This window comes from Triturus cristatus, chromosome 11 (assembly GCF_964204655.1).
Source record: "Triturus cristatus chromosome 11, aTriCri1.1, whole genome shotgun sequence".
Lineage (NCBI taxonomy): Eukaryota > Metazoa > Chordata > Amphibia > Caudata > Salamandridae > Triturus > Triturus cristatus.
The window spans coordinates 1,047,196,634-1,047,261,079 of NC_140594.1; the positions used below are offsets into that span (position 1 = coordinate 1,047,196,634).

General features: G+C 42.3%; 1 protein-coding gene across 1 annotated transcript; it reads left to right on the plus strand.

Moving 5' to 3' along the window:
- Window positions 1-20,629: 20,629 nt before the first annotated feature.
- LOC146785920 (fetuin-B-like) lies at window positions 20,630-59,954 on the plus strand. The gene is made up of 7 exons (XM_085635318.1): window positions 20,630-20,950; window positions 34,961-35,068; window positions 42,045-42,132; window positions 42,469-42,632; window positions 45,326-45,433; window positions 53,958-54,053; window positions 59,137-59,954. Exons 1-7 carry the CDS (start codon window positions 20,720-20,722, stop codon window positions 59,779-59,781), a joined length of 1,440 nt encoding a protein of 479 aa, XP_085491444.1. The 5' UTR covers window positions 20,630-20,719; the 3' UTR covers window positions 59,782-59,954.
- Window positions 59,955-64,446: the final 4,492 nt, after the last annotated feature.

Consider the following 64,446-nt stretch of genomic DNA (forward strand, 5'->3'; position numbering starts at 1 on the left):
ATCATATACTTAATGGCCTTTTTCCTAAGGGCCTGCTTGACTGAATCGAAGCTCCATCACAAGCGTTGCACCTGGAGGTTGATATCCTGGAAAAACAGATAGTAGAGTTCTCGTAATGTAAATCGCCCTGGGATTGGGCTGTTTTTAGGATTGCATCAAGTCTCTGTAGGTAAACACAGAGCTATCAATGTAGGTGGGGGGACCCAGGGCACGGCGGCAGCCTCAGTGCCCAATGTGCCCTTTCAATGGAGAAGTACTTGGAGAGTCTTTTTGGGTGGAAGGTGTTTAGGATGAGGTCCTCCAGGAAGAGATCTGCTGCTTGTCCCTCCGCTCCCTCAGGGACCCCACCACACGGGTATTATTGTGTCAGGGCCCTACCCTCCTGGTCCTCCAAGTGAGTTGCAACCTCAGTATACTGTTTAGTGAGCTTGGCGACCTGTTCCACCAATCTTTTGGTTATAGACATTAGGCTCCTATCTGCATTTTGGCCGTAGCGACCTTATCAGCTAGGGTGACAAAACATCAAAATATATGGTCAGTTCAAATAAACCTTTAAGAAAAACCCTTAAGAAAAAATACAGAAATTGGGGCAAAACTGGAAATATTATTTCAGATGCTGCAGCTGGTAGGTGGACAGGCAGATGAATTTATTTTCTTTTCTTGTCACGTTCTATGTACACAAACATTTTGGAAATTACCATCTTTTGCATCACGTTCCCCCAGTTTTTTGCCTTTTGTACCTGAGCCGATTTTTGATGGCCATAATATTCTGCACACTTTAGTGCTGCTATCCAGTTATAAAGTGCTTGAGCTCTCCCTTTTAAACATGCTAAAATTGGCATATACCTAATTCGCACCTTTCATTTACTTTTAAGTCCGGTATAACATGTACCCAGGGCCTGTAAATTAAATGCTAATTTGGGCTGCTGCACTCATTGTGCCGCCCACTGAAGTAGCATTGTAAAACATGCCTACAGATATGGCATTGCAGCCTGGTTGGGCAGTTTTAAGCTGCCTTTTCGGCCTGGTAAAATAACCTTTTTGCCAGGCTTAAACCTTACTTTTTCATACTTAATAATTTGGCCTGATAGGAATTTCAATTATGCAAGAGTAATCAAAGTAATTTCTGTAATACTGTGTTACTCTTGACATGGAATTACCAATATTAATTCAAATTCACCTGCTTGCTTAATTAAGAGTAATTTTTTTGGGGAAAAAAATCCTACAGCTGTAGCACATTTAGCAAGTGCCAGTGGCTGCTCACACTGCTGTTTATGTTCTGTTGCATTTAGCGCTATTTTCTTAGCGCAAAATGCATCCTAAATGCTGGGAGTAAGTTGGGGGAAAATACTACTCCAAGTGTGTGTGGGTACTCATGCTCGCTATTCAGTTTCTGTTGCATTTAGTGCTATTTCTTCCCACAACGTGCACCCTTGCATCCATCCTGGACTGTAAGGGGACATTTTTGCATTAAGAAACTCTTCTTACGTAAATCTGTGTAATCTTGTGGAATTTGTGTGAACTTCTGTGTGATTACTCTACACAGATTACATGAGTTAAACCAACCTCTACTTATAACTCCCACCTAGGGTGGCCCCAAAATGCCCATGGGGCAGTGTGCATACTATTTCAAAACTAAGACATGTATATTTAAGGTTTTACATATCCTGGCAGTGAAAAACCTCCAAAGTAATTTTTCACTATAGGAAGGCTGTCTCTCTTGTAAGGAAAAACTGTGTTGCATTATAACAACTTATAATGCCTTTTTTATAGTATGGGAGCAGCTAGAAAAACTAATTCAAGGACTTATATTAATAATATTTTAAAATCCAACTTAATTGTAAAGTCGGATTTCATGTTAGTGTTTTGAAAATGACACTTTTAGAAGGTTGTCATTCCACTTTCTAGGGCAAATGTGCTTTTCTGCCAGTGTCACCTGACTGGTGAACGGCTCCCCTGTGGTGAGATGTGTATTTCTCCTCAATAGTGGACAAAATGCTTGAGTGTGGAGAGGTTTTTCTTTTCCTTGAACAAGATGGCCTGGGGGCTTGTGCCCAACCCATTCCTGAGCTTCAAATGGTACCTGCCCTGCCATTAGCAGATGTAGCTCACAACTTTGCCTACCTCCCTTTATCTTCCTAGCCATCTTGTATCCATAGCCAGCGGGAGAGTGGAGCTACCCCAAACTTTTTTGGGAGAGACTACAAAGGAGGGTTTGCTCATTATCGTACCCACACCTCTGGGTGGTACAGAGAGCTCTGATCAGGGGAAGAAGGGTTCTGCCAATGCTGGCATTAGTTGGAGAAGTGCACTATGCAATAGCTTACAGCAGAACACACAGGAAGTGCTGCAAAAGTGGATAAGCTCACCCATAGGAACTTTTCTGCCATTGGTCAGAGAGTGGCTAGGGATTTCCCTCACCCACAGGTTGGCATTGGGCATAAAAGTGGTATCCCCAGTAATCCCCTCAGGACAGTCCTGGATCTGTGAAGAATCAGAAGAAGGACTGCTTTGCTGTATGGAGAACCTTGGAGAAGACTGGTCTTGCTTGCCTTGAAACTTGGATCTCAGAACTGACTCCAAGGGTTAGTTAGCTGACCTCCTGTTTGAGCTGCAGGGACACAAAACTAGCTTCAAGAGGCCTTGTGCTGCAGCTGACCAGTTCCAACTAGACTCTGCTGCTGGCTTCTGCTAGAATGATTCTTGACCCCCAAGTGCTGTCCCCATGGTCCTGGACCCTTGGCTGGTGTCAAAGCATATTCATCCTAAACTTTCCTGGGACGTAGACATTTTTTGCCAACTTTTTGCTCTGAGAACCGAAGACGGACTGGGACCAACCTACAAAGCTGACCCAATGAAGGTGCATCACCGCTGGGCCAAAGATTCAGGTTGGCTCCGCTATGTTCTTCTCCGCATCAGCAAATCCAATCCAGCAGGACTTCGAGGACAATGTGTCTGGTCTTGTGGAGCCCTATTCAACTACAGCCTGCAGTCTTGCTCCGCAGAAATAATCTGAGCTCCAAAAAAGTACCTTATTTTGATGGTAGATATCTCCATGGGTAAAGGTGGGAAAAGTATCCGGCAGGCAAGGGGACTTCTCTGGGCATGAAATTTTAATTTCTCCTGCTTAGAGCGTTCTCGCTAAAAGTCAACGGCTTCACTGAGACCCAGTCCTGTGGCTATCCAATGACATGGAGACCTCTACGGCCACAGCCTACTGCCATGCCGCCTCTGAAGATTTTTGACTTCCGTCCTAGAGTCTTAGGGGGTCATTAGCATGGCGGGAGGACTTTGTCCGCCCGCCATACCCCCGGGAAATGGGACCGCCCGCAATGCATGCGGCGGTCCAGCACATCCCATTAGGATGTGCCCGCCACACTGGCGGGCGCATCCCGCATTTCTAACATTGTGGCGGGCGGTGCTGAAAGCACCACCTGCTGCAATGCCAGAAATGCAAGTTGTGCATTTGACAGTACAACGTGACAGGCACAGCGCGGTGCCTGCCGCGTTGTACTGTCAAATACAGGGGGGTACCATAGGTACCCCCCATGTGCATCCCTCACCCCCCAGAATCAATGTTGAGAACCGCATGCCTTTCCGTGGCGGCGTTGCTGCCACAGAAAGGCATGTCCCTGCATGTATTCCAATATGGATGGCGGTGTCTACCAGACACCACCACCGTATTAACAGCTTTTCCTCCTGGTTGACTCATCGACCGGGCAGAAAACCGGTGGACGGTCTTTCTGTCCGCCGGGGTCCCCCCGCTATGGTAATGTGGTGGGGGAAATTTGCATGCGGGTGGGGGAATATGTCGGACGGATCGTCACCGCCTTGCGGGCGGTGGCGGTCTGCCCAACATACTAATGGGCCCCTAAGTCAGAAGGTAACACTTTTCATCAGGAAAAACCTGGTCCCTGTACCCAACCAATGCTCTGTTGCGCTTGGCCTTAACTTTGAACTTTGACCTGGTCTAACATGACCAGGTAACCGCCGTTGGCACCTAATGCATTTTGGTGCAATTTTGAACCTTAAACTTTAAAAATTCATAACTCTGGTTCTACTAATTGGATTTTTATATTTTTGGTATCTTTTTATTTAATGAAAGTTACTCTAATTTTCTAAATAGGTTTGTGATTGTCCTTGTTGTGTTTTCTGTTTATTACTGTCTTAGTAATGCATAAATACTGTGCACATTGTCTCTAAGTTAAGCCTGACTGCTTTTGTCTCAAGCTAGTAGAAGGTCAAGACAAGTTTATCTAGTGACTTGTGTGGCAAACCCTGACAAGGATTGTGGATATTCTTTGAAGTGAGTACTGATTCCCTTCAACAAATAATCTGGTTTCTTACAAAACCACTTCTAACTTTTTTACCTTTAGCCCTGCTGAAACCTTGGGTGTGCTGTGAGACAACAGCTACTTTCACATCATGTTGGTTCCTGTTGTAGAAAGCCACATAATCAACTTGCATAATTTAGAATGTAATCACATACTTGCCACTATGGACAGCCCAACCAAAGAAGCTAAGTCAAATAACGCTGGACACCATGAGAGAATATTGCTACAATAACTAATGAGCAATATTGAAGACATCAGCAATGTCAGCAAAAAACTAGAAAAGCAGTTGCTGGTGAGATCATGCATGTGAAGTCCTAACAGGGGCGGCTCCTTCATTAGGGCAGAGGAGTGCCGCCCCACTGCTTTCTCGCAGTGAGAGAAGCAGAAAATAAAATGGTATTAGCAGAAGGCAGGGGATGCCTGCTTGGGGGAGGGCAGGAGGATATGCCTAGTTGGGGGCTGGTGGGTGGGCGGGTCAGGGAGGAGTGGCTTGCGCCACTCTGAGGTCCCTGACTGTTTGGTCAGCCCTGGGGCCGACCAAAGCAGTCATGTCCACTGTACATTTTCTCTATGTAGGCTGCATGCAGCCTACATAGAGAAAATGGCCTCCCTACAGGTTCCCGGATGGACGCTGTCCGGGAATCCGCACCAATCACAACGCTGCCATTGCAGCGTTGTGATTGGCTTACAGGAGGGGAGGTAGCATGCCTGTTCCTATTCCTGTTCAGGAGCAAGAAAACGCGGGACCCGGCTCAGGAGCAGAGGCAGTTCGGGACCGCTCAGGTAAGTTTTATTTTTAATTTTACCCCCCCACCCCACGGTAACCCACGCGCAATAACCCCTGTGTGACCCCCCCGCCCCCCCCCACCCGCGAGAATTGCGAGCCACAACTGAGTTCCATGATGATGTTTGATTAGATAATGAATCAGACACTCAAAAGCACATGGTCATTAGAGGTTTAATCGACGTGTAAGATATGTTTTTGTGAATGATTCATAAAATCTTTGCTAATTTATACACAGAAGCAAAGGAAATGTTGTTGGAGGCACTGTTGGTCAATTGAAGTAATTTACTAATAAGGAGCTCAGGAGCAAATCCTATGCTTCTGTTTTGTGAATCATCAAAACTACTGTAAGATTTGCTACTATGCCACTGTAGAGAAGATTATCCTTTGCTAAGCCTGCCTGGGTCAATCCTTGGACTATGCTTTCTTGTTCCCTCAGCTGTTGTTAGGTATTTAGAGCTTGGATTTCAATTCTAGTAATACAATTAACATTAAGTATATGGCTTTCAATCAATACAAACCGTCCAAGCAGGCAATATGTCTCAGAATGTGTCTATTTGGGAGCCTGCTTAAGTGGTGATAGGTGATGTGGTGGAAGTAAACCAACAATTGCATAATCTTGATTCATAGATCTGATGCTTTAATAAAATATATGGAAAGGTCCTCCTTACTTCTCTGTCACTATAAAGAAGCAGGGTTTACAATCGTATTCTCTGTTTATCTGCCTTGTGTAAAAAGCCCCTCTATTTTGTTTTACTTTAGAAATGTTCATATCCTTTTGTGTTCTACCAATATTTGAGGGACTCTGGTGACATCTTGGCCACTCCTCTAGAAGAACAAATGGCCTTTAATCTGAGCTATTTTCCCAATGAGGTCCACTCTGAATATTCAGATTTCCACCAGAATGTGCAGTTCTACCCATGTGGTTCCTCCATCACATGTCCAACACTTGTTGACCTATGATCAGGACATTTGTACTAAGACACCCTTAACAGGGGTGACTTGGGGACAATATACCTACTTACATCCTATACTACAGGGACTATTTATCTCACCCCATCCACCCAGGGCTGGACAGGAAATATAAGACACTGGGAAATCCCCCAGTAGGTTACTGACCAGAAGGTACTTTTAAGAGAGGATGGACAGAGGGATCATCAGCAATCCAGTCAGGCAAGCAGCCCTGATGGAAATAATAAAATTTTATTTTGAACTTGTATATAATGTGTGCCCCAAATACTCATGGAGACGGTCTGACTCACTTGTGATAGAGCGCCATGTGATTCTGAGAATTTGTAGGGGTGCATCATATTCACCGTTAGTCGGCACCCGCATATAATCGATGTATGTCTAGAAGCGTCATAGAAATTTATTTGCTATAATCATGTAATATAGAAGTGTTAGACATGTAATAACGTTTTGCGAAGTTTAACGTTGCAAGTTATCGTGAATGTATTTGGAGTAATGTAGATGATTAGGTTTCACAATCAATGTAATGGATTAAATGTGTGCCACATTAGAATTAAGAAGTAGGTTGCTCATTTACAAGATGATTATGTTGAATTAATGCTTAGAATTTGATTCCATAATGTGTTTAATTTTGTAAGGCCTAACTGCATATGTAGAAGAGAAGGCCTGTTCATTTTTATTTTAGCTATATTTTACAGGCAGACAGGGATTTCTTGGTTAAGGCTTGAGTTGCCGTGAAATGTAAAACTTCAAGATGTGAAGAGCTTTCCTTGTCGTTCCCATGTTTCTGTTGCAGGTGCAAGGACATTTAGCTCGTCAGTGAGAATAAGTCTTTGTTTTAGGAATTGAGATACAGTGGGAAGCCTACAGGGGAGTGCATTGGAATGTGCAACTGTAACTCTTAGTTTGGAAGGTGCCTGGGACCCAAGGTCAAGCTAACGGACGATGGAAGATGGACAGCTCTGGATGGAAATTTACCGGAGGAAGACCTGGCTGAAGAGGTGTGCCGAAGGGCGTGTTCTGCGATTTTGGGGTTTTGTTTCAGGGACAGACTCCTGTGGGTTGAGCAGATGAGGTTTAGGCGGGAAGCTAGAAGGAGCATCAAAGATCGAGCTCTCACTAAGTGAAGACTTCTTAGGAAGTTTCCCTTCTGACACCTTTCTCATGATTCTCTGGCTTGGGAGGGAATGCTAAGTAGGGATGCCACTTTAGAATAGAGTAGGGACAGAAATGTTTTAACTAATGATTCCAAAAATTGATATTAGCATAACAATTCTTATTTGATGCTTTTAGAATCTGTAATTCTTTTTATTTTTAGTCGAATGCGAATCCTTCATAGGTTAGCGTTTGTGTTAGTGCCCTCTTATCTTTTGTGCCTTGTATTGAGGTGCCTTTATGTTCAGATGTTTTTGCTCATAATAAAATCTCGGAAATTTTAGATCCTGAGTCCTCCATCCTTTAATGATGTCAACTTGCGGTAGTTATATTCTGATAATTGTGTTTACTCCCTCTACGCTATTTGGCAAGTAAAAAGATCCTGGCGACCTGAGAGGGCTCTTGCAGATAATTGGTTAGACAATAATTCGGCCCTATCAGTTGGTAGCAGAGACGGATGGTTATTTCCGATAGCGAGGGAAGATTTAGATTAGGATAAGTGATCCTTGAGGCCCATAGACGCTAAGTGATGGTGAATCATCAGATGGTGAGCAGCAGACGACAGCGGCTGATGGACATCGACGGAGAGTAGCAGTACGGCAGAAAGCAGCAGTTCGAGGAGTGAGTATGAATAGGGTGAGATGTTGTAGATTGCGGTGTTGATTTGTTGTGTGATGTCTTGCGGAGTTGGTGTGAATGTTGAGTGATTGTGAGATCAGGCTGTGAGCACGGGCAGCCCGGGAAAGTCTTAGGCTCGACGAGTAGCTTAAGCGATTAGGTGTAGAAGACACCCGCGCTAGATTTTGTTGACCGCCCGAAGGAGATCGTGAGGCGCCATCGATCACCTGGACCGAGATAGGGGGAGCGAATGTGCGAGTGCATGGCAAACCGACGCTGGTCATGGGTTGTTGTATGTGGATTTGAGTATTTGTAACCTATCAGAGGAGATTTCTCTGGCCGGACAGGGACGGACAGTTGACAACCGAGGTCGACAACTTTGAGAGACTGTGGACGTACAGTCAGAGAAGTAACTTGTTTGGGACAAACGGTTATTTCAGCGTATGAATGGGACGAATGCAAGGGTGAGACGTGAGTTGTAAAGGAGGGGAATTGCTGCGAGTGGAGGAAAAGTGATGTCAGAGGGTGTCGCGCTGCGATAGGTCGGTTGGTGTGAGTCGCGTTGTCATTGTTGGATTGATATCAGGAAGTAACGGAAAATTGTGTGCGTTCAGAATTTGGTCATTATGAAATGCTTTAAAGCTTTCCGAGAATTGTGTAGAGGTGAAAAACATGTGGTTACTCGTGGGGGAGAAGAAGCCCCTCCCGAGGATACTCCAGCACATTACATGGCAAGAAATGTGGGGTTGCATACTATAATTTGGCTTGAAAATTGGCATAAAATGACCCAAGGCGAAGGAGAATTAGCTTTCCTGAGATATGGTTCATTCAGGTTGGAAGTATTGTACCAGTTGAAGTCTGTGATGGCGGCGTTACGACCTTTGCCAAGGCCGACAGAATTTGAAGCATTGCATGCGTGGATTAGACCAGCGCATGATAGGAAAAGAGATAGAAACCAGGAAAGGATGAAAAAGTCGATTAAGGCGTTCCAGGATGCTAGATGGGATGCAGAAGAGAAAAGATGGAGAGTACAGGCAATAGAAGGACACAGGTTGTATCCTTTACTAGTAAAGACTGATAATCCAAAGGAAAAGAGAGCGGATGATGAGGATGACAGTGATACTGATGATAGCCTATTAAGAGGTTATTATCTGAGAGACCACCTCCATACAACCCAGATGCCCCGGAAGGGAAGTCAGCTCAGATGGAAGGGACTGGGGGAGTACCAACCCAGTCAGATGTGAGAGTAGAGGGAAAGATCTCAACAGGAGTTGAGGGTACGAGAAATCAGTCTGTAGCTAGCGCAGAGGTTGGGAGAGGTGCGAGGCTACCGGATGCTCTAAAGGTACCGGTCACGATTGGACCTATTGTTTCTGTTTACGACCCAGATCAGGAGAAGGTTGGAAGCTCAGTACAGTCAGCTGTAGGAGTGAGGAGTGTGACCGAGAGAAGTGGGTCAGTGAGTGGAATGGAGCAGACTCCGAAGCCTATAGAATGGAGTACGCCATTGCCAGCCACAGCAGACTCCTCTAGGGGACAGGGAGAGCCGAGACCAGAGAGACCGAGGTCTTTGGCCGAGTCAAGAACAAGATTTGCGAATGTGGACACCACCAGTGAGAAACCAGAACCAGAGTGTGTTAACAGCAGAAAGCGAACGAGGCACAATAGTGAATCGTTCTGTTCCTATGAGTATGTCAGAAGACAGTAGGTCACAGGAACGAGAATGTGAGTACAATGAAAGGGATGGTGTAGGTTGTCGAGAAGTACTGAAGGGAGCCCTGAAAGGGAGAATGTTAGATGTTGTTAGATTGAAGGCAGAGGTGGATGAGATAATAAGTGGAAATTTACCTCTTGAGAGAATCTTAATGTACGAACAAGATGAATTACTCTTTGTAGCGAAGGATGTGACTCGCAAAGCATGAACTGCTCATGAGAAATTGTCGGAATTAGCCAAGCGGTATGATGTGGATTTGTCTAAAACTAAATCATTGCAAGGAAGTCATAGGTTGCAGTACATTGACCAGGAACTAGAAGAGAAAAGAGTCATGGGATTGAGAACCCATATCAAAGATTTAATCATAGCAATGCGTGCATGAATTATGCTTGACAAGTGGGAAGAAAGATGGTCCAAGAAGAAAAGCTTTAAGAAAACAATAGGAGAAACAACACCTCCGGGTGGAGGGATGATGGAGATAGGGAATTACCCTTTACGAGAAGTGCAGAATGGAGGATATGTACATGTACCTTGGAGTAGGGGTGATTTGGCTGCCTTCACGAATGATTTTCCCCGACTTAGGGAGAAACCTGTGGAGTGGTAAAAGCAAGTCGATCGCTTTGTCAAAATTTCAAAGGTATTGTGGATTGATCTGAACACCTTATTTGACATTGTGGTTCCGAGTGATTTGTGGTCGGCATGTAAAATTGCTGTTGAGTGGCCGACTTCGGAGCCTGACAGGGACCCGGTTTCGAATGGTCCGTCGCCTAGAGTGATGAAAAAGTTCAAACAAGTAATTACTTGGTTGAAGTCAAAAATCTCACCTCAGGACATCGATTGGGTGAAGATAGATAGGACAGTGCAAGAGCCTAAGGAGACTGTGCATGAGTTTTATGAGGGACTTTTGCAGGCTTTTAAATAGTACAGTGGTCTAGACGTGTTGGATACGAAAGACATGGGACAGTTTGTTTCTAAGTTTGTGTTGGGATTGAGGCCAGAGGTTAGTCTCATGATACAGCAGCATTTGATTTGTTGGCAGAACAAGCCTGTAGATGAGATTTTACAGTATGCTAGGTACTGTAGTGATGAGATAGAATCCAAGCACAGGAAGTTGAAAGATAAACTGATGCTTGTGCAGATGCAAACAGCCCAGGGACAGCCCAATGGGGGAACGTTGGGAAGGAAACAGGGAAACAATCAAGGAGGAATTCAGAATGCCCAGGGTCAGGGAAAGCCAAAGTCAATAGACCCTAAGACAGGAATGGATGTGGCGACATTGAAAAAGACTACAGCATGTCATCTTTGTCACCAGATTGGACACTGGAGACGTGAGTGTCCTTTGAACCCGTTGAACCAGATACAGCAGGAAGGAGAGATAGACCAGGTTCCTGTGGCGGATGTGGTCCCTACAGTGACTCGACCTAAGATGGTCAAAGGGGGGACGGGTGTTCCGCAGATGCAGGTTCCCCAACCACCCAAGATGCAGAATATACAACAGGGAGCTCGGACATATTTGCAGATGCCAATGTTTGAGGGGAGTGAGGAAAACAATCTAGACCCACTGGCACGACCATGCTCGAGAGGAGAAGAGGATTGTGCGCTTGGAGCTGTCTTAGAGGTAGATCAGAAGGGACCCTTTGTGGAAGCAGATATTGACGGTCACCCTACGACCTTTTTGGTTGATACGGGGGCTACTCGATCGACTGTAAGATCTGCAGTGGTCCCAGACCTACCCCTTTCTGGACAATCAATCCAAGTCGTTGGCGTGGCAAATAAAAAACTGACTAGATCCTTGACGGAGCCAATTCCAGTCAAGATAGGGAATTTCAGCGATTGACACCAGTTTGTGGTGTGTGATTCTAGTCTAGTTTGCCTGTTAGGTAGAGATCTATTGTGCAAGCTTAACTGCACTATCTATTGTACCCCGAAGGGAGTGGAAGTACAGACAAGGGGTGACGATGCAACCTTTAAGGTTGCGAATCAACGTGTGTGTGTGGAAATATACCCAGCATTGACGGTGGAGGAATTGACGTATGGGACCTCAGTGGAGAGGAGATCGGATTAGTCAAGGGAGTAGACCCAGTGAAAATCCAGATTAAGCCGAATGTAGAGTTCCCGAGGACGCCCCAGTATAAATTGTCACCTGAAACTATTGCAGGGATTAAACCTGTAATTGAGTCCATGATCAAGCAGGGAATTCTGAGAGAGATCATGGGTAGCCCATGCAATTCGCCTATTATGGGACTACAGAAGCCGAGTGGGAAATTCAGGATTGTACAAGACTTGCGGAAAATCAATGAGATAGTTGTTCCATGTTGTCCAGTGGTACCGAATCCGTCTGTGATCCTGTTTCAGATCCCATGTGAAGCTGAATGGTTCACAGTGATTGACTTGTGTCAAGCATTTTTCTCGATTTCTCTGCATGAGGAGAGACAATTTCTTTTTGCTTTTCGGCTGGAAAATCGTGTGTTAACGTGGTGTCGTATCCCACAGGGGTATACAGAGAGCCCGTCTATCTTTAATCAGATCTTGAAGAAAAACCTCGAAGGTCTTGTGTTGCCACAGAACTCTGTTCTAGTGCAGTACATTGACGATCTGCTTGTGGCGTCAGAAACTGAAGACGCTTGAAGGATCGATACTGTTGCTCTGTTGAATTATTTGGCGGAGAATGGGCATAAAGTGTCTCCAAACAAATTGCAGTACTGTTTGAGTGAAGTACAGTATTTGGGTCACAGAATTGAGAAAGGCAAGAGAAAGGTGTCACCAGATCGCATTGAGGCTATTCTGAAAATGCCTGTTCCCACTACTCAGAGAGAAGTCCGAATGTTCTTGGGAATGGTTGGTTATTGTCGCCAATGGATCCCAAACTTTTCCTGTGGAGCGAAGCCTTTGCAGCGGCTGACGTGTAAGGATGTCAGTGATCCGGTACCATGGGACGAAGACTGTTTAAGGTCATTTTTGAGGCTGAGAGAAGCTTTGTGTTGCGCTCCAGCTTTGGGAATGCCTGATTACAACAAGGCATTTGCCTTATTCTGCTGCGAAAGGGAAGGTTGTGTATTGGAAGTTGTAACTCAGACTCATGGAAGTGTCCGTAGACCAGTTGCCTACTTTTCAGCTACTTTAGATCCAGTAGCTTCTGCGTTGCCCGGATGTCTCAAATCCGTTGCCGCAACGGGTGTCAGTATCGAAAGATGTGAGAGCATTGTAATGGGTAATCCGCTTACTGTTTATGTACCACATTCTGTTGAACTGTTGATGACCAGGACTAAAACACACCACCTCATGAATAATAGGTTGACACGTTATGAACAAGTCATCCTTGCTGCAGATAACGTGACGCTGAAGAGGTGTTCTGTTTTAAATCCTGCCAAACTGTTGCCTATTCCAAATGTAGACGATGAAGACTGTGAGGACCATGATTGTCTTGATGTGACTGAATTGTGCACCAAACCCAGACCTGACATTGTAGATGAGCTGCTTCCAGAGTCGGATGAAATTTTCTTTGTGGACGGTTCATGCTTAAGAGACAGTGCTGGTCGACTGAAAGCAGCGTTTGCTGTCTGTACCCTCACTGGAGTGGTTGAAGCCGCTTATTTAGAAGGAGTATACTCCGCACAAGTGGCTGAACTTATTGCTTTGACCCGTGCCTGTTTGGCTGCTGACAAGATCCGTATCACCATTTATACAGATAGCCAGTGTGGGTTTGGTGTCGTTCATGACTTCGGACAGCTATGGTCACAGAGAGGGTTTATGACATCTTCTGGTTCACCCATTAGAAATGGGGATTATGTGAGGCAATTGTTGGAAGCATTGCAAAGTCCAGAGGAAATCGCAGTTGTTAAGTGTTCTGCACACTCCAAGGGGAATTACTTTGTGTCATTAGGTAATAACTATGCAGATGAAGTTGCTCGATATTGTGCAGAACAGGGATGCACATTCACTGAAAGGCATGTTGAGGGAAGCCAAGAAAGAACCGATTTCAACGTGATGTTAGCCATGGCCGATACATGGGAAGAACTGAAACGGTTGCAGGATGAGGCTTCCGATCAAGAACGGGATAGTTGGGTGCGAGCTGGATGTGAGAAGGGAGATGTGGATGTGTGGATTTCGAATGATGGAAGAGCTGTGTTACCGGAATGTCTGTTGAATCCAATGGCAAGATTGATACATGGTGCTGTGCATCTTGGTAGAGATGCGATGGTGCAAGTGTTTTGCCAAACGTGGTACAATCCGAAGTTTCGTGCAGTAGCCGAAGCTGTGTGTCAGAGATGTGTTACGTGCCAACAAATGAATGTAGGGAAGAGGACGGCTGTGACGCTGAGTCATATTGGGAGGTCAGGTGGGCCTTTCAACAGAATGCAGTTGGATTTCATTGAGATGCAAAGGTGCAATGGGTTGAGCTACATATTAGTTGTAGTATGTGTCTTTTCTAGATGGGTGGAGGCTTACCCAACACGTAGGTATGACACACTCACCGTAGCCAAGTTACTATTGAGAGAGCTTATCCCGAGGTTCGGTTTCCCGACCTCTTTTGAGTCTGACAGAGGAACGCATTTCCATAGTGAGATCATGAAATTGCTTTGTGCTGCCCTGAATGTAGACCAAAGGTTGCATTGCAGTTATCGACCAGAGGCTTCTGGGATTGTGGAACAAGTTAATGGGACTTTGAAAGCCCGGATGGCAAAAGTGTGTTCTTCAACATCTTTGAAATGGCCAGACGCATTACCCTTAGTTCTCATGAGTCTCCGTAGTGTGCCTGATAGGAGGACTGGATTGTCACCTCATGAGATCCTCATGCGTTTGCTGGCAATACCTGCCAATGCTTTGATTTACATCACTGATGATTTGATTCTCGACTACTGTAAAGGCCTGGCTGACGTAGCAGGCGCAAGCAGCAGCTGTTCCAGCCACAAGTGACCTGTGCCACGACTTGTGCCCAGGGGATTGGGTACTTGTGCGTAAGCACGTGAGGAAGAGTTGCCTGGATGCTCGTTGGCATGGGCCGTACCAGATAATCTTGGTTACGAATACAGCAGTGAAGTGTGGGGGATTGCCGAACTGGGTGCATGCCTCCCATACCCGCAGAGTTCCAGCACCCCTGGAAGATACAGCCTCTCTCGTGAATGAAAATCCAGCTGAGGTGGCAGAGCCATCTGAGAGGGCAAGTCAAGCTGTGAGGGTTGCTGACGCAGTTGGTGGTGCACTAGACCAAGCTGAAAGGGGATTTGCAAGTCGAAGTCCCGAATTCGACTCAGATAAAGAAAGTGTTGCTGTGGGTGGAGTAGAGTCAAATTCTGCTGAAGAAGGAAGTAGTGCACAGGGTACTCAAAGGGAGAGCAGAAGTGCCACAGAAGCAGAAAGGGTTTGGCCCGTGAGTCAGAGACGGGTCAACTTGCGAGTGGCACCGGGAAGAGATCTTGCCCCAGTTTCCGAGACGTCTGAATCGGAGCAGAGTGACGAAGAGCAAGCTCAAGGTGGTCTGAGAAAGTTGAGGAGAGCAAGAGTGCCGTGTCGAAGGTACGCCTCACCAGAGTGGACATACGCTGTGACTGATGCCAGGCATACCGAGCACGGGGAGGCTGAAATCCTTGACACTGGTCAGCAGTTCTCCGAACCTGAAGATAGAAGCGTTGCAGAAAATCCCAGGATTGGAGATCGATGGGATATTGACCCTCAATATTCCGTGTCCACCGCTTCTGAGTAAAGTTTGTGAACTGATTTTGGAAACCTTAGTCTTTCCGACTTTTGTTGTTATACCAGCACCTCAGGAGTTGATGACACTTCGAATTGAAATCTTGCACGGGGTCCTAGAGCTGTTGGGACCGAATATTGTTCTGGACTGATAGTGAACTTGTGTTGTATATAAGTCTGAAAGAAGATAACCTAGGCCCGAGTGGAAGAAGAATAAATTTAGCGATTTTCTGTTGGAGAGAACTAAAGAGGGCTAGGGAAGTCTTTTTCTGGACTGTGTAAATCAGGAACTGAAAATTGCTAGGGGTTTTCCAGCTTCAAGGTGGTGACTGAACTGGGTTGACAAGAAATTTTGGATGAGAAAGAGACTTTTATCTGTTGTCATTGAACTGAACTTTGAGAACTTTATGAAGATGGCAGAAGCTGGAAATACTCACCGTAGGGCTAAACTAGTGATAGGTACACTTTTAGGGATAGTGATAGCTGCTATAGTTGCGATAGTTGTAGCCTCATATATAGTGTCACACGAGCAGGAGGGGGAGGTACAGGGGACACCTACACCTACCACTTCAAGCCAAAAATGGGTTACTATAGGAGCTCAAAGAGCTTTGACACTTGAAGAGAGTCGTAGACTTCATGTAGACCTGTCTAGAGGTGATTTCAAGCTTAATGCTTATGCAAAGCTGTTGTATGAGTATGTTGATGCGATGGATGCGAAGGATTGCTATGTGTGTATGCAGTTGCCTTCTTCTGTAGACGAGGGTATTAGATACCATCACCTTCCACTAACATATGGGATTTCTTGCAGCTTATTGCTTAGCCTGTTCTATGAGAGGAAACAGTTCGAGTATTTCTTTTCTAACTATGATGCAGTACTTCCTGAAGTTCCGGCATATAAGCACTTGAATAAGTATGATTATTATAAGTCAGAAAATAGACTTCGGACTTATTTCATACCGACTACGAGTTTAGACTCAGCTTATGCTCATCGACATATTTTGACGTGCTTATTGTCGGAAACTGAAAAGAAGTTTATTGGCCAGATTGAGGATAGATATAGAAAACTAACCCAGACACGAAACACAGGAGAGAGTCCAGTAGATTGGACTGAGGAGGAGAGATTACACAGATCCAAGGGAAGTTATGGACCTATAGCATTCGATCAAGTACAGAAGGGGAATTTGTGCGTAGGACGTCCTCAGACCTATTATGACAAGGTTTCAGTGGGACATAGTACGTGTGACCATACCTTTACTATGGAAGATTCTGCTAAGAACTTTTTGCAGTGATTCCAACGGTGTATTTTGTATGTGGAAAGAATGCTTACGTGAGATTGCCTGTGAATTGGTATGGTACATGCTACTTGGCTATCATTTTTCCGAAGATTTACCATATAGAAGATTTAAATTTGTTAGAGACAGGACATCATTCTAAAGTGCGAAGAGCTGCAAGTGCAGGAGCAGTGATTGGTGATATCTTTGGAGCAATGATACCCGGTTTGGGTGTGGTCCTGAATGACGTGAAAATAAGAAAGCAGGCGACTGTGGTTGATGAATTGTCAATGAACACGGCGAGGTCATTGCTGTTGGTTGATGGAGAGATGTTATCGATAAGAACGATGGTTTTGCAAAATCGTCTTGCTTTAGACGTGCTATTGGCAAAAGAGGGCGGAGTCTGTAAATTGTTGAAAGTCCAGGAATGCTGTACGTATATTCCAGACAATAGCAAGAATTTGGAGAAATATATAGACAACATTACAACGATTCACCAGGAGATTGCGGAGTTAACTGAAGAGAATGTGTGGGAAAAGATTGGTAAAGGATTTGGTCGTATTGGAAGTTGGTTTGCAAACTTGGGAAAAGGGTTCCTCGTATTTGTGCTGAAGCCACTGGTTATCGTTGTGGTTTGTGTGATCTGTTTGTGGGGACTTATTAGAGTCTGTAAATGGTACAGGGGAAATAAGGTTGAGAGAGCTCTCAGAGCGAATGAGAGAAGAATGGCAAGACTGCAGGACAGTCAATATCAGAACCTTAAAAGGATGGAGGGGTTCCGACAGAGTAGAATGGCAACAAGCACTGTTTAGGTCGGTTCTTTCTCCAAAGGGAATGAAGTTGTGATGGTGTGATGACAATTGTCATCAAAGGGGGGAACTGATAGAGTGCCATGTGATTCTGAGAATTTGTAGGGGTGCATCATATTCACCGTTAGTCGGCACCCGCATATAATCGGTGTATGTCTAGAAGCGTCATAGAAATGTATTTGCTATAATCATGTAACATAGAAGTGTTAGACATGTAATAACGTTTTGCGAGGTTTAACGTTGCAAGTTATCGTGAATGTATTTGGAGTAATGTAGATGATTAGGTTTCACAATCAATGTAATGGATTAAATGTGTGCCACGTTAGAATTAAGAAGTAGGTTGCTCATTTACAAGATGATTATGTTGAATTAATGCTTAGAATTTAATTTCATAATGTGTTTAATTTTGTAAGGTCTAACTGCATATGTAGAAGAGAAGGCCTGTTCATTTTTATTTTAGCTATATTTTACAGGCTGACAGGGATTTCTTGGTTAACCTCTTCAGTGCCCATGACGAGATAGTCTCGTCATGGAGCACGGTTGCGCTGTGCCCATGACGAGACTATCTCGTCATGAACCCCGCCCGCTAATGTAACGCCCGCCACAGGGCGGGGAAAGGGCGGGGCACTGAAGGGGTTAACGCTTGAGTTGCCGTGAAATGTAAAACTTCAAGATGTGAAGAGCTTTCCTTGTCGTTCCCATGTTTCTGTTGCAGGTGCAAGGACATTTAGCTCGTTAGTGAGAATAAGTCTTTGTTTTAGGAGTTGAGATACAGTGGGAAGCCTACAGGGGAGTGCCTGGAATGTGCAACTGTAACTCTTAGTTTGGAAGGTGCCTGGGACCCAAGGTCAAGCTAACGGACGATGGAAGATGGACAGCTCTGGATGGAAATTTACCGGAGGAAGACGTGGCTGAAGGGCGTGTTCTGCGAATTTGGGGTTTTGTATTAGGGATAGACTCCTGTGGGTTGAGCAGATGAGGTTTAGGCGGGAAGCTAGAAGGAGCATCAAAGATCGAGCTCTCACTAAGTGAAGACTTCTTAGGAAGTTTCACTTCTGACACCTTTCTCATGATTCTCTGGCTTGGGAGGGAATGCTAAGTAGGGATGCCACTTTAGAATAGAGTAGGGACAGAAATGTTTTAACTAATGACTCCGAAAACTGATATTAGCATAACAATTCTTATTTGATGCTTTTAGAATCTGTAATTCTTTTTATTTTTAGTCGAATGCGAATCCTTCGTAGGTTAGCGTTTGTGTTAGTGCCCATTTATCTTTTGTGCCTTGTATTGAGGTGCCTTTATGTTCAGATGTTTTTGCTCATAATAAAATCTCGGACATTTTAGATCCTGAGTCCTCCATCCTTTAATGATGTCAACTTGCAGTAGTTATATTCTGATAATTGTGTTTACTCCCTCTACGCTATTTGGCAAGTAAAAAGATCCTGGCGACCTGAGAGGGTTCTTGCAGATAATTGGTTAGACAAGAATCCGGCCCTATCACTTGTCACACTCATGCTACTCATTATGGGCTGGAATTAGGACATTTCCAGGGTTGCATTTACCTGCAATACAACACACATGTGTTGTTTAGGAAAAAAAATTAGACCAGTCTATTACACCTCATCAAAAGCATGAGTCTCCAGAACTGTACTCATTGCCGGGTATCTGATTCCTAAGTTGCCTTTGGGTTTCCAAGGCCACCTCCACCATTCTTTGTTGCATGGGACATTCACTACTTGCACCTTTCATTCTCTTCTCTGCAACAGTGAGGCCCTTTAAACTCACATCATGGCCTCCCTGAGAAAATCCTCTGCATCCCAGAAGTTCACAGATGGGGAGGCAGCAACCTAGTATTCAGGGAGAAGGATTGGAGCCCTACTTTTACTATCAGGTCTCAAGGACCACCCAATGTCCAGTTGTTGCCTCCCACCCTTTCCGACTCTCTCAATTAGGAGTGTTCCCAGATTGAAGCTTACTGCTCTGCTTCTATGCCAGTTTCACCACAATAGGGTTTAATGAAAGCATTTATGTGGAAGGGACTATTTTACATAGTCTTACATACCTATGTGATTTAAGCCCAAAACATCCAACTTTCTATCAGTAAAAACATATAAGGGTCCCAGTACTTTCTATTTCTACTAATTGCATATGAATTGTGTCTGAATATTCCCAATTCATAACCACTGTTGAAGTTTAGGAGCCAGTAAGTAAAGACATGTTGGAACTGATTTCCAAAGGTAAACTTAGACCTGAAGTCTAAGTTTAGACCTGAAGTTTAAGTTTAGACTTCAAGTCTAAAGTTAGACTACAGGTCTGATGTTAGACTTAAGGTCTAAACTTAGATTTCAGATCTAAACTTGAAGGGCCCGATTCACAAAGGTAAAGTTAGAATAAAAGTCTAACACAGGCCAAAAGTCTAACTTTACTACTTTTCAGTATTCACAAAGGTATGTTACTAGTAACTTTAATAGTACTATTAGTAACGTTACTACTAGTAAAGTTACTAGTAGTAAAGTAACTAATAGTAAAATTACTAATAGTAAAGTTACTAGTAGTAACTTACCTTTGTGAATACCAAAAAGTAGTAAACTTAGACTTAGGTCTAAGTTTACTACTTAGGCCTAAGTTTACTACTTTTTGGTATTCACAAAGGTAAGTTACTACTAGTAAACTAACTGCAAGTAAAATTACTAGTAGTAATTTACTTTCGTGGATACTGAAAAGTAGTAAAGTTAGACTTCTGGTCAAACTTTGCCTTTGTGAATCGGGCCTTTGGTCTTTAGGTGTTAACTTAGACTTCAGGTCTAAAATTAGACTTCGGGTCTAAGTTTACATTTGTGAATCGGGCCCATGTAAGAGTATGTAAAAGAGTCCTATAGGAGTACTATTTAGGTAGTTTAAATATCTTTGTTAATAAGCCCCAAAGTAAGGCAAAGGCTTGCATGTCCCACCTCATCTCCTGCACCGCAGGACATCTACTAGGCACAGTCCTGTCATTCACCTGGGAGAACCTGTTTGAAAATCATACCTCAGGTCCTGACTTTGGAAGCTGAGCGAGAACAGGTATCATGAGGTTCTAAGACAAATATATTGATAGGACACTGATACCAGGCGGTTGACCCTTTGCAAGGAAAAGGGCTATTGCACAAATAAATTGGCCTCAGGTATGAACTACCCATCAATCATTCACTCCAAAATATGCTGATTCAGCCCACTTTATGCGCAGATAACTGACACGATTGATGAACAGGACTATATAAATCATGCTAGTTTGAGTAACAACTGGGTGTTTCCTTTGTGCTTGCCATTAAAGATCAGCTAAACCCAGCCAGCTGCAGCTCAGAGAGGGGGGGGCGCGTCTTTCAAGCTGGAACATGAAGCAGCTAGCTGCAGTCCTGTGTCTCGCGCTGCTGTCCCTGGCCAATGCCGTCAGTCCGGTGATCCCCGTGCAGCCATTACCCATCCCACCGCTGCTATCTGAAGACTGCAACGCCACCGAGCCCCAGGCGTCCTGGGCTCTCGAGGAGATCAACAAAGACAGGGATGAAGGCTTCGTCCTCGGCCTTTACCGCGTGGTCGACGCGCACCGCCAGCCCGCGGTAATGGTAAGTGCTTCCCGTCGTCTGCCTTGCAGCACAGGAAAGCGGCACGTGACGCTGCTTGCTCCTTTGGACCAATGAGGTGGCGTAAAAGCTCCGCGAACATGGTTCTCTTCGCGTTTAAGCGCGTGCTTCTGTTAGAAGGTAAGTAAAAATTAAACTTGCTCTAGCATTACCATCGTGCTTAACTTGGTGCACGTGCCCCTCCTAGAAGTAGAAAAGGAGGCAATAATGCATACAAAAAGAAAGTCAAATCAGTTTGTCTCTTTACCATCCATTTTTGAGTCCTAATTTCTTATGGGATGGGAGTGGATAGAGTTATTGAACTGCTGTCGTTAATAAACTAAAGCCGCCCTACCCAGAGTACTCTTTTTTTTATCACCCTTTGAATTGTGGGAGGCCGAGAAGAGACCTTTAGATTCATATACTGGCTGTCAAGGCTACATGCAAGACTTTTCAGCAGACACAAACAGCTCACAGAGCCCCTTTACTGGCTAATTGCACCCCTTTCAGCAGCCACCTTAACTCACCCAGTCATCTTACTGACCAATGGCACACCTTTCAGCAGCCACCTTAACTCACAGAGGCATTTTACTGCCTAATATTGGCACACCTTTCAGCAGCCACCTTAACTCACTGAGCCATTTTACTGCCTAATGGCATATATTTTCTCTGCCATCTTTATTAGGGAGAGCTCTGCTAGCTAGACTTTGCATTAACCTCTTTCGCATGTTTGTTCCTGGCTCTTGTTAAAATCCACCCCTATCAGTCTATTTTGTTGGGCGGTTGCAAGTCTTCCTGTTTCAAAATGTCCTACATTTCAACATTCACCTGTGACGAACGGCCGATTCACAAAAATGTCGAATACCGCTACATCATGCGTTTATGGATGCAGAAGCATTTCTGAGAAGAAATAACTTGTGGTTTCCCAGATGTATGCCTGTCAGCCCTACCCATGCAACAATTAATAGTCAATAGTGCAGCTATACAGTTAGTGAAATATCCAAAACCACCTTTATTTTGTTTCCTCATTTTATCATTTAACATTTTCCATGCGAAGAAGCCCCTTCTACATTGCCACAATTTTTTCCAGTACTTGAGGGCACTTTTCCCACTGCTCCTTCCATTGTAGGTGATGATTTAGAAATGCACTTGGTATGAGAAAAGCATGGCAGCCATTTGTGAATGTTGCCAATATCTGAGTCGCCCCAGTGCAAAGCTATTGGAACATCCATAATCCCAGTCTTTTGCAGTAGAAGATTTTCTGCTGAACCAAAGACCACCAAAAAACCCAAATTATCATCTGTTGGTAAAGATGTAGTTTTGGTCCTCCATGTTACTAAGGCGTACAAATTGTGTTCAAGAATTTAGGTAGGGATGCACGAAAATTGCTTTTGTGTAAATGAACGAAATTGCTCAAAAATTACAAAAAATTTAACAAAATGCAAAATCGGCATTTAGCACTATATCTTAGCATGGAATGTGTCCTCAAGTCCAATTTGGATGGAAGGATGCATTTCATGCTTAAAAAAGCTGCGAACAAAAGCGAATCGCACTCTGGTCATTCGTCTTGCTCCTATTCTCCTTCACCACAATCAGGGCACAAGTCCTAAAAAAAGAAAGTGGGGGACCTACCAGGTTAGGCAGTATACATCTGAAATCCTGACGTGTGCCATGACAGCGCATGATGTCACGACGCGTGACATTGCATGTGACATCACAGGAAGTGACCTCACTGGAAGTGACATCCCAAGAAGTAACATCAAATATTAAGACCTCACACATATGATTATCAGGTATATCATGAGTACATTTAAGCGCATTATGAGATTTAACAAATGAGATTTGGCATCGAGGCTGTGCCAAAAAAGTGGCGCAATCCCAAAGCAAAATCTGGGCCTCAACTAAAACATTTATTTTTTTAGCCCTGCCACTAAGAAATTGGCAACAAGGAGAAGCTTGGCAGTAGATCTGTTATGCTTACTTGGTTGCAAAGTCTACATTTTAAACTATTTGATTGGGTTAAGGCATCTGCTGAAAAGGTGCCCAGTATATCTCAGAATGGTGAGATAACTCTGGAGTTTAACGCATTTGTTGGAGAGATCTGTGCTTTGTGAAGTCCTATATTTGAATCAAAGTAGTATAAGGTTAATGTGTTCTGCAAAGCACATCATGTAACATGCAGATTACAAATTTGTATTTTATGTAGATAAGTTTGCTGCCTTAAACACTGAGAACCTTTTGTTTCCTGCAGTTCATAAATTGTAATCCTTGTAATATAGCACAGTGAGCTATGAAGGACATGTGAATCCTACATCTTGTAGCCATGTCTCATGTAACTCATCTTGTACATTGATTTATACATTTATATGATTTATTGTCAATGTATAATGTGTATGTTACGTAAAGAGCTCTGACACCCTGCTTTGGGTTGTGTAGCGCTATAAAAGAAATAAAATAGTGCTATTGAAATTGTTATTTGTGTCAATAGTGGGACAGACCAACACACCTGACATTCTTACAGTGCATGCACCTCTTATATACAGGGACTGAACAAAGGCAAAAGCATTCCTCTCTTAAGTACCTGTGAAGCCGAGTGCCTTTGTTTCCCCACTGTGGCATTTACATTTATGTGTGAGGTTCCAGGCCGCCCCCAGTCAGGATATTCAAACAAAAGGAGGCCTGATGGCCCCTTAACTTCGGCCCAGCTCGAGGTGAAAAAAAAGCTCCTTCGCTGTCTGCACGTTGCTGCTGGGAATTGAAAGCAGACAACGCACATGCGCTGCTGAACGTGTCACGGTGTCTTACAACGGGAAAAGTTCCGCATATTTCTGTGGGTCCCAACTTCTTGGCTGGGGGGGCCGCGTCCACCCACTATTTTCACTTTTCCCGTGTACCTGTGTGTACCCCCGACTTGTGCCCTGACTACAATTGTGTTGTAAATGTGGCTTAATTGTGTCATACGGCAAAAAAAATTATATCAGGAAGTTGAAGTCGCAAGCATAACATAAAAGTCACAAAATTACATGAGACTATGCTCGTGCAATGGAAATTTCACCAGGGCTTAGAAATTCCATCTGAATCCTTTAATGTTTTGCCAATGTCCACTCCAAGCATCAGGAGTTTAATCGGCACAAGCTTCTCTCGCGCATCAAGATGTTCATGCAATCTATTTCTGCCACAATGTGCAGAGCTTTCAAAACATTCATTGATCTGCAGCATTGCTTATCCCTTTTCAGCACTCTATTGGTGTTAATCCAGGTGACCTTTTTTAAACTTCCTGCTTCTAATGATACTGAAACCATATTTTTTTTTTCATTCTATCCTCACCCACAGTATTTACAAATCCCCACAGTCACAGAGTTGAAATGTGTCCTTTCTTTGGATGAAGTAACCACAATGGCAGAGCTGTCATGAAAATATAATTGATACTTTAATTGATTTTTCCTATTCAAAGTTTTCATGAACAGGGACTGTATTGAATTTTTTATTGTACCTCCCCGTTACCAAGGTTTTTGAGAGAAATTTCCTCTATAATTGCTGTTTTAGATGCATAATAGCCACAATAAATACATTCATAATATTGCCATGATATTTGGTGAGTCCATACAAATTAAAAATGTGCCTCAGAGATCATTATACAAACTAGATGGAATATATGACATGCAGATCTGACGTTATAAGACCCCCAAAAATTGCAATAAAATGAGAATTGAAACAAAGTTGGACGAGGGGTAAAGAGAATTGAGAGATGGATGTCTTGTCGATTCTTACTGGGTTAGGAGCATGTAAAATTTGGGTGAGAGGTGACCCCCCCCTCCTAATTAGTCTGCAATGGGAAATAAACTGGGAGGAGAAAATTTCACTATATGCTGACAACATCTTATTTTATGTCTCTGACCCTGAACTTTCTATTGATAGAATAATGTAAGTTATCAAGATTTTTGGGAGATAGAGTGGATTTTGCACTAACTGGTCTAAATCAGTCTTCTGTCCACTCAGGAGGTGGGACCCGTACCTATCGATTTGGGGTGACGTACAGATCTCCAGACAGGGCTTTTGATACTTGGGACTTAGTATTACCCAGTCTTCAGAGAACTTACTCAAGGGCAACCTTTTCAGAACACTGGAGTTGTTAAGGAAGGATACTATGCATTTGAAAACAATGCCACTCTGCCTGTTGGTTAGGGTGGCTTTATATAAAATTATAATGCTACCAAAATTCCCATATGCACTACAAAACATGCCCTATGTCATTCCGGAAAGTTTCTTCCAAAGTGTAGTTCAAGAACTACGGCAACTCCTGTAGAACTGTGTTACCCTGAGGATAGCTCTAACTAAGCTCACTCACGGAATCTTCGAGGATGGGATAGCCCTTCCAGACCTGTGGTGTATTATTGGTCTGCACAACTGGTGGTAGTCCATGAATGGGTCTTTGCAGATCACTGTGAGACTTCCGTGAGAGGTGATAGGGCGCTCATGGACTCAGGAGGATACATAGTAGCCCTATATGAAATAAAAAGCTGATTGATCTGGCCAGCATTTATTTGAGTCATGCTCCAGATATAGGATAAGGCTGTCCACCAGATGGGGTGGTCTGCGACCCTAACAGGTGCTACCTGCTCTGGAACTCCAGGAGGATACTCAGGCTGTGGGGCCCGTCAGGCTTCCGATATTGGGATTTAGTAGGGATCAGCACCCCTAGAGATGCATGGGTGGCCACGACCATGAGGAAGTTTTGAGAAATCAGAGAGAAATACATGATACCCAAGAGGGAAGTCTTCCGCTATTTGCACCTTCGGCATGCCCTCTCTAAGGACATCCTAGATGGTACTCAGGTACCGAATGACATTCTGCTAGAAGATAGAATACTTGAGGCGCCCCTGAGGTGCTAGGCGGTATCTCAGATTTTTAGATAACTCACGAATAACCTCCCGGGGGCCCTGGATGCTAAGCAGGAAATGTGGGAACAGGATCTTGGAGACTTCTCCGACGAGGACTGGACTGGTGCACTCAATGGCTTTAGAGAGGTGGCGATTAAGATGGGGTTCCACCTTGTTCAACTAAATATCTTACATAGGATTTGCTACCCTGTAGTGCTGCTGACTAAGATTCATAGAACAGACAGAGAAGAATGTCACCGGTGCTGTTGACAGAGTGGAACCGTCTTGCATATACTGTGAGACTGCCCCCTCCTGCAATAGTATTGGAAGAGAGTGGTGCAAACTCTGGCTACAGTGATGAGACTGACACTGACCCCAGAAAGGAAGCTTTGTGTCTTGAGCGTGTGGAGATACAAGGAGAGTACTAAATATCAAAGCCTGTTCTGTAAACTTTGTTTAGTAATAGCCAGATGTAATATTGCTCAATTGTGGGGCTACCAGACCTTACCAGAAATAGAGCACTGGAGAAAAGACATGGCTGGTGCATGGGAACTAAGCAAATTATATATAAAGGGAGGGGGTGCCCACATAAATTACCCAAAAATGTGGGACCCGTGGAGGAATCACCGGGGCTTCTCATAACTCTAAATATGAGGTGAGGTCCCGGCGGTCCGAATACGGCCCTGATGAGCCTTCAGAGGGAATGCTGAACTTGTCACTATAATGTTTGTATACTTGATCCTCCATGTATAAATATCATTCCGTATAACTGCCCACCTGCTGTTGGGCTAGGAATCACACTGGACAATCTGTAATGTTGACTGACTTTTATGTACTAATAAACAGAACTTTAAACAAGCATTTGCAATGCAATAGGTCTCGCATTTACACGAGTTTAAGCTATTGGCATTGTAAATGACAATGCCTTTTATTTATGTTAAAAAAACAAAAATAAAAGGCATTGTCATTTGCAATGTCAATAGCTCAAACTCGCGTAAATGCGAGACCTATTGCATTGCAAATGCTTGTTTTACCAAGTAAACACAATTAATTACATGTAAAGTGGCTAAACGTGCCAACAGAGACCCAATTCACCAAGTTCGCAGTGGTCGTGCCACAAAGGAGTAATGCCAGAGCAGCCGCATTTGGAACTGCGGAAGCAGTTTGAGCCCTGGTACTAACTCTACATTCTATAATTATGACAAATCAGTTAATCGCTCAGTTCCTTAAAAAAGGAATCTGAACATGTGTAATGTAATTGGGTGCTTCTGGGTGGAATACAAAAACAATCAGAGTGCATTTACAGGAGAGTACCGAAAACGTGCAATAGCCAACATTTATTTACCAACTCAGCACACTCTGTGTGCATGAGATCACATGGAGCTCTGACCAAACATGTCAGAAAGGGACGTTGTACTGTTGAAGGGGTTTTAAAAAACCCTTATACGTGTGTGCACCCGGTGTTATAGTTTTATTGTAAATAAAATACATTTAGCGGTTTAAAGTAACCGACGGGCTACTAGCAGCCCTTCAATAATGTAAAAAATGTATATATTGGCCTTTCTGACTGTTTTCCTTGGGACAGTGTTGGATTGTACTTACGAAAGCCACTGCCCAACGATCAGCATTGTTTTTGCTGCAATGAGTAGTAATTGTTTGGTTTAGTATGCAGTGGTGTTGCAAGCACATCTTTGTGGATATGGTGCTGTAAAAGCAGAGCGCTATCACATGAGGCATGGTCAGCCGAGGCGGGTAACCCTCCAGATGCTGGGGAAATATGTTTTGTATTAGGAGGAGGCGGATTCTCGCAGGGAAGAGCCGGCCAGAGGTGGTTGCTCTGAGCAAGGCAGGGTGGAGGGCAGCACAGCAGACTTCAAGAGAGAGGGCTCTTTGAGCAGACACTAATCACCTTGTGTTGTAAAGAGCTGTAATGTCTTGCATAAAATTAGATTTTTAGCGGTCTGCGATGGTTGGAGTAGAACAGGGAAAGCAGCCTCGACCAAGCGACAGCGGGAGCAGGGTGATGGGGGATGGGAGAAGAACCAAGATAAGGGACATGATTTACAGCCATCGGCTGAGCGCATTCGGAAAGCCAAAAAACACAACATTCCTAAAACACGAGCCGAGACAAAAGAAACAAGTAGGTGCGAACGTTAAAGTGAAAGTAATCATTTTGCGGGCGCTTTGATGTTCGTAGTGGCCGCGCGGCTCACTGAGAACATCAAAGCGCCCGCGAAATGTACACGGAGGCTGCCAAATGGTGCGCGCGCCCGGCGCACATGCACTGTAGTTGGGGGCCTGAAAAGCACTCGTTTGCACTTCCAAATCCCCGTTTTCTATAGCTCTCGCCAGAGCAGCGATAAAGCGCTGGCTCAGGCGAGACCTAAAAAAGGATAGGAAAGTTTTTTTTAGTTAGGGACTTTGACTGGAGAGGTTGCTGGAATCAGTTTAATGGGTCACATAAAGTCCTAAGGGGCCTAAATACGAGTTCAGCTGTCCGATGGCCCGCTGAACCTGTGGTGGCAGTGCTGCCACCACCGCACTGGTGGTCGGTCTGCTGTTTTCCAAGTTTGGAGGTCCAAACACCACAGGACAGCTTCAACCGACAGGGATCTGTGATCCCACCGGCAGTGTTGAAGCGGTCAGAGGGTGCATTTCTCCCTGTGCAGGAACATGTTGCAGCGCTCCCATGGGGCTGCCTTTCTATGGCTCTCCTTTGAGAATTAGAAAGGCACTGCCGTCGGACTGCCGCAGCAGGACCGTCCGCCAGGATTAAACTCGCAATCTTGCAGGCTGGCGGTCTGACTACGGGTTTGGCGGTCTTGCAGCAGGGTGCTGGCGTGGCAGCCTGCTACGAGACCACCACACTTGTAATGAGTCCCTAAATATACATGCACAATTGTAAAAAGAATGTGTTAAGATGTTTCTGCTCTGCATTATCTATAGAAAGTGCTCACAAGGAGGTCCCAGGGTTTATTGGTTGGTGGACAAACGTGTATCTTAAACCTCCTTAGTTTCTGTTTTAATTATTTTTAAATGAGAATTAAAAAAGATTTAAAAGATCAGAAGCCAAAAAGTTACTTGAGGTTTTACTTCAAGTCTGCCTTTAATACTATGATTCAGAGGTGCTGGTGATCGAATGTGGGCTTCTTCGTAGAGTCATAGAAAGTAAATAAAGGATAAAACAGATTCTCAGCTAGGTATAACGATATTTTCTAGCAGTGTGGATTATCTGTTCATTTTGAAATGGAAAATCCCAGACGGAGTGATGGTCAGGAACAGTTTTGAAAATGAGAATATTTACAAGAGATGTGTTTGAGTAATAACGTATACGTAATTATCTGACAACTGCAAGAACCATAATAAGTATCAAAAACATTGATAATGGTCCCAGAAAACATGATGTTCAAGCAGCAGCACAGACATCTAGCTCTTTGAACAAGCATCAGCAAAACCCTTTGTCTGGATTTAGTGTGCTAGTGCATGCAAATACAGATATGGAGAACGGCATCAGCACATGAAAGATCGGCCTTTTGGTTTTTGCCAATGCTTGTTTAAATACATTTTTTTATTTACCATATCCGTAAAGGAGTTTAAGAAATGGTTTCATCATGCCTTTTAGTGTAATTGGTGTCTAGTAACAGATGACATTTTGTATTGGAAGTTATTAACGTCTGCTTTGTTCAAGGCATGTCCAGCACGCTTCTGTATCTTATCAGCAGTTTCCTATGTTCCCTGGTTTCAGAGAATAGATGGTACCAAAAGAAAAAAATTGGAAGCCTGTATAAAAATTAGAAATAAGGTACAAATGAAGTTTGCTCTTGGCGTAGGTTAGTATGGCTGCTCGAAAATCATGGCTGGGGACTGGTAAAAAGTTACAATGGCAGCCACTTGCCTGTAAATGCCATTGTCTGTAGGTTAATGTCCAATCTTCTACTAAATTCCCACTCTGCCCTTACATTTCAGCAATGTTCACTGTGCCCATTTACAGGACTTTGTCCCTCGGCATGGTTTTGGTGTTTGGCTTTTGCAGGCGGATGCCTTCTTCAGGGGTAGAACATGGGTACTCCAGACATGCACACATGGGGCCATATGTATGAAGCCAATTTGCGATCGCAAATGCTGAAATTCACAGAATTTCAGCGTTTGTGATCACAAATTAGCAGTGTGCAATGTATCACACAAAAAACCCCTCGCAAAATAAGGAATTGCAAATTTTGCGATTCCCTATTTTGTGATTGCATTTAGGGAATCACAAATTGTGATTCCTTAAATGCAATGTAAGAAGCACAAAAGAAAGTGCGATTTGGCCTTAAGGAATCGCAAATTACCACCAACTACAAGTTGGTGGTAATTTGGGATCTCAATTAAAAATGCACTATTTTGCATTTTTTAAAGTGCCATGTGGCGCACATACATACCCTTAGGGCATGTATGTGCACCACATGTGCACACATGCACATTTCAGGGGTGCAACAGGGTGTCCTTTTGACACCCTGGCACCCTTGAAATTGCATTCTCAATTTGCGATTCTCTAATTGCTAATTGCGAATTGAGAATGTCTTCCCATTCATTCCTATGGGCCTCCTAGCCCATAGGAATGAATGGGAAGGTATTCCTTATTTGCAAATCTCAATTTGCGATTCGCAAATAAGGAATATGTGAGAGTCACAAAATTATTAGCAAATCCCACATACATTGCATTTTGCGAACCTCAAATTGGGCTGAAAATCACAATTTGAGAATCGCAAAACTCTATTTTGATACATATGGCCCTTGGTGCTGAAATTGTCATCACTGTCTTGAGGAGCAAAACAGCATTGATCACATCAAAGCCAAGCTCCTGCACCAGCAATAAAAAAAAACTCCTATCCAGTAAGATTTACATTTCAGTTGCACCAACAAGGTCAAAAGCTACTGCTTGGCACACCAAGCCACCGCTTGAAAACATCTCCCGACCTAGTAAGTCTGTTGTCAGTGTCAGGAGGCCAGTAAGGCCTATGAACCATAGGCTCTCTACTGCTCGAAATGCAGAATTCAAACCAAGGGTTCCTATGAGATACTCCTCATGGATGTCCATAACTCTTCAAATCTCTCTTTACATGCACAACTGAACTTTACTTACCGTTGTCTCCTTCAGAAAAGCCCTGAACAAGTGCCTGTTCTGCCAGCATCTCATTTAAGATGTCTGTTCTTTCATTGTAATAAAAGACTCACTCCTCAATGTGAGTAGTTCTCACTCTTTTCTGGACTATGTTTGTGGTTCCTCTCTCTACTTCACTTAACATGTTGACATGTTCACTGCCGTTTTCTGCTACATGCAGAGCTCAGTGACACATTTTAGGTGCAGACTGACCAATATGCAACTGTTAAATAAGAAAATAAGTAAGTGGCCCCTGAAAGCATCTTGTTGGAAAAAGGGCCAACTAGCAGATTGTGTTTGCAAAGCACTTCTACCGGGCACAGAAAAGAGACTTCAAAGTTCTCTAAATGGACGTTCAAGCTATCCTTGAGAAACATGAAAATAAAAGGTTCTCCTTTGGCACTTGTAGTAAATCCAGAGCACACATAAATGAAAACTAATGTTATTCTTTTGATTGTCCGCTTGCCCACACCAAGATGGCTGCCACGGATAAACTTGCGTTGTACCTTCAAAATAATGGCACTATTGCAGAGATTCTATTAGCCAAACCTTTACAAAAAATGTATCAGCCACACATGAGAAGTGTGTGACTACAGCGGATGCGTGTATATGGTTTCTGAGCAGTAAAGGAATTAATAAAAAGATAATGTGAAGAAACTGTTCCCGTGGCGACTCAGAAGCTTTTGTGCAGCTCTGGTATTAAAATCTTTAGGGAGGCCCTTAATGTTCGTTTTAAGTCGCAAGCAATCTGGGCACCACACACGTGGAGCTGCGAGGAAGGGGAGGCACACCATGCTGAATTCAGTTGCATTGGGCACAGGAGAGGCACTTTTTCCTGTGCCTACCACAGAAAGGAAGTCACCGCCCGCCCTGGCACATACATGAAGGGTTGAGTGGCTGGTGCAATGTGGCAGATGCTGTCGCTGAAGGAGCAAGGCAAACTCACTGACCTGATTAGATGAAAGCTGGTGGGTGTAGGGGGGAGGAAATGGCAATGGAGGTAAGATTTGGGGCAAGGAGGAGGGCTGGTCCAAGTGAGCGCAGGTTTGGCAAGAATATTGTGGATTTCGGAGGGAAGACCACAAGGACTCAGTGCATCGTTGAAGGTTGTGTGCAGTTTCAGAAATGTTACATGGGGTGGGATGTTGTGGTGGGAGCTGCATCATTAATTAGAGGTTTACGGTTGGCAGATCGGCGCATATAAATTCTCCCTACTTCCACGGACAGAGTAAATCTACAGTCACACGCACATATACTCATCATACGCTAGGGCCCATCACACCAAATTCACAGTATTACTCTATCCACACTGAATATATGAGAGAAACCTAAACCAATCTGCATCTAAAGCGAGGCCAATGCGACCTTAAAGAAATTGTCCTGAGTCATGATTTTAAAACATAGGAAATACATCTGAAACTCAATAAATGACAAAGAAATAACCACCCGACACAAGAATTCAAATAAATGCTTATTTATCTAAATTAGTTCAAAAATGGAAATCAATCATTAGCAAAATCATTATTCTCATAATTACCTATTCTAGCTAAATGGGTCAGGACTGGTCTCTCGGTAAAGTCTCTCGAGCTGCCGTCCTCGGCATAGTAAGAAGTCCAAAACGCGATGAATGTAATGAGCGCAATCAACATGGACCCTCTCTAGTCTAACATTTTTATAGGAAAAATAACAAATAAAAGTTACAAACAAACTTTAGATATCCATTGAACCACTGAGCAGAGCGAGCAGGAAAGGAAGTCTCTTGCTTACATTTAGAAAACCTCCGCTCAGGAAAAATCACAAAAATAAAAAATACGGAAGAAGGAAACTCGAGTTTGCAAATGTTACTTTCGTAAATGCTCTTCCTTGGTATCATAGCAGAGCCACCGCAGACTGGTCATTGTTCATTGTGGCTTTATCCTTCTCCAAGGACAATTGGAATCATTCCCAGAGCTACTGTCCTCACGGAAACTTTCTACACAGGCAGAAGCTGTGGTCAGGTGACTTTCGACCATGTTCAGGAAGGCCTCTCGTCAAAATTCAATCACTCGAGTGCAGGCTGTAAATGGCAGCCATCTTGTTTTAGGCCAAAATGGACCATCTTAATTAAAAGAAACACAAAATAACATTACCACATCATAATGATTGTACAGTGTTAATCCCCACTAATACCCTTATGTGTATGTAATTATCTAGCCTTCTGCAACACAATAAAGCATTAGCACACGTTATTTTAAACGCACAAACACAAAACAAATTGCACTTACGACACACATTTAATAAAACCGCACATTATTATTAAGCAACATATATGCATCCCACGTGTAATCTCTCTCATTAGTAATGTTGATTAATCCAGACAAAAACAAACTATTAATTAATCATTACAAATTAGTAATTTTAAATCATAACATATATACGAAACTGGAGCTTAAAACTCGATAAATTTTCAACAGAAAACTCTGCTCCAGCACTTGCTTCTCGCTAATCCGAGTGCTGAGAAAGATCCTCCCTTTCTTGCCTAACTCTGCTAGAATGCAGGTTGTGAGATGCATAATTCTCAGCAGACTTGATTATTGCAACTCTCTAGATCTGGGTGCGCCTAACACCCTTATCGGGAAGCTGTACAGAATACAGGCCATTGCAGCGAAACTCACTTTAAATAGGCAGCGAGGGACCTCAACCACATTAGCCTTGCGAGATTTGCATTGGCTGCCGACCCACCAGCGAATTCAATTCAAAGCTCTATGCACTGTGTTTAGGGCAGCTCATGGAATGGGCCCTAAGATCCTGCAAAGAAAATTCAGCTGGTATTCTCTAACTAGAAACCTTCGTTCTGCTTCTGCATTTCTGATGAATGTAGTCAGGTTCAGGCGGTCCAGAACAGGTGGCAGATCCTTCTCTGCCATCGCTTCTCGGCTATGGAACACTCTCCCTTTGGATCTACGTCAGGTCCAAAGTCTTATGGATTTCAGGAAAAAGTTGAAAACGTATTTATTCCCTAGGCTGGAGTAATTTTTCCTTCTGATATTATCTCTCTTTTCCTCCCTTCCTGTGTCACACCTCGGCTGCCCCTATTAACTTCTGGTGGGGACTCTCCTTTTTAAGTGCCAGGATACCCGTCGGGTGATAGAGCGCTATATAAGCACCTCATTACATTACATTACATGTTAGTTCAGTTGGCAAGGTAGTTTGGGTGGCTCAGCCGAAGGGTTTGTCGTGTAGTTCCTACTAATCCATAGGTTCTGCGTGTCTGGTGGACAACATAAACTTGGGGTGAGGTGCCTAGACTGATTCCAAGCACCCCCACAGAATATGTTGGCCTCTGGATCAGCTAGCTCACAGTGCCACCATAAGCCCCCCTAGGGAGCGAATGGTTTCTGGCAACCACTGAACATGACAACCCTTACCCCTCAGAGATCATGGTAACAGATCAGAACTTGCACTGCAAAGCATCCTTTGGCACTCAAAGCAAGCGCATTAGAGTGACAATTCCCTCCCAATGCTCTCTGAAAGAGCAGCTCCAGTGTCTTGCACCAGCTAGTAGGGTGACCGCATTAAATTCCTCAATATAAACAAAACAGCTAAGCCTGCTTTGTTATTATATAAATATGTTTTGCGGTACCAGCGTGAGTACTTAAAAGTGCGTGCCCAGGTCACAGAGCTCCCCCAAGCCCTTTCGTTTTGCCCACCCTGCTCTAGCAGAATGAATACTGAGAAATGTATGACATTTTAACTTTTAATCTGAATGCCAGATTTTTAAGATTCCAATCAAGCGTTAGGGTACTGCAAACCGGGAAGGTGAATGGTGCACATCAGATACTGCTACGCTTGCCACAAATTGCACTGGGTAGATGAATTAGTGTTAATTTCTGTGAGAACGGCTCTATGTGTTTGGAAGTGTAGGTTCTTTGTGAATATTAAGCATTTGATCAGGTATTTCATCAAACTGTAACACTCACTTTGTGAACTACATTTGTATCCCTTTTTTAGGGTCCTGGGAATATCTTTTTTCTGACAATTGATGTCCTGGAAACAGATTGTCATGTCCTAAGTGGAAAGAGATTCACAGATTGTCACATCAGGCCCATTCATCGAACGGCAAGTACTTTTGCAGCAGGCTGAGTTATGATATGAATGTACAAATCACCTAAAGTTTGGTTGAAACATTCATTTTGCGGACAGGTTTGAATGATGAAACTGCTTTATGTATCTTACATATATAAGTCACACATGAAACTAAAAAACTGATGCACAGGTACCTGTCCTGCTAGCTCCAACAAAAACCATCTCCATTTGATCAGCATATTCGGGAAACATCCATTACAACGCAATCATTACAACGACCTACCTTTACAGCGCAACTGTTACAACGCAACTGCCTTTATATCGCATGCCATTACAATGCATTTCATTACAACGCATGTCAGTACAACGCATTGCATTACAACGCATACCATTACAATGCATTATAAGGTAAGTAATAGAGATTTGTTTAGTTTTCGGGTGGGTATGGGTTTTGGGGTATATGGGAATAGGAATTTTTACCCCTACACTATCCAACACTTACCCTACCGTTGCACTCACTGGAGTGGGAATCGTAATTGTTACCCCTACACTATCCAACACTTACCCTTCTGTTGCCCTAAAAGTATTATGCGTTGTAATGGTATGCATTATAATGGTATGCGTTGTAATGGAATGCGTTGTAATGGTAGATTTAAAAAAATGCGTTGTATTGGCATGCGTTGTAAAATCATGCAATGTAATGGCACTTGCGATGTAAAGACTGCGTTGTAAAAGCATGTGTTGTAATTGCATGCGTTGTAACATCATATATTCGCATCTTCAAGACTGCCGTCTTGCAAAGACAGTACATTCTACTGGGGGTCATCACGTTCGAGAGGATGGTGTACAAGTCATTAACCACTTAACTCAGTGCTCACCCCCATCAAGATATTTGTACCAGAGCACACATTTCCATACACTCAACTCTTAACTCTTTGCAAGTCATTGGTTACTTACTGCACTAGATATCCACAAAGTCTACATTGCAAAGGCCAGAACAGAGAATGCAAAGGTGCTTGATTCTCTACCAAAACTCTGGAGGGCCTAGTCACAAAGGAATTTTGGTGTATATAAACTAGTTTTCTTTCAGTATTCTTTTTCATACACTTACATTCCTTTGTGAATTGGTTCCAAAACACATCTAAAATGGGAGTAAAATGGAAATAAAACAAGACTATTCCATAAATATGTGTATACTGTAAGTGGAAATGAAAATGACTGTGTCCTCTATGTAATTTTAATAATAGGAGTTGGATGTTTTGGGGCAAGGACACAAAGGTCTTCACGTTCACCTTTTTGTAAAAGAGTACTCCTGTAGTACTGCATCCCGTACTCATAAATGCTTTTGTGAATCTTCCTTTTGTATGTCAGAAAGTAGTTGCTATGTAGATTTCAGCATCTCTAGTTATAGACATGTCCAACATGGAGGACTTTATGATCCACCTTACCATATCACGGCATATACAACCGTCCTACACACACACACACACACACACACCCAACCACACATGTGCGCACACACCCACACGCGCGCGCGCACACACACACTTGATCAACTCTCAATGTACACAATCAGGGCTATTCACAAAGGTAAGCTACACTTTTGAGCATCTTTGCTACATTTGGCTATTCACCATTTACAAGCGTAATGTTATTCAAAAGCATAGACTTACATGTCTCCACCTCCTGTAACGAGGTAGAGCCAAATTTAAAAGTGTAGGTTACAGCAGCCAAAAAGGAGCAATATTAAGTCCTCACTGATACTATAACACTCTCTCATAGAAATGTTGGATATCTCCCCATAGTAAACTATAGGGAAAAGTTAAAAAGTTTGGTTAGCTTGAAAACAATAAGCAAAAATATTTAGTTAAATAAAAATGTAAATTAATTATATATATTTGGATTTTAAATGTAGAACACACAAAAAATGCTACAGCACTATTAACCTAATTTTATTTTTTTCTCTGAAAAATCATAACTGAAGTAATACAATTATATATTTTTAATATGTAATAGAAATTATTTAAAGTGATAACATTAATCAAAAGAAATCTGACTATATTTTCAATTTTTTACACATGAAATTACATATATTTATATTTTTAACTAGTTACAGGGTGTTACAGTACTAATGAATGCCATGTGTGCTAGTGGACTTACTCCATCTCTGAGCTGAAGTACATTTACTACTGTTCTGGTTCCTTTTTGGCTGTAGTTAATTTAGAAGGGAAGTCTGTGAATAGCAATGGCTTACTATGTTGTGGGTGGGTATATGCCCTTTCTGAAATCCCTCACAAACCCTCCCTATGCCCCTCCGTAAACTTCTCCCATTTAGTATTAAGTATTCTCCTTTTTCCAACCAGTTCCACACGTCTGTCCCACATATATTACTAAGGGGCCCATTCTGATCTGGGTCGGAAAGCTCTCCGACCGAGCCGGATCCAGAGTGTTTTCCGACCAAGCTGGACTCCTGCAGTCCGATCGAGCGAGTATGATGCGGCCGCATGCTGCTGGACTCGGTTCGGTCAGACTCCCATAGAAGTCAATGGGAGCCGGTCGTACAACACGTACATGGGCTCCCATTGACTGAATGGGTACGTCTCGCACAAGGGCGCCCCCTACAGTGGGTACGCATTGGTGCCATCCGCACCATTCATGCCTAAGTTGGGGAGACCCTTGGGTCTCCCCCTGTGTCCGAGTCGTAAGGCTGCGGGTAATGGGGGGTCCGACGCGGACCCCCAAAGACAGCTACCCGAACGTTTTGCGAGCCGGAAACTTCGGCTCGATCCGGCTGTCCGACGCCTACATCGTACCGACTCGGTCGTAAAACGTCTCCATTGCGCGGTGCGAATCGTGTCCGTACGAGTCAGTCGGAGCGAGTCGGATCCGGAAACGGTTCGGTCGGAACACACGCGTACAGTCTCATCGTACTTGCTCGCTCGTACAGGTGTCCGAGTTGGTCTGGAAACACGCGTCCGACTTGTGCTTTTTTCCCGCCGGATCAAGTTCGGAGCACTTCCGACCCAGATCGGAATCGGCCCCTAGGTAGTATCCTTACTCATGTGTATATTGACCCATAGAAAAGAAAGGCGAAGTATAGGTGGAGAGTTACACTCCAAGCTTTGAAAATTGCATTTTTTATTAAATAGTACTACTTTACGTATTACAAAATGCAGTTTATGAATCAAGTCCAATGTACATAACACTACCTGCTTGATAATTAAACATTGAGCTAATGTCCGGTGTGGCATCTTTTGACTTTTGTTGCAAGCTACCAGTAAATTGACTGAGTTCATATCACCATTCATTCAACACCCATAACATTCAACATAAACAGATTCCTAACTAAACCTAATTATACATTTATTCAATGATTCCCATAATATTCTTATTTTTGTACAGTATTCAGCCTTCTTCTTTCAAATCTTTTCTAACCGGGCATCACAATATGTAGAAAAGCAGAATGTTCCCTCTCTGAGAAGAATGTTTGGCATACTTACTCAGTTCTCGGGAGGGATAGATGAGCCTTTATCTCTGCCTCAGCACTAGCTGATCTATCTATCTATCTGTCTGTCTGTCTGTCTGTCTGTCTGTCTGTCTGTCTGTCTGTCTGTCTGTCTGTCTGTCTGTCTGTCTGTCTGTCTGCCTTCCTGCCTGTCTGTCTGTCATCTCTGCAGGCAGGGAACTCCACAGCGACATCTTGGGATACAAAGTAAATTAAGTTTTCAGGAAGGACTCTCTGTCAAAAGCCTGGAGACAAGTTGTCTGATTTGAGGGATGATTAGCTGTAGTACCAACCTTGAAGCGCCAGGAAACAGAACTTGTCTACTGATCTGATTAGCTTACATGTTAATACAATAAACAGGGGATCTTGGAAAATGGGTTGAAACTGATTTCTGAGACATCACTGTGGACATGTGTCAGAGAGGGAACAAAAAAAAGTAGTTATTCAAGAAATGTTAAAATGTCTTGAAGCCATTTGTAATGAATTCTGAGGAATTATTTCAGTTAAAACTAAAATACATGATGTCATGGAATAAACAAGAAGATATGCTATTATAGATTACGCAAGATGTGACATCGATTTCTTGATTGACTGCAGTGCAGTTATATACTTTGTGAAAGTGTCAAGGCCTTTTGATCATGGGAACTGTACATGTAAAAAACTTTTGCTTCCACTTTCTGGATGCAAGAGAACCATTATTTCTCTCTCCTGGTCTTATGCAGCCTGTCCCCCATTTGATCGCTGCAGGTTCCTCAAGAATATATGATGTTACATCGCATGCCAACACAATGCATGCCATTACAACGTGGTTGTAACAAAGCATTTGCTGTTACAAAGCGTCACCATTACAACGCATACTTTTACATTGCATATGCCTTTACCATGCATGCCATTACAACGCAAAGGCATTTGTAGTAAAGGCATACACTTTGTAAAAGTGGTTAAGGTAAGTAGTGGTATATATATATAATTTATTTTATATTAAAATTACCCTGGGCACTCCAAACCCACCCTGAACCCTAAAACTACCCTTAGTACCCCAAAACCCAAACAAACCCTGAACCCTAAAATTACCCTAGACACCCCCAAACCCACACCCACCCTGAACCCTAAAATTGCTCTTTGCACCCCAAAACCCATACCCACTCAAAACCCTAAAATTACCCCTGGCACCCCAAAACCCATACCCACCGTGAACCCTAAAATTATCATTGGCACCCCAACACCTAAACCCACCCTGAACCCCCAAATTACCCCTGGCACCCCAAAACCCAAACTCACCCTGAACCCTAAAATTACTCTGAGCACCCCAAAACCCATGCCCACCCTACACCCTAAATTTACCTTTGGCACCCTAAAACCCATACTCACCCTGAACCCTAAAATTACCATGGGCATCCCAAAACCCATATCCACCCTGAACCTTAAAATTACCCCTGGCACCCCAAAACCCATACCCACCACGAACCATAAAATTACCATTGGCACTCCAAAACCTAAACCCACGCTGAACCCCAAAATTACCCCTGGCACCCAAAACTCAAACCCAACCTGAACCCTAAAATTACTCTGAGCACCCCAAACCCATACCCACACTGAACCCTAAAAGTACCCTGGGCACCCCAAAACCCATATCCACCCTGAACCTTAAAATTACCCCTGGCACCCCAAAACCCATACTGACCCTGAACCCTAAAATTACCCTTAGCACCCCAAAACTGAAACCCACCCTTAACCCTTAAAATACCCTTTCTATCCCAAAATCCATACCCACCCTAAAACTTAAAATTACGCTGGGCACCCCAACACCCAAACCAACCCTAAAATTACCCTTACTACCCTAAAACCCATGCCCACCCTAAAACTTAAAATTACACTTGGCACCCCAAAACCAAAATCCACCCTGGACCCTAAAATAAACCTTGGCACCCCAACACCTGTACCCCTAGACCCCCAAACCCAAACCCACCCTAAACACTATACTTACCTTATACTTACATGTAAAATACATATGCCTTTACCATTCATGCCTTTACAACGAAATTCTTTGTCAAGGCATGCACGGTAAGAGCATATGCATTGTAATGCCATGCGTTGTAATGGCATTGCGATGTAATGATAGTTGCGCTGTGTTGGCATGCACTGTAATGGCATGTTTTGTAAAACTTTCGTCGTAATGGCTGTTTCCTTTCCTCAACAGTGCGGATTGCTCTGAGTGAATAAACACCCATGCCACATTCTCTAAACAGTCATGGTGATGTGTATGCCACAAATGTCTTTCTTTCCATCAAGATGAGCTTCTAGTTCCTACAGGTCCATTTTGTGATTTCTTGTCCCATCCTAGTTCAAATACTTCTATTAATTATGAAAAATATGGTATGGTCTATCAAGATTGATACAGTTGCCCAACACCCCCAACCAATAAACTCAGTTCATGCCATCTAACACTGAAAATGCCAGACTCTCTTTAAGGAATGTCAGTTACCATTATCACTAACACAATATGTCATCAGCCACCTAAGACCATATTAATAGTGGTATTTTTATAACATGAACAAAGCTGTGTCTTTACTGAAATGGTTCAGCTACATTTACTGTATCACTTACGAAAGTTTCTAGAAGTTGTTAGGATTGCTGACTACTTGGTAGTCCCATTGAACATTTTCAGTTTTGCCTCTTTCTCCAATGGAGGCTTCAAGGAATGACAATTGCAACACGAACCATAAATGCTGAAGATTGAGCAAAGGGAAACTAGCTTTACCATTGGGGCTACTGTGATATATATCACTTCCTAGTTGCCCCCAAGTATTCCTTCTCTCTTCCCCACTGCCAGGGAAACACAGCAGCAGCCGTATCTTGCATATGCGTTCCCCCCCTTCCTTCAGGTCCTACTATTGTTTAATGACGGTGGCAGGTGGAGATGGTCGTACATGGATCCTGCTGAAATGGGTCTACAGTGAAAGCAGGAGAAAAGGTAGAGACTGTGGAAGGAAGAATTTTGAATTTGATTCAGCCCAGGTCAGGGTGTTTAGAGTGCAGCCACAAATTAAATTGAGTGCCCACATTCTAAACACTTTGAATGGCTGGAGGAGTGCCAACCAGCTTTCCTACTGGTTGGCAATATTTTGAAAGATGAATATGTTTTTTGATGGGAGCTTTGCCAAAAGGTAGCAAATTGTTTGCCAAACAAGTGTGCGGTACAGCCTGTTCCCCTTGCGGGATTGATGGGAACATTTAATTGCAAAAGACCTAAGATAGCGCAGCCGTGCTGCTCAAGACTTGGGTCCCACCCAAACAATATTTCTGTTGGTAAATTTCTGGAGAAATTTGGCTAGATACATGGTTCATGTACTTCATTTCTATGGGCTGGAAGACTCACATTAATGATTATCTTGATGACATAATGCTGCATACCATCAAAACATATGGGACCATAGCAGCCAGAGAGTCACATTAGAATTGTACTTGTGTCTGGGTATAACCATTCCATATCTTTTGCTACAGGTGTTTGGTCGGTGCAAAGCAGTCGTTTATATAAATTTACCCTGGAGAACAGTCAAACTGTACAGTTACAGCTGTACCCTCAGTTCAGGTACAGTGTTGTTTTACAGTTCAAGATATCATTTACTTTTATGTTATAGAACATACATGCCATTTAAATGCATTCAATAATATAGATCATCGAAATTTAGGCTGTGGATGCGAAACTGTTTAAGTAAATGTGTACCTTACAATTCCATGAGTTAGTGAGGACTTAAGCATATGAACTGCAATCTAAAAAAATAACCACAGTACGTTTTACTTATATGCACAAATGTATAAAAAAAAATGGTGTGTAATTTGGGTGGTAAAATATGCAGCTGGGCATAAAATTATATGCAAAATTGTAGTCTATAACTAGCTTTAATTACTGTTTTTTCTTTCACAGTTCCTCCGGCGATAATTTCCCGCATGTGCCCAGACTGCCCAGTTTTCACAAGAGATACAGATCGCTACACAGCAAAAGCTGAATCAATGGTTGCAACATACAACAAAGAAAGTAACAACACCAACTACTTCAAACTTGATGACATAGAAAGGGCAGCTATGCAGGTAATCATACCATATCACCTTATGAGACCCGATAGGCACATAGAAGGATGATCCAGGAATGTAGGCCACCATGTAATACTATTGGTGTTGGAACTTTAGCTCAAACCATTCTCTTGTTCTCTCTTTTCATAGGCTTTAAAAGTAGATGATTTTCCTTCATATTGTCTGTTTCTATTGAGTCTCCCCCGTATGTGGATTTTCCAGAATGGGACCATGGTTGGCTATGCATAGGGGGCCCATATTTCACTTCAGTGATGAGGTCAAAGCTCATCAGAGATTGCTTGGTGTCTAGTCAAGAGGGGGTGGTGGCCTAGCCGCTTGGGTGGGAATGTGTGGCTTAGTGTGGGATTGAACTGATTAGATTGGTTGGTCTTGCTTGGTAACGGCACAACCTAGTTATAAAATGGTGAAATATGATGCCCCTACACTCCCAATGGTGAAGAAGCTTCAAATTAAGGATTTATATGTGTATCACAGTTCAAGTTCAAAGAACAGTTTTTGCATTTAGGGTGGAACAACCATCAGCTATCAATAAAATCAGCAATTTAAATAATCTTCACCCTATTTCTTTCAAAGCAGAATTAAGAGAGCAAAGCATGAGTCGGTGAAGTAAGGGCTTACTGTGGGCATCTGTGTGTGACACACAGCTCATACATTTGAATCCTGGTAATCTTTTAAATTTTTCACAATAGATATATTGAATACAATTCAATTGAGAAAAAGTAACAACTTTCATTTAAAGTGGTTTTCTTGGAGAAATGAGGGTATGAAAAGTCCTATAACTAGTACAAGCATTTCCTTTTTAAGTCACAGATGCAGTTTTAAAGTTTGAGTGTATATGATTTATATCAAAATACTAATAATATCAGTTTAATGCAATGGTTTTTGAACTTTTTTAATCTGGTGACCCCACCTGAATCGTTATTGAAATTTGGTGATACCCAACTGGGTCAATATTGGAATGTGGGGACTCTGCCCTAAGGAATTTCGATTATTTGTTTCACAAAACAATACAAACAAATTCGGAAACAAGCATTCATCAAACAAATACACAAATGATGAAATATTTTATTTGAATCACAAACAAATATATTTTTTCATTTATTTTTTATTTTATTACAAAGGGTGGAGCTTCTCTAAACCCAACTGATGCCACCCTTTGTCCATACTATATTCTGTTTGATGCACTTGCACTGCTCAAACAAATCAGACCTAAGATATCAACTTTTTTTTAGCCTCCACTTTTGAATTCCTTCACATTACAGTACTTTTTTTATATTTTCAGTTTTACATTTTGTTTCTTCATTCATATACACTTTATAATCTATTAATAATATTTAATTTTCTAAGCAGTGGCAGACCACCTGAATATGCATCTTGAACCCATAAATGTCCCCAGACCACTGGGTAAGAATTGTTGGATTAATTCACACCTTTTACTTCTTAATCTAGCAAGCAAAAAAAAAACTCTTTCATTTTGCATCCTGCATCCTGACTAATTTGTTTGCAGTTTTCACCTAACTTCATATCGGGCACTTTGGAACACTTGCTCCAATTATGACTTGGCTTCAATGCTTAGATAAGCGCACTTGGAGCCTTTAAGTCCAGAAAATCTGAGAAAACTTTGGTCAGACCAATAGATTCCATATATTGAAAGGTTAAATAACACATCACCTTCAACTTTACAGCCAGTGAATTATTCTCAACAAAGCTCACCTCCAGTTATTTCAGTTTAATGTTTTCCAGAGCCCCTTCCTTTCTGTGGTTAGATTAGAAATCCTATGAATCCCAACTTTTTAATCAAGACTTTCCAAAAAGTGAATTTTTTCCCAAAACCCTAGTCATGGGATTTATCAATTTTCTTTCCTAAAATGTTAACCGAAGGTCTTTCTACCATATGTGCATTGCCCCCAGATTTAACGTTAGAACAATCATTTAGTTTTCAGACCATACCATTCACACAGAAAAATTGGTGAGGTTATCTGTGGTCTTTGCTGAGACTACCATTATTAATAGCTTCTTTCTAAAATTGTTTGTCATCTTCATTAGCACTTACTAAATGTGCTGCATGGTTTACATAGTTTTATCTAGACTGCTTTTAAACAATTGATTGAGTCCAATTTTTAGGTTCTGAGTTCTGATTCAATCAATTACATTTTTATTGAAAGGCTGTTACTTACATTACCAGTCAAACCAAAAATATATTTTTTGATCAGATTCCTCATAGTTTGAAAAAAGTGGAGGAATGATGGAGTACCAGGCATTAGATGTCTGTAATTTTGGGTTCATGTCAAGAATGGTAGACAAATTACCTTATTTTTTAATTTACCCAACCCCAAGGGCAAATAAACAGTTGCCTACTAAGTTTGTAATTATGTACAGAGTTTAAAATTTTGGTAGATAGAAGACTGTGTAGAATCGATCATCATGGGCAAATTAAGCAGGTATTATGGAAATGAAAAACCCCTTCGCTATAGAAGCTGTAGTGCCAATAGTTTTTTCACCAACCAACCAATTTTATTTCACATTGGTAGCATCAATGATTTTATAATTGTTATCATTGGCGAGGCCTTGCCTAAAGAAGTCTTCACCATCTGAATGGACGATGTATTTATACTTTTGCAAATGAGGATACATGCAACATGTTGGTTACTATTTGCTTAATATTGGAAAATGTTTTTCTTTACTTTCAGTGGGTTTTTAAAGCTGCATACTTTATCGAATTCACTGTCAAGGAGACCAACTGCTCAAGGTTAGAAACAGATGTTTCCCACTGTGAGTCCCTGGACGATGAGCATGCTGTAAGTGCATAATGCATAATTTATCTTACCGTATTACTACTTTTTCTGTTACCTTTTTAGGATATATTGTTGACCTTTAGGAAGTTTCCATAAAACAGAGTGAACTTTTTTCAAACCTTTCACTTTGTTATCTTTATCAAGATACTCACATGAGGTAGCAAACCATAGCTGCAAAATATAGCTGTCCTGTCACAAATAAGCTGTTAGAAATGGGAGGTGTGAATGATAGCATGATACCGATAACTAGTCAACACTGTTGGCCATTTCCTATGGGTTTTAAGAGAGGCAGCACTGCCTACAGTCAGGTAGAAGTGTGTGAAATGTGAATGGAGAAATTCAGACTTAAAATCTTATCCACAGTGATGTGAGAACGTTATCTATGAGAAGGAAGTGATGTGCCATTTATATGGTTAAGAGTCAATACATATTACGTAGCAGTCTGTTATGCCTACATTAGCAGAATTAATTTCACACTATGCCCTCAGACTCATCCAAAGTGTCTGCAAATCCTGCAATCAAATCCTGCACTGTAACTATACCCAACCTGCTTATATTTTCTGAGGTTATAAAATGAGAAACTGCCCACTCATGCCATGTGACGCGATGGAGGTCCTCTTGACTACAAGGAGATATCACTGGCTTCCGCTGTCACTGGCCTCGGCTACCTCCCCACAATGTGAAGATGGTGATCCAGTGTATGCCCAAACGACACAGGTGCAGGCTATCATTTACAATCCATATATAGTGCCACCTACAACAGGTCAAAAGGGTTGTTTGTAGAGCTCCATTACTACTGGTTGGGGCTACTAGTTAACGCAACCTTGTACAGCTGGACCTGATGAACTTTCATTGGGTTGTGACTTGTACAAAAGTATCCAGATGAAAAGTACCATGTTAAGCTATGATAATAATCTATCTAACACAATGGGGTGGTGGCAAACAAGAAAAGAGAAGGATAATTGCTCAACCCATCACTGACTGGCATTATTATTAACTGATAAAACGAAAAATGTGGTGAAGGGCCCTGGGGATATTTATAGACTAAACCAGATTACTTCCCCTCAAATTAATATATCAAACAACAAATCCGATAGTCTATTTGGGTTGTACTAAGAACTAGACCAACCTGTAACATAAAGAGTGCTACACAACCAAATTATACAAAAAAATTATGATAAACAGGCCCTCCGAAAAAGTAGGATTTCCATCAATTACCAAGATGGTCAGTGTCATCATTTGGATATCCTTCCGCCATCCACTCGTCCCTCTTAATCATAGAGGAAAACCATGTGGATACCGGTTTCGATCTGGTCAGAAGGAAAAAACACCAGAGAGACCAGCTCTCAAATTATTTTAACCAAATCTTACTTTTTCGGAGGGTCCGTTTATCATCATTTTTTTGTTGTTTGATATATTATTATTAACTGGCTAGCAAGACATGCTGCACCTGTAGCAAAGGAGTGAGCATTTGAGCGTGTGCTTGCAGGCTCATCGGCAATCAATACGCCTTTTAGTTGCTTGTGTCACATAGACTATCATCGATCATCTATATGTGTAGGCTTACATCAACAATTGTGTCTTCTCTATAAACTGTGATTGGTTACATTCATTCATGTTACAGTCAAAGCTGATGCTTTGAAACTACTAGTGCATAGTCGCAGGTTGATCCAATCTTAATGCAAGCCATTGTGATGCAATTTATCAATGGGAAAACGACATTATTTGATTGTCTAAATGTTGAAGATCACTGTAGACTGATTGACCGATTGGATTTACAGCACTCCCACTACTGTTGGCTGTCTTGTGGGTCTCGTGGAGCATTGTCAGCCATTTATCCCCCCAGTTCCTCACAGACACCACTCAAAAATGAATTTGTGTTTTCTAGTGGATAATAATGGGACCATATCTCCTCAGACCAGAGCAGTTGCTAGAAGGTGTTGCTTTAAAATTACTGGAAACAATGACCCTCTTTTAATCATTACATCATTGGGCTATTAGCCCCGGATGCTACAGGTACAGGCATGGACTTTTTCAGTCTCTCATGTACTGTTTTTTAGCCTCCATTATCCACAAACATGTGCACAGTACAGCATGCTTTCACTCCCAAAGTCTGTGATTTTATGAAAAGGGATCACATATCTGCAGCCAGATGTGTTTTTGTGGCCTTTTGTGGGAGACAGGATCTACTTTAACGGTGCTGCCTTTCTGGCATTCAGGAGCTGGTTACTCCTAGCATCAGGCTAGCAGAACTCTATTTTCTATTGTTATTTTTATTGTAATGTCTGGGAGAGAATAGATGAAAAGTTATTGCGAGGATGTATTTTTTATAGCAGTGCACGATAGAAATGACCATTACAATGCAGAAAATTACAATTAAGTATTTAGGACAGTGAACCAACAAACCTTTCCCTATTTTGTTATGCACATTTTCTTTACATTCCCCTCTCAGTGTCAAGTGACCACCTACTTTTGTCCTATGTTCTTAACTTTGGAAACTGAAGAGTGGAAAAACTCCTTCACAAGCGAGTGTTACCAAAGTGGACCACTCTACTAAGCCCAGCATGCCTCAGCTTCTCATTGAGGCAGAATCTAATGTTTTTTCAGAATTTTCTGAATTAGCAGGATATCTGATGGTTCAGCAGTATTCACACAGGCATAAAACAGTGGACGTTTTCTAAGACCATCAAATTAATTTCACATATTTAAGGTAAAGATTGGACTTGTGGACCTCTGATGCACTCTAACAGCGAAGGGAAGTAACTTCAACATGTTCTACCAGCCCCAGTGAGCAAAAGACAGAAGGCTCTCCCACATTGATCCTACAATCTATTACCGCATAGCTGGTCCCACTAAAATATAAATAAATTTCCCAAGAAGTTTGAAACCAGGACCTTTTTTGGCAGAGTAGTTTGGATCATTCCCTATTTATCCCCAAACCACATTGAAAGGGTAAACAACAATTTCAATCCATGTTAGTTAATTGGGAAAACACGGGTGAGACAGAATGGACAAAATAGAACTAATGAAAATGAAGTCAACTTTTTCCTGCTCTAGATCTTCTTCTACCGGGGGCCCATGGGGACAAATAAATAAATTGGGATAGAAGAGTTTGGGGAATAACATGTAGGAATCAGCATTTCCAGTTCAATCCTTTGATATTTCCCTCAGTATTTCAAACTGTGATTTCAGCTGCTTTTAGCGTATGTATGTATGTATGTTCTTATATAGCGCTCGACTTACCCTTGGGCATCTCGGCGCTTGCATTGGGAACCCGTCCTGGTTTTTCCCTGTGAGATAACCCGTACTGGGCATCCCCAAGGTGAAAGCCAGGCATCCCGCCGCGGGGGGGCCGTTGAGGAGATTAAGCAAGCTTGTTGCCCAGAGCTGCTTAGTGTGAACTCGTGCTTAGAGTGGGCACCGAAGCGAGAATTATCGAGTCCATGGACAATTGGGCTCCGGACCCTGCCGCGTCGGGAATCGAACCCTGGTCCCGGGTCTGACCTCTGCTTCAGGGTATGCCTCCTCTAACCAGTGAGCTACACTTCTCCAGCGTGTTCTTAAAATTCTAACTCGTACTTATTATTGTAGAGTAAGAGCAAAACAATGTGAATTATGAACTCTGCTTATCTAAACAAACTCTATGGCTATATGTAATGCGTGAGGATTTGGATGTACCATATGATGTGGCTCTGGGGCCTTATCGTGGAATACACTCGCAAATACTGTCTTGAGTCAAATCAGGCTTGTTTACTTAACCTTCGCTCAACCCTGGGTAGCTGTGGTTTTCAGCAGTAAGGCTTGGCTAGGGAACTTTCTGTAAGCATTTAACAGCACCAGGCAATGAAATAAGAAAGTCACACAACACAAAAGCAATCCAACACCAAATTATAAAAATTTAGTATACTCTTGGAATTTTATAAAGAGACCTTGATAAGCAAAATCCACTGGAGGTTTATGGCAATACAGATTTTAGATCTTTTAAATGCAACTACAAACAAGCATTATTTAACAAAAAGTTCGGACACTTTTGAAAAGCTTGAAAGAGTTAGTGCAAGTACTCTGGGCTTGGTTGGGCGACCAAATCAAGCAGGGTAAAGGTCTGGGGTACTAGAGAGGAAACCTTGAAAAGTTACCTGGCCACCAGAGCATATTTAAGGCAAGTTGCAAACTTTCAGGATGACTACCATAGACCTCATTGGAGTGGTCTGGATGGTGAGGATACAGGCAAAGGATGCTCCTCGATCTGTGAGGTCGATAGGGGTGAGTTGCAGACCTTGAGGCAACCTTTTCCAGGGAACTCGAGGTCCTACGACATCCTCTGCGATGGCAAAAGGCAGCTGCAGCTGAGGTACCAATCTCGCATCACTGCGGTCACAGTGAATATCTTTGTGGTGGCTAGTGTTCCTTCGGGTGCAATGAATCCAGACTTTGATAGCATTCCTGGATCCGGCAGACATGGCTGCAACTTTTGGCTATTTCGGATTTGTCATCTTGGGCATGCAGGGACAGGTAGTGGCAAAATATCTGCGGTAGCTACAATCTTGGCGATTTAGGCTTCTGCAGCTCTTGTGTACCAGGAGCTGGTTCCAGGGGATCAGCCGACTAATCATTGTACTCACTGTTATGAATGAAGGCTGGAAATCAACTTTTCCTTGTGCCAATTCAACATTCAATGGCCCAAGGTGTAGCAGGTGCAGTCCTCTCGACGGTGCAGCCTCTTCTCGTGCAGTTTCAAGAGCAGCAGGGCAGTCCTTCTCTGAACCTTTCTTCGATTCCAGCATCAGAGGGGCAGTGTACCAGGGGTGTTATATTTATCCCTTGAAAGGGCTCCAAGGGGACCATGCAGTCACTAGCTAATGGACTACTGGGCCTCCGCTTACCTAATGTTGTGTGTCCTGCAATGTGTGGCATCTGGCTATGCCAGAGTGCCCCATTCTTGCCCCATTCAAAAAGGCACAACCTTTCCTTGGTCATCAGGAATGTGCTAGCCCACCCTAGAGGTGTGGCTACCAGTGGGCTACAAACCCACAGGAAAACCAGTTTGGAGACAGGTTTTTCCTCCCTCGCTCTGTCTCCTAATCGTCTGCAGGAATAAAAGGCACCCTGCTCAGAGGTGTTGTTGCAGTCAGCCCTTCAAATGCGGCTTACCCTTTGAAGCTCTCCTTTTAGGCTAACACCCTGAGTGACCATCCTGGGAGAGGAGGTAACACCTCACTGCTGCAACTGCCTTTGTTCCTGGCCCTAGGAGTAGTTCATACGTCTCCCCAGGTGGGCAGAAATCTGTCTGAGTGCCAGGGCCTTTGTGAGGTCACTGGACTAGCTGGAGTGCTGAGTGGCAATTTTTTTAAATTGCTTAACTGTAATGGCTACATTAGATTTGACTGGGGTATCAGGTCAGTTTAATGCCATGATTAATTTGATACCATCCATGACCCTGTTAGGTAGTCCCATTCAAACGGTATCCAGGCTAAGGGTGTGAGCCTGTAACCCTGCGTTAGTCAATGGAGCTACTAACCTTTCCACAGCAAAATGAGAATTTGCAAGTGTTGATGCTAAGCTATATGAAAAATATATGTCTTACTTAGTAATATATAGCTCCCTGCCATAATGCTCTATATGCCTTCTTTAGGGGAGACTTACAAATTTCACTAAGGAAAGGGGTGTCTCTGCCATTAGTTGCAATGGCAAAGTTGACCTAGTAGTGTAAACATTGCTCCGTCAGTCTGCAGTGGCAGGCAGGAGTCTATTTTGTCCTTTGCCACATTCCTCCTTTGCCACATTCCGGATGACACAAACAGTGCTGCAGCCCTATGTGGACACTCTGCCTACCATGCCCTTGGTACCCTGGGTACCATATACCAGGGACTTATAAGTAGGTCAGTAATTGCCAATTGGGTGTATCCAGTTAAACATATCTTTTGTTTAGGGTTAAAACGCTGGCCCTTTGGGCTGGTTAGTATACCTCAATGCACTATAAAAGCCAAAAAAACAGCAGTATGAGTCCAAATAAATTGGGGTGAACATGCAAAAAGGGGCATCTCCATACCCAGTGCCTTTCACTTGGTCTCTTTGCTGAAGTAAAACAACCTTCTTACAGAACCCATTCAGAAGAAAATTGTTAATACCTGCCTGCTGCTACTCTGTCAACACTGGAATTTCATTTAAAATAGAATTAAACTCCTTTTTAGTCAACCAGACACCTGCCAACTTAAAGTGCACCTTGGAGATTTCCTCCTCCTCAAGCACTCTCGGCACCCAATCGTACTTTGCTCCCCTGGCTTCTCATGGAGACATCTTGGTCAGAGAGTCAAACTGATCTTGAGGCAAGGACAATGCTGATTACCTGCTGCTTCATTTAGTCATTTAGCTAGCCAAGACATCTACTGTTATTTTACTTTTTACAAAAACAATCAAAAGATTTTTGAAAAAATTGTAATCTAGTGAGAAGAACCACATGTTTTGAGGGCAACAGCAGGAGGGTGTCCATTCCTTCATTTGGCTCTTATGCTTGAAAAAAGGTCCTCCTTCATCCGCAAAAGCAGCACAAAACATTATCTTAAGGACAGCACACAATGTGAGATCATTGAAGCCAAACAGCTGCAACTTGCACACCTAAACATTTATTAATCCCATCACCCTTCTTCCATTTATACATTTGGGCAAAGAATTAAGGTATATGATCAAAGTGCAATTGTGAATTAGTAAATGAAAGATACTAGTCATAGGTGCCTCGCCTCATCTAAGCATTACCGTTCAAAGCAGAATACGGGAAAAAGCAAGAACGTAGCTCTCCTAAGGGTCAATTAAATTATTTATTAGTGATTTACAATTCACTACATATTGCCAGAGGGCCCCTTTAGAGTGCCATGGGGAAAAAAGGGAAGTGGGATGCAAGACGTGAGCTGTGTATTTAACAAGAAGAAAGACAGCTTCTCAGCAACTAGACTGAAGCATTCTAGTTCCTGTTGTGGAGGAGTGTAATCTAGTCATTGATTATACTCAGTGATCTAAAATAAGAAAGAAGGGATATTATTTTGCCGGTAAGGAGCATCCAACTAGAAGCAAACTCATCCTTGTGAAGCCATGTGGCCAAGAGATTTGAACATGGTATCTGGTTAGATCTACTGAAACAGGATGGTCTTAAACTTGACATAGTTTGGTTGGTTCCGGTGTGCAAGAGTCAGCTAGTTCTGTGGTTTTGGACCGCAGGTTCTCAGCATTTTTCTCAACAATCTTATTAAAGGATGCAGGAGGGATTGTGTTGTCAAATATAATTGTGAGACTGCAAGAGGGTATGCCCTTAGAGAATAGTTTAGTTAGATATTTTGGATCTCAAAGACCAATATGCTCCACAAGTAATACAAAGCATCTTGAAACTTACCCTAAGTATGTCGGGCGGCCATTGAGAGCTTCAAATGGTTGGGGTAATCTGACTTTTTAATCTTGATGCTAGTCTTGCTGCTTGGTTATAAACTAGTTGCTGTAAGTGAAGCTTTTACTTCTGGATGTCTGTATGCATGCTGTTGCAGTAATTAATGAATGATAAAAGGACTGTGTGAATGAGCACCACTTCGTGCTGGAATAGCAGCATATTTAGGTTGAAGTGTGCACCCTAGTTCACTGCATTCATGTGTGGAATAAACAAGAGTTCATGGTCAAGGATGAGACCTACATTTTTGCTTAGAGAGCAAGGATACATGGTAGAGCCATTGAAATGAAAGCAGTCTTCGGTTGAGTTTGCAAAGAGGAGATTTTCAGGTTTTCAATCTTTAAGGTACAAGTTACTTTTCCTCATGCTTTCCTGCAGAGATGGAAAGCGTATGATGATGTCTGTCCTTTTACCAACATTTTTGTCTATGGGAATCATGACTTGCATATCATTGGCATAGCTTTGGAGTTGTATACTGCCTTTCTCCATGAAATCAGCTGATAGAGGTATGGTACCAGAATAGAGTCGTCAGAATATCCTTTGACAAAAACCATGGCACCTTAAAATGTTGTCCTATTGGAATTATTTGTAGAGAATATACACTCAAAAGTACTATATTTGTATAAATGATTGAGGACATGATATTTTTGTCATACGATATCTCTTCACAAATATTTTGCTATACAACTGCTAGAGGGCATAACCATACATTAAAGAGACATAGGTTCGTGATGCTTGAAATGATTTGGGTGTCTGATGTAAACAGCCCCAGTCCTATATGCTTAGTCTGATTATGGGGAATGATTTTCGAAACTGTGTTACATACTTGCTTATTGTTACGCTACTTCGATCCGGCCTACAAAATGTGATTCATGCCAATTTCCACTAGACAAGAATTCCTAAGAATGGCCTCCTGCTTGAACATGTGCACGCTGACTCTTTCCAGCGGTTGGAAATATAAGCAGTGACAAACGTCACAACTGGAACATCCAATGAACTTCAAAGCAGAAAAATGCACAATAAAATGGATGTGTTGATGGAATATAGTATAATAAAGTGACAATTATGTATAATCATGTTTTCTTTTCTGATCAGCATGTGGGTTTTTGCAAGGGCAGCATGCCTGAAGTACCTGAAAGACCTAATGAGGAGTTGAGAATCTCTGTAACCTGCGAAATCTATGATCCCAAGGTACAGTATGATATTAATGAATTTTCAGACTTGTCTCAGATCTGTACACTTTCAAAAGAAGGCTAGAGAAGCATGAATTCAAAACCCCCGTAGCAACCAATCCAGTGTTTGTATAGAATTCATGTTTAGACTCAACTGGTGCTACGCCGGCTATAGTCATCCTTAGGTGGGTAAGATATTGGTGCCAGATGTAATACACCCTAGGATACTGATACTCTGTTAGAATTGGGAAATTTTATATTTACCACTGGCAGTTGTTTGCAGGAATATCTGAACAGAGTAGGTGTTTCCTACCTCTGAAATATCTAAGCATGAAAACTATAAGCACTATAAGCCGAGCGCCAGAAACCACTGGGATTGTACTATGGCTCTTTGCACATTGTAATGCTATACGTTGTTGTATGTTATGTTAAAATCATAAATAAATTTAAAAAAATATAAATAAAAAAAATAAATAAAAAAAAAACGAAAACTATAAGCATGGTCTATTGAAAAGTAGTGAAGTTGATAAAAACAAGTCCCATTTTTCCTTGGCAGCAGAGCAGAACTGACCAAATTGAAGCTATGGCAGTAAGTCTAAACAACACCTGAGGGTTTGTTGTAGTATTTAGGAAAAAGTGATGAAAATAACCTGCACGAATCTTACAAAGGCATAGGACTCTCCTCTACATGGAAACTCCTAAAACAGTGGGTGGGGTTGACTGCCAATATCAGGAAAACTCTTTACATTACTGCATTTAAAATGCATAAGCATAGAAAGTGAAAGTGTACCCCCAACAATGGTGAGCTATATTGGTAAGTTTGAGGAGATACAATTAGGGTTCTTAGAGAATGAAACCTATTCGCAGGAGGTTGGGTGACCAGCCGGAAATCACAGGGACTGGTATTATGCCCCTTAAAACATTTATAAAAGATATTGTAGGGACATGAGGGTATGTCCCTTTGGTATATGGAGGGTATCCAGATTTGTAGCTGACCACATCCCTACATCAGTTTAGCTACATAATTCAGTTCAAATTGCAATAAAGTTAAGAATTTGGGTTGCAGAATGCATGGAGAGTAGTAGAAGATTTAAATGAGTATTGCAATCCACTTCAGGAGAACAGCGATAGTTTGCTTATCTCATCCAATTAACCTAAATTCTTTGTGAGGAAAGGGTCAGAAGTATGTCTCTTGAATGAACTGACTATTAATGGTGAGCCAAATGATAATCTTACCATATTGTTTGTACATTATTATCACCTTCAAAGAATTTTTGGTGCTTTAAGATAGCTTATAGGCCAACCCTCCCCCGAGTGAAACAAGCATTGGCTGTACTGAGAATGTACTTTGAGAAAATTGATCAATAATAAGAATAGCTTTTTATGCCAACTTGGACTACAATACACATTTTGTGATTATGTGCTGGATTCCTATGACTAACCTCAATCATCACAAATATTCAATACAAAGTCTAGTTTATAAGTGGGATTTTGAGGAATATAACCAGTGGTTTTCCTAACAGCAAAATGCTGTGTTACGAATTTAGACAGAATTACTGAAAAAAAGGCAGCACAGAAAAGAGCAAAATAGCAAAGGTTATGGCTAAGGGATTATACCAAGAAAGATAGTTTAGTTTATAAGAATGAATGGTGAAAATCGAGGGAAGAAAAAGTCTCAGGTGCATAAATAAGCAAATAGGCCTTAAACATCTTACATATACAGAATCACAAGGTATAACTATTTCAGATATTTACCTCAGAAATTAAAAATGGGTGGTACACACCTAGGCTCATGATAAAAGCACATTTAGGTGCCAGTGAGGCAAAGGAAAATTTGCAAATTTGGGACTTTGGTTTGATCGTGAGGTGAATGTAGTGGTGTACTGCATGCATTCCTTGGGAGACGGACCTTCATCTGAATCGACATGTGCATTAGTGTCTAGTGCAGTGCCACCCTGTATTTAGTCTGAGTAGCAGAAATGGAAAATGCTTAGAGAATTCATCGGTGTGCAAGAATCCGATTCACCTGCAATAGGCAGGACCATTAGTATGTGGAATGCTGGCAAGACAATACCCCATTAAGAACTTCGCCCTTACCGGTGTTGGATATGTTATGTCCCGTTACATCAATGCCTGCATCCTGTTGCACCATATTTCATAACAACAGCAGATGAAGCGTGATAAGGCATCAGTATTAACATCACGGTTGCTATATAATGCAAGCATATTGCACACAGAAAATAATAATAGGCACATCTCCAGCTATTACCAGAAGAAGTGTAGTCTTACGATATGACCGATTGCCATTGCCATATCAAAACTCCTAAACTACCAAACATGACTGTGATGATGCTGAGGGAACAAGAGCACTTCAACCAACTATGTGTTCCTGTCCAACTAAGTATTTCCCACAGTTAAGATTACAAGTAAACACTGACAACATTGTGTTTGGTTGTACTGCAAACATGATAAATGACATAAGTAGCTGCATTGCATATCTCATGGATGTGTGGCGGACATGTGCACAAGCAGAGCAAGCTGCTTGCTTGTCATTGCCTGTACTCACTATTTCTATTGAGTACCTCGTATGCTGTCTTATTGTGATGCCCATCATGATTCATGGTACCACCATGCTACAATGGAGTGCAGAATAATCCCTATGATTGATTGACTTTTCTATTGAGCATTCGCCTTCTCTTGTCACCATTTTTCTACACCAACCTCTGTGCAACCTGCCATCAGAGTGTTGAGAAATTCCTCTTGTGATATCAGCCACAGCTATGTGCCGGTCTTCTGGGAGTGGCCAACGTGTCCCAGTCGATTGTTACACCAGAGGCTTTTTAATCTCTACTTGAGATCATTCCACCTTTAGAGGTCCTTGTGGCACTGAATTGAATCTGGCCAGCATTTCCTGTCAATGTCAATATCTTGTTTGTGGGGGATGGTGGGAACCTAAGCTTAGATCCTTTTTTGTAGCAGAGTGTATGGCCCCAGTGTATGCTAGGCCCTGCTCATAAATTATTTGCCTTGAGACAGACAGGGGTTGTAACACCAGATGACCATACAGCTGGTACAAATCCCTGACAAAACCTTTGGCCTGGATCTCTAAGTCCCCATCAGTAAACTAGAGTTTATCTGACTTTTCTAGCATTTTTTTCACAAGTTTAAGTTGGAGGAAGGGTTGAAACTGGTCATCAGGTTTTCAAAGTGCCACAAACATTAAGTCAGATGCCCTTGTAAGCAGCAAGTGTCATGATGTTTGCACCCAGTATTACCAGATGCAAGATCAGCAAATTAGAAGATGTAGAATTACCTTTTCCTGCAGTACCTTTCTTGGGCGAGTAGGTTACAATATGTATTTAATGCAGCAGTCACTCGGAAAAGATATTCCATTGTCAACCATTTTTGTTTCATAAATTTCAGAATCAGGGCTTAAGTCTTTGAGGGTTTTATTTGCTGCTTCTTTCAAGAACGTATCATTTCCATAGACACACTTTCTTATAATAAATGTTACATTTTTCACTGCTCATATTGTTCTTTCTAGGGAATCTCGTTTGCAATGAGAGTTTGTTTCAGGAATCCAGCACAAGATCTTAGCATCATTTTTTAAGTTAACTTAAAGAAGTAAACTTGAGCCCAAAGTTTTAAATTTGAGTTTTTTTACTTAATTATTTGAAGGCGATAAAGCTGCATAGATCTTGGAAAATTTGTGTTAAGTTGAATGTGAATCAAAATTAAATATTAAAATTCATACAAAAAATATTGATGATACCATTCTTAGGGTATTTTGTCATCCGTTGGATTAATTTTATATCTATCTAGTGTACTTGTTCTGTTGAACATTAAATGCAACACAAAACATCTAAGGGCAACTAGGTTCGGCTAGGACCTGTAAAGAATCTGAAGATATTTGGAGTAGATGCCTCACCCACTTGTATAGTGGCACGCTTCATCAGCGGCGCCTATCCAAACCATGGTAGGATAATACCACCATGGCGTACTCAACCAGAGCTGGGAGTTCTTACATAAATCTCTACTGGATTTAAAGCAGGGATCCAGAGAAATGAGAAAGAGTACAAATATCTCAGGCTATACCCGAAAGACTCTCCTTTATTGTTTGAGTACCCTAGACATGATTGAAATCTATAGTTGGAGGTTTTAAGAGTATCAATAACTCAACTAGCAATAAGCCAACATGTTTCAGGCATCATTAAAAACTAATACAGGTCTAAGGCCTTATTTATGGCTGATAGCATCCCTGCCTATCTAGTCATTCTTACCATGCAATGTAATGAGGCCTAAGGCTCTCACTTACTTGGAGGGAATCCTCATCATGGGTGATTCTAGAGCCATGTGTGTCAGGCGGCAGGCACTCACATGTAGTCACACATTCATCGAGGTTGCTGCATCTGTGGAATGACCTATACCATTCCTGCGAAGACCGCTGATGAAACTTACATGCATCCAGAGTGATTGTTTGAAGGATGATGTAAAAAACACAAATAAAATGCCAGCACTGCAGTATTATCTCTATGGTCATTTAATCATTAAAGAAAACAAAGAAGTAAGTGACATGTTTAGTAAACATGTGCAGTGAACCATTAACCCCAGATTTCATAAGAATATGGGAGATTTGCTGCTGATAAGGCACTGATAAAAACATGATTTTGAGTGATGCTATGATTAGTTGAAGAAGTTACAGTTAATTGTTTCTATAAATCATTGATTGCTATCAGTTGATGTCCTCCCTTTATATTTTTACCAACTTCAATTCAAATAAATTAGGACCTTAGCTTTTCTTAGTTAAAATGCTTTCCAAATGGATTTGAGCAAATATGAGTTAGATCATCCACAATATATGCAATAATGAGCATTCCATATGAAAATGGTTCTCTGGAGTGAAAAGAACATAGTTAAGTGCCTTTTTCATTAGCTTGTACAGTGTTCTGCTGGCTGAGGCTCAGGAATTATAGATTGTATTTTCACATTTTGACCAAAGAAATATTGAAAATGAAATTTCAAAAAAGCATGGCAATGGCGTTCCTAGGGATGCATTGTATCTCACAAATTATATCAATATTTTCTATCTTCTCTTATTACAGAGCACTGGCCATCCTCATCATAGACACAATGGTCACCATGGCAAAGGCCATCATGGCCACCATGGCCATGGGCATGGCCACGGAAAAGGACATGGACCTCATCATCATCATCGTCATCATCACCACCATCATCCCCATGGACACAACGAAACTCATTCAGAAGATGGGAAACATTACCAACATCATCCCCATGGACACAACGAAACTCATTCAGAAGATGGGAAACATGATCACGAGCAGAAGCATGGACATGGACCTCCCACTGGAGAACATCACCATGACCAAAAACATCATGGGAGCTCATCAGAAGAACACACCGGGCCAAAGCCAGCCCATCCACCTCCTAGAGAACCAATCTCGACAATGAAATACTATCAGATGGAGAATGCAACAGATTTCTTCCCAGATCCAGTCATTACTGACCTGCCACCTCCAGTAGTTCACCCTGAATCTCCTTCTGCTGGCCCAGAAGGCACTGTTGCCCCAACTCCATTTGATCCATTTAGAGATCCAGTGCCACACAAGTTTCCCCTTCACCCTTCAGATTCCCCTGGATGCCCCACAAAGCCAAAGCATGACCTTCCACTCATTGAACCTTTATTTCCAGTGCCTGAGCCACATCCAATCCAACAACAGGAAAGGTAAAATCTTTACATGGTTTGAAACCTGCATCAACACAGTTTCTCTGCAGCAAAATAAAATTCCTATGCCCTGCAACTTGTGGTCAGTATTGGCATGATCAATAGTAATAAAGTGATGATAAGGACATCCTTGTATAGCTTCTGTATTTTTGCTGAGATTAAATGTTTCTTTCACCATTGCGTATTTATTTATTAGATTTTTTGGGTAGGCATTAATACCACTTTACTGTTTTTACCACTGAGTTAAACACAGGATAAGAAAGGGTTGTGGAATAGCTATTATCAGATTCATTTTGCAAATAAAGCCAAAAATGATGGTGCAGTCTGATGCTTATCCTCAAGCAGTTGGGGTGTGCTGAACTGATACCAAATGCCTCAATGATGTTTTGCCTCTTCTGCTAAGATTGGACACCACCCACGTTTATAAAGAAAACAAATCTCAGCATCATTTTCAACACTTACTGTAATGGCACTATTTACATAAGTAGTTCACTGCTATTTTTCCAGTTCTGCAAACAAAAAGGTGTTACTGCTACCCTTTTGTTCATAGCACCACAAGGCTTTAGTAGTAGGAATGACTATTCACTTGAATAGACTTTGCCAACAAGCTGCATGTGGGTGCCACTAACATAACTATACAAAAGTTAAGTGGACCAAAACGCAATGGTCATTCTATTGCATTCACAAAAGGGTCATATTTTAGAAGCCAGGGAGGTACTACACTGGCTATTGCTACATTACCCTTCACACCTGGAACCCAACTACCTAGAATGTAAAATTAGTTATTACAATTCCCTTCAGTCTCTTAGAAGTTTCCATGGCCATGATATTGAAATACCAAGGTTCAAGCTCATAACAAAAGGCAAACAACATTTTTTCTTTCTATAGACTTGACTTGAAAGTCTCTGCTGGAGTCTATGTTAGAGTCAAGCCTTTATTGGTGACAACTAAAAGCCATAACAATACAAGTTACAACATATTTTAATAAAACAAACCCACACTAAGCATTGTAGATAAAATGAGCATATATTAGAAGAACATCAATACATTTCTCACCTTTTCTTAGGCACTTTTTCAATATCTCTATTTTATTTTCTTAAGCACTTTTTCAAAATTCATATTTGATTAGCTGTCCTTTTTCCTGCCCTTATTTAGCTTTGTTCATAATGGCCGAAGCAGGCCAGGAATAAGAAGCGAATGTGGCATAGAAAAATACAGGCTCCATCCTATACATTGACGTAGCTTTCTTAAAGTTAGTACGACCACAATTATTACATTAGTGCACCAGCCATTCTTCGTGTGGGTTGCAGGATTTGATGTAGTAAACCATAAAGGGCATGAATGTTTCCCTGACACCTGTTGTACAATTGCATTGACTCTTCACACTTGTGAACGCAGTCTATATGGTCTTGTAAGCAATTGCCTGTAAAGTGCCCAGTCTAAACTTAACATACAATGTAAATTGCTCTTTGCAGAAATTTTGCCCAGGTAAAACTCAAAGACTATCTTTTATTTTGACAGTTAACTATCCAGATGTTATAGAACTTGGCTTAATATTTTAGAGAATTCTCTCTTTGTCTCTTTTTGGAGTAATATGTGCCCTTCATTTCCTGTATGGTGCTGGGATTTATAAGTGATGCCTTCACCCATAAAACCTCACAACTGTAGAATCCGCCCCAGCCCGGGTACATGTAAATGATGACGCCACACACGGAGCTCGGTATTACATGTCTTTATTCTTCAGAATGTAAATGTTAACTGCCCATACTATGTCATGAATGTTCTTAACCACACCCAATCACTTATTTCATTATTCTACTGAGTTCATCAGGGACCAATAGGGTCCTGCTGTCTCTAACACACAACACTACAACAACTATTCCCTTTATAGTACTTTTAGCACTGTTCAATCATGTGCTCTAACTGGATCCCCCTGTTGATATGATATCTAGGAGAAAACATATAAAAACATCTGCCTGAGAGTTTTTTTGCAAAGAACCTATCTGAAAACCGAACTGGTCATAGGGAAATTATGTTAACAATGAGATTGATATCTCAAACAAAGCGGGGACAGAGGGGTAAGTTTAATGAGGTCCAATGTACATACCCCATCAAGGCTGTGCACAAGAAATGGTACAGAGTTCCTCTAAGGTCATAAGAAGATAAGAACGATTGCTGTCAATTGTGTAGGGTTTCATGCGGACCCCACTGGTAGTGCTGTGGAAAGGGGGGAATTCCCCTTGTCGAAACTAGGGCTCTCACACACCCAGCAAGCTAGGTGTCATGCTTCATCATTTGAGCCTGCCCCTCGTCAGGGCGGCGCTGCAATACCTGACGGGCCCCCGAAACGGGGCTCTTTGGCAGGGATCTTTTGTTCCTGCCGGTGGGTGCAGTGGGGGTAAGGGCCCTAGTGTGTGTAGATGTGAATGTAGGTGAAGTGAATCTAAAATAGGTCAGTTAGTCCAAAAATTACTTTTTATTATGATGGTAAACAGCCTAATTAAAACAGGGGGGTTGAGGTGGGTACTAAAGCTAGAAATGATGCATCTAGTTGTGTATACCCTACTCTCAAATGATCTACATGTTTTGTGCCATATTAACCAAAACGATCAAGGCACTTCCTGAGGATCAGTGATTGTACTATCTACACTAGGTGGATTTACGAAAACTCTACATACCACTCTGGCTGGTTAGATAACCTGAAACGAGAACTGGGGGGTAGATATGAGCAATACGTGAAGGTGCACTCACACAGTGAACAAATCTTATCTTCAATTGAGTAAAAAATACAAGGATATAGTCCCAAGAAACAGGTGTGACTATGAAGTCAACATGATAAAAAAAACATGATAAAAACATAATAACCTCCTGTATATCAGTGAGTATAGTAATACCAAAGTTATCTATTGGAGGTTAAAAACAAGGAATAATGTATTTATTTATTTATTTAGAAGTTTTACATAGCGCTGGCCTGACCCGAGGGTATCGGAGCGCTTTACAGAGGATACATTGCAGAGATTACAACAAACGAGACAGGAGAATGACACAATAATAATGCAGGGCGTTGTTGAGGGGTCTGCTTCGTAGTCCAGGGAACATCTGCTTCGTAGTCTTGCGGACATGATGTTGGAGTAATGCGGGGTGTCTGTTATCCCCATTCTGAGTGCTCCTATCTACTCCCTAGGGCACGATTCAGGAATAGGATTTTGAGTTGGCTTTTGAATTTTACAAAAGATGGAATGGTTCTGATGTGAGGGGGAATGGAGTTCCAGATTTTGGGCGCGCTTCCGGCGAAGGATCAGGCCGCAGTTTTTAGTTTTCAAATTTTTGGCGGGATAAGAAGGAGAGAGTTTGAGCTTCTGAGGTTCCTGGCCTGACCGGCTTTTATGAGTTTGGCCGCCAGGTATTCGGGTTTGCCGGTATGTAGGGCTTTATGAGTGAGGCAGGCTGTTCTGAAGCTGATTCGCATTTCAACTGGGAGCCACTTAAGATCTCTGAGTGCAGGAGAGATGTGGTCAAATTTCTTGATGCCAGTGACCATTTTGGCTGCCGCATTCAGAGTTGTTCTGATGGGAGCTAGGTGTGACTTTGCAATTCCTGAGAGGACTGCGTTTTCATAATCCAGTCTTGACAGTACCAGTGTTTGAGTGGCCTGTTTGAGATCACTAGGCGGAATGAAGGGTTTTATTTTGTTCAATAGTTTAAGGTTCAGGAAAGCATTCTTGGCCGAATTCTTGATATGTCTGGTCATGTTTAGTTTCGTGTCTAGTGTGATGCCTAGTGATTTGACAGAGTCAGCTAGGGTGAGATTCCCGTTGAGCGCGTCCACGGCCTTTAGCCATTCAACAATTTGAGGGTTCTCCTCCTTGTTCGAAATGAGAAGTATCTCGGTTTTGTCGGGGTTTAGTTTAAGGTGATTCGAGGACAGCCAGTGTTGGACATCTCTCAGCACGTCATTGAGTCTTTGAATGTCACTTAGGGAGGTGGTTTCCAGATATATCTGAGTATCGTCTGCGTAAAGATGGAAACGGATGTTGGCTGCTCTGAGTAGTTTGGTGAGAGGTTCCATGTAGATGTTAAAGAGTTGCGGGGAGAGCACTGGGCCTTGAGGGACTCCCTTGTTGACAGGGTGCGAGTCAGAAGCAAAGTTTTTAATTTTTATTTTTTGAGTGCAATTGTGTAGGAATGAGGAAAACCATTGGAGGACCGCCTCACCAAGACCTGCTCTTTCTTGGAGAGCCCTAATAAGGAGTTTGTGGTCTACTGTGTCGAATGCTTCCGATAGGTCAAGGAGAATGAGGAGGCAGCATTGATCAGAGTCAAGTGAGTGGTGGATATGGTCGATGATGTTGAGGATCTGTGCTACAGCCTTTTCTGAAGCCAGATTGGTGGGTGTCCAAGAGATTGATGTTATCCAGGTGTTTGGTTAGTTGTTGGAGTACGCACATTTCTAGGATTTTGGACAGAAGGGGAAGGTTAGATACAGGTCTAAAGTTATTCAGATCCGTTGTGTCAAGGCTGGGTTTTTTCAACAGGGGTGTGACTTGACCTACTTTAAGGCAGTCTGGGACGCCTCCATTTTTCATGGAGCTGTTTATTACCGCGCACCAAAGCGGTGCTATGGAGTGCTTCAGCTTTTTGGTTAGTAGGGTTGGAATGGGATCAAGGA

Bases quoted from the DNA above. Each gene is read 5' to 3' on its own strand.
- LOC146785920 (XM_085635318.1), top strand. From the start codon at position 20,720: ATGAAGCAGCTAGCTGCAGTCCTGTGTCTCGCGCTGCTGTCCCTGGCC. The intron at 35,069-42,044 runs GCAAGTACTTTT...CTTTTGCTACAG, and splicing joins TCAGGCCCATTCATCGAACG to GTGTTTGGTCGGTGCAAAGC. The intron at 42,133-42,468 runs GTACAGTGTTGT...TTTCTTTCACAG, and splicing joins CAGCTGTACCCTCAGTTCAG to TTCCTCCGGCGATAATTTCC.